The sequence below is a fragment of the Thermobia domestica genome, chromosome 13 (assembly GCF_964235325.1).
Source record: "Thermobia domestica chromosome 13, izTheDome1.hap1.1, whole genome shotgun sequence".
NCBI classification, from domain to species: Eukaryota; Metazoa; Arthropoda; class Insecta; order Zygentoma; family Lepismatidae; genus Thermobia; species Thermobia domestica.
The window spans coordinates 94,755,529-94,827,617 of NC_137466.1; the positions used below are offsets into that span (position 1 = coordinate 94,755,529).

Sequence of the window (72,089 nt, forward strand, 5' to 3'; positions counted from 1 at the left end):
TCACAGCCCGATATCCAGGCCTGCAGTTCATCATCCACATCCCATCCGGAAATAGGTTGTGAACCACGACCACAGACACAGGACACCGACCTCCGAGTGGAGCTGGCACTGAGTACAAAGAAGATCTTGATGTTGTTTGTGAAAGCCCTATCTGAAATTTTAAAAAAAAAAATCTTTTGAAACAGAATTTTGTAATTTAAAAAAAAAAAATCCAAACTAAGATTTTGATCGAAACTGATAAAATAAGAACTTTCTACAGATTCGGTTGTTTTCAACTCGGTCACACTAAGGAAAGTCTCTTCCCTGAATTTCACAGCTATTTCATTTCCCCAGTAAACTTATTCTGCACATACCGCTCTTGTTTTTTTTTTATGCTTCGCATGCATACCAAAAACATCGACTACATATTTCTACTATTTCTCAAAATTACAAGCTAATTAGATTTCGTATTCAAAAAGAAAGATGCATTCACGGCTAGTAATTTTTATTTTCTTTCAAAATATTCATGAATGTAACACGAAATATTCGTTAACAGGAAAATGTTTACATTGAACTGACATACCCATCAAAATAAAATTTAATGAAATCGATTTCTATACTTTCAAAGCCAAAAACATTATTTACTTTTGTTTATATTCTTGAAATATTATATTCTTTGATATTCATTGAATATTCTTGCCTTCTAGAGCATTTTCATGGTATCGACACGCAAAACAAACAAAAGAATACAATAGTAAATACAAAACACTACCGAAAATAATAAATTCACTGCCTACAGATTGTGGTTAGCTTAATTTGCCTTTTGTTTACATATATTCCTTGGTGCTTACACTCTTCTGTGCATCGAGATCGTGGCCGGCGTAGAGGATTTACGCTCTTCGCGACCTCTTGTCAGCTCGGACCCACATGACAATCTAGCACAGGCAAGACATGCATATAATATATTCACACAACTTAAACCTAAAGCCCTAATCTAACTAAACTAACTTAACCTAAACAAGTATATATATTAAAAAAAAAAATCACACATACATTTCCTAAAGCACCATACTTAACTTGCATTTATATTTTATTTTCGCTACCACACTTCTACCGAAGACGCAGTGGTTAGTCTTGCATTAGTGTCGTTCAGAATATATTCAATTTCTTAAAAGAAGGAAAAATATTTACTAGTAATTATCAACATTGTAATTCTAACTTGATGGGTATCAGTTTTCTAAAATAGTACGTAGGTTTAACCTATTGATGAACGTTTTCGGTTATCGGTACGCAAGATGCATGTACCCTTGCACTCGACAATAGCCGTGATACTGACACTTGTTTACATCTTCAACATTCATAATCATTCTACGTCAAACCAAAGAAAACATGCCAAAATGATTAAAGGTTGAATTTTGAGCAGAATTACCGAAATAAATAATTTCTAGATTTTGGGGAATCTAAAACATCTTTCATCACTGGGGAAAATGTGTGTGTGGTACACACATTTTCTTGAGATTACGACAATCGCTCTGCTGAGATTCTAGCTTTCTTTCCCCCCCATCGAATGAAAACACGACGTCACATTGCCTAAATCTACATGCGTGCGGCGTTGAGGGAAACTTTACGAATTTAGTGCTTCATATTACAAGTATTACACAAACACCAGAAAATATATTCACTCATGATAGTTTGCCAGAACAAGGAAAAATTTGAATCCAAATACCTGAGTTTCACTTTCACTGTTCCTTACTTACTTGACATCCTCTTCTTACACCAAGATTAAACGGATATGTTAAACAACAAAAAAGTCCTGATAACTTCCACCCGAGGTTCCTGGGAAACTCGTGATACGTGGTCTCAAAAATAGGTTTTTGGAAACTCCTTCAGCACCTTTCCAGAAAAGCCATCGAGCGTGGCTTGACTTCTTCTTCCTCGTGTCTGCACCACTACTCAATATTCTTTCTCTCTCTTCCACCGTCTCCTCTTTCTTCTCTTAGGTTCTCTGGTGGACCGAGAACGCAAAATTTGCTAAGGAGCTCATTCCATACCACTGGATAGCTACAGGCTAGTATCCGTTATGTTATGCGAAATTACTTCACAATTGTCTTATTTCCGGATTAACAATTTGTTGAAACACCAAATGTCGTACAGTTATCTCTTCCAATATTCGCCAAAACGAAGAATTTGACACAATTTTCACGTGATTACAAATTATTCCCCTTTTTCGCAGACGCTAAACACTGCACGTCTGACTCTTGAAATGGCTGACGCCGTAAGACAAAGAGTTACGAGAAGATGATCCCCAATTGGAAGATAATTATGACGTAATCATAGGATGATAGGCTTCTGAGTGAAGATCAAAGAGAACCGAAATCTCAGCCGCAGCTGTGATTGTGGATTAGCCAATCAGATAATTTTACTTCGAAACAAAGAGATGCACCAAGAAGAAATTATGGCTGACTTTATTAATTTGGAATTTTGAAGAAGATTTTACGAAATAAAATTTTTAGCTTTCTTGTGAAGATTCCCTATGCCGAAATATGAATAGAAATGAACTGGAAACCATTGAAAAAGCCGAAATACACACTTATTTGTCTAAAATAATAATATATTCATGGATAAATACGTAAAATATATAAAATATAATTAATAATCATGTAATCTTCATCTAACCTCTATTGAAATGATCTGTTTTACTAAAGTTGCGCAAAATTCTCAACCTACGGTTTGCTCTACTATAAAATAAAAGTTTCTATTAACATTTTAAATAAATTTTAAAATTTTCTACCAACATACAAGGTGCTCAAAAGCATCGGGCCATGTTACATTATGCTGAGCATAAGGTAACAGCTTCACTAGAATTGTTTTAGATCCTTTTGTTGTTATTATAATTGTAGAAGATGGCTCGTTCCAAAATGGACGAATTGGCCTGTTTCAAATAGTTCTGTTTCCACACTAGTTTGTGAATTAAAAAGGAAGGCAGAAGCGTAGAACATACAAAAAATTATATAAAACACTATAAAAATTGTAATACACTACATTATGTCCAAAATTGAAATTGTTGTTAAAAATTAAGTTGAAATAATTGAAGAGCATGACGCTCTATTGTGTAGAACATTCTACGCCATCTTGCCAACCAAGTAAATCATTTGGTATGAAATACATACATATGTAATAACCTATTTTTAAAAAATTAGATATGTTCTTGAATGTGTACAGGCATCTGTTGGCTACTTTGTGATGAATTTAGTAATATATCTTATTTTTCCTGATGTGAAAGATGTCATATATAAACAGGAGAGAAGACAATCCTCACGGATTCCAGACTATTGAAATTAGTATGAAAGATTCGTGTTCTTTCCTCTTGAACCAAACTAACTTGAACCAAACTACTAAATACACAGTAATTTCTATATCAATCACTAACTGCAAAAACAGCAGGAAATCTCAACTCAACAGAAGAAAACGAAGATAGCTGGCTATAATGTTTCGGCCATTAGTGCCAGTACAACGGCAGTACAGATTCATTTTAACTCAACGTTAACTTATACATCAAAATAACAGAAATAATTGCATAAATGCGGTATTAACAATAACTAATAAACTCTTACTAATGGTAAAAATAAACAACAAGGGTGCATAAAATCAAAGATAATCTTATACTGTAATGGAGATCAAATGGGTACATTGCACAAGGTATAAGTGTTTATTTCTTAATCTCAAACAATGCTCAGATATCACGAATGAGAACGGGATCACATAAGTGTAGTAGTAAGGGTTATTTATATATGAAACGCATACATAGGCCTATCATTATCAAGAATTGTTGATCCATTGCTGGATTAAAGTGTTTCCAATTCTTTTGACAAGCATCTATCTTGGATAATTCGTTTCCAGGATATTTGCAGTGCTACCTAATTTCGTCGCATTAGTATGATGTGTAGATCTTTACTTATCAGGGCATTTTAGCGCGGTTAATGGATGTTATGTGCAGGAAGAGGTCTGAATTGTGGGAAAAGTAGACTTGGATGGTGCACTGTAGCAATGTGCCTACTCACGCTTTGCTCCTCATCTGCAGTTATCTAGAAAAACGTCAGACTCCTGTTGTTCCCCTCAACCCTATTCTCCGGATCTAGCAAAGCCTTTAGTTTATCCATAATTTCCAAACTATGGACGAGATTCAGAGCAGTGTGACAAAAGACCTGTGCATCATTACAGAAAGTACGTTCCAGCAGGGTTTCCAAAAATGGAAGAAATGTTGGGAGCGGTGTATTGCCAGTAGAAGAAACTACCTTGAAAGGGACAATGCTTTAAAGTTATACAATGAAAAATAAAAATGTTATAGCAAAAGTTTGGTTTCATTTTGAACACACCTTGTAAGTACCGAGAAAAACTTTTTTTCAAATGGATCCTAGATCTCAATAATAGATTTCACCTAAGGTAGTATTCTTCTATAGAAACCGGAAGTAGCAAGAAGCAACTTCAACTTCTGTTTCAATATTAATTCCCATTGAGCAAAAACTGTAAAAGATGTTGAGAATTATTATTATTATTATTATTATTATTATTATTATTATTATTATTATTATTATTATTATTATTATTATTATTATTATTATTGTACAGATTCACCGTCCGGGAAACAGCTTACATCTTTCACTTTCACTTTACCCTTCTACTATATACATGCGGAAATTGAAGACCTCGGCGGAAAATAAGGATATCCCATACTGACATGATTTTGAGATACAAGGCTTTGAATGTTTGGTTACGTATAGCGACACTATTGAGAAACCTGTAAGGAATTGGCAATATCTCTGTCATCTGTTGACTAAACTCGGTAATTCTTCGAGGGATAACAGATCCACTGGCGTCAAGCAGCATAAGGTGTTTCACTAATTTTTCACGGTTTTGAAGGTTGTCATTATCTTCCCACGAGGTCTTCAATTAAAGGTTTACTTCCGGTTTCAGTATTGCAAGGCCGTAATTTGAAAGTCCACTTTAGTGTCATAATGTGAAATGAAATTGATTTTTTTTTAAATTGTAGAATTAATCGAGAATTATAAGGAAAAAGTTCTACTTATTACGTTAGAGCGTGTTAGTATAATCGATTGCGATCATTCCACTTTATTATGTAATAAAGAAAACTGTTTTGTAAACAAAGAATAGAAGACTTCATGACAGTATGTAGGTGTGCAGCGTGCACACTCAGCCTTTACCTTCAAAAACCCTCGTCTCTGTGAATAAACTAAACTCGTCAAACTTGTGCTACGCCTTTTATTTGCACAGACATGTTTTCACTTTGGAAAAAAAAAAATAAATAAATAAAAAGAGAGAAGAAAATAAGTGTCATTGAAAGAAAGGAAAACCTAACGAAACTCAGTCAGTCTATCTGTCAGTCAGTGTTTATCACCTATACAATATTAAAGTTTTATTTTTTAATTTAGAATTTTGCAGAAGTTAGTGTTATAGTTTCTTTTTCATATTATTATTATTATTATTATTATTATTATTATTATTATTATTATTATTATTATTATTATTATTATTATTATTACTACTACTACTACTAATGGTGTATATCGGTTTAAATCGGTTTCAGCTTAATAATCTGACGGCTGCACAGTAGTCGGAAACAGAAAAAACAAACAAATGTGTGTTTGGTCTTGGGATACAAAATTAAAGTTTGCGGTTTTGCATTCGCACCATCTTCGAAGAAACACTAATACTTACTGGAATGTAATTTAGTTCAGGATTACGTTGTTTCGGCAAGGTTAAAAGATTCAATATAAAATCTTATTATATACTATTGCATTGACGTGTAATATACAGCAGCTCCACATGATTGATAGTTTATCACTGCACTACATGAGACTTTCATTACATCATTGATTCAGGGACGAAGGGCAATCCAAATTACATACAAGACAATGTACCCTTTTCTTTTGTAAGGCTCAGGTAGCATATCTCGATTGCGATCAATACAACATTACTCATCATGCACTTGCAATTAGATGGGGCTGACTCCTCCAGGTGCACTTGGGAGCAGCTATTTCCAATGCTCAACCTTTCTACTACTCATGGACAACTCAATAAACGCTATTTTACTGATAAGCAAGGATAAGCTTAGACTGCAGAGCTAGTAACATCAGCGTATATGTAACTTGTAGGTAACACTAACAAATCTATCATATTAATGATATGACAATAGATAACAAATAAAACTCTTCACTAAACACAAGTATTTGAGTCCTATGTACTATCCAACCTCTTTCATCGATCTCAGAAACGATATACCTGATTAAAACATATCATATTGTTTGGTTAATATTTTACTGATTTTTCGGCACTTTTATTTGTTCATGTTTACATGCATTTTATAGACAGCGAAAATATACCTACGTATGTCCTGAAACTCCGGATTTGGAAGGAGGAGATATTCTTATAATCAAATATCAATACCAATTTCATAGCAGGCGAAGTTGACAAAATCTATTTTTGATCGCTTTTTCTGTTTCCGACCACTGTGGGCCATCTCTGTCAAGTGTAGATTGTTTGAACACTTATTACTAAGGCCCGCAAGTTGAGGAAAAATCCTCTTTTTAACGAGTGCCCGAAGATGAAGTTTAACATATGTTCATTTTGGGTCATTGTAGGTCAGAAAATGGTGGATTTTATTTGACTTTTTTTTTGCCTTTTTCGGCTTTTTTGTTTATTTGTCTTTTTTAATCTTTTTCGTAGGTGTTAACGTCTTTTTTGGCACATCTTTCGACAATAAATTTACTGACTAACTCGAATCCCCACAACCTCTTAAACATCTTTTCTTCAGTAAAGAAAATTCAAAATATGAGACATTCTTCAGGCTGGACTGGTAAGACCAGATCTGAAACAATCAAAGTCAGGTAAGAAGGCGTAACAATGTCCTCCAGCAAGGGGGGGGGAGTTTCTTATTTTAGATTGTACTTCAGTTTGTGGAAGAAGAACAGACCGTTAACCTACCAGAAGCTTGTATTTCTTGAGTATTACATTCATTAAATATGTAATTCTAGTTAAATTGGGTCTTATTTTTAGTCCGTTTTTCCAGTTTTTGGTCCTTTTCTAGATATTTTTAGACCTTTTTATAGGTACTTTTTAGGCAATTTTTAGGTCTTCAACTTCCAGCCCTAGTTATTACTATTACTAGCTGAATCAGCGCTCTCTACACAGCGCATCATTCACATATGAGCATGAATCTCCTTGTCATTCCTCAGAACATTTGCACATGTCCCTTTGCACACACAAGTGAAGGACGTCTTGATAAAAATCGGCAAGGGGTATAATACAGGAGGTTTTTTTTTTTTCAATTACTTTTTCAATATCTCGCACCGTTTGCAAGATTTGAGCCCATTTCCAATTAGAGTTTCTAAGTCATGTATGATGAGCGGTTTCTTTCTTCTTGCATGCAGTATGTAATAAGCAAATATATTACACACACAATTAATTGTCAGTGATATATGGTGTTCACTGAGAAAAACATTTCAAACAATAAAGATTCATCTTAGACTGGAGAAATGGTTATCCTTCGTTTTTCATTGTCATTTGACCATGAAGCAAACGCCAATCCTATATACAAATGTGTGATGTTGGAATGTATAACTCGTAGGATGCCGAAATATTTACTTTTCGAAATGTCAATACTTCCAGTATACCCTTAAAAAATGTAATAAGGAAATAACAACCACTTTTTAAAAATATTCAATTAGAACTGAACAATCTACACAAAATTTGCAATCGATCAGTGAAAACGGCATCTTTCTAGAGCTTGTGGATTCCGAGACATCATTGTCAAAAAGTTGGCCACAATTTTATAAACTTTCCTTGATCATATTATATTCTTCTTCTTCTTCTTCTTCTTCTTCTTCTTCTTCTTATTATTATTATTATTATTATTATTATTATTATTATTATTATTATTATTATTATTATTATCGACCTAACCATCACGATCATATTTGAACCGAAAGAAAATTTAAATAAAAATAACGATTAGTACCACTAAAAATTACTTGAGTAAACATTACCGTAAATCAACTACAATTTTATCTATATTAAAATCAATGTTTTACTTCAATTTTTAGATATTAAAATTTGGAAATGCTATACTCACTATCTATACGCTTCTTTTTGTTTTTTCGTGAGACCTTCCTTAAACTGAAAGATTTCATTTCATAAACGCTTCTTCACCAGTAGAATAATGTATTTTCACGAAGTAGGTTTAATTCTTTATTAACATAGCTGCAAATATCGAAATACAGCTGTAAATTTCGCGGGTTTAATTCGTCGGAAGGAAGTTTCAGTGTTGACCCACCTTTTTGTAAAGAGTTTGGGAAGCCCCTTGAATAGAAAACTTCTGATCTACTGTAGAAACCCATAAATGGGGATAGGTGCTGATTGCCACGGGTGCTGACTGCCACAGCTAATTATGCCACGACTGTCACTGATTGCAAATATGAAAGTGCTGACTGCAACGAGCCTGGGAGAAACTGTATTTGGAAAGAGAGGAATTAATCCCTCATACTAAATTTATGATTATTAATTAATTTAGTAGGGATTAATTAGAGATTAATGTAGTAATCATCGCAGCAAATCTATGTGGCATCCTATAAGTTACAAAGTTGCTCACTAAGTGGAACGACATACACTTGGATGTTTATAAAGGGATTGTCTTTTCTGTTATATGTACAATTTGCACATTTCATTGTTTATATTAATTGTTTTATTGTATTACTTAATGGATATGATGGTCTGAAGCCAGCTGACAAGGGAAGTTTGGGAGAAAGCACTCGCCTGCACAGAAATAAGCATGTCATTTGAAGGACCAATTCATGCTGATTACAACAGGTAATAAAACTCCTGTACGTTGAGAACTGTTCGAGATATACAGTTTAGAAGTTTATATGAGAAAATGAGTGTATGCGGCGAAGCCTGATGGTCTGAACTTGCTATTGCTTGATCACTGGGGTCCATTCACAGACAAATTGACCATTACAAGTAGCATTACGGATAGCAAAGACCTAATGGTTCAGAAGATACCAAAGAATTGCACACGATTTGTGCAACCATTTGATGTGTTTTGATTCCGATCAATCAAAGATTATGGCAGATGAAACTTCTTCATCTGGACGTTATAATGTACCAACGAAACAATCAAATAAAGTTCGTGTCCATACGAATCACTTCCGATCACCGCGATACATTGGATTATTTCAGTTTGCGTTCTACAAGGCAGGCTACGAACAAATTATAGGCCTATAACTTTTGAATCACTTGTCGAATTTGCTTTTTGCTTTGGTTCTGCGAACTGTTCCCTTGACGGATGCAACGCAATTGCACATATAAAATGTTCATGGTGCAAGGGAGTCTTTTGCCTGCGTCATTTCTTCATAAAACAGAAAAACAACAGTGATCAATTTTCATCTCTAACCTATGATTATTGTGAACAATGTAATGACTAATTGTATCTATCAAAGCCGTTACTTATTGCAAAACACTTTTCTCCGTTACTTTCGATAGCTTTCAATTCGTATGTCAATATTCGTTACTAATTATGTTGTACTTAACGCGTATAAATGCGTATATCCTCATTTTCTCATATAAACTTCCAAGTTGAATATCTCGAACCGTTCTCAACCGTACAGGAATTTTATTAGCTTGTTGTAATCAGCATGAATTGGGGCTTCAAATGGCATGCTTAGTTTCTCTGAAGGCGAGTGCTTTCTCCTGAACTTCCCTTGTGAGGGACAGCCAGCAGTGCTTTTTTGATGGAACTTTCAAGAGCTGCTCGAAACAATTTGGGCAGCTGTACACAGTTCATGCTGACATAGGGAGTTCAAGTGGGAATACATAAATCGTACCAATTTTGTACGCACCGCTCCCTGACAAAACTGAAAGTACACTCATGTCCAAAATTATTGTCGCATATCTATAACTGTCTTGTTGTAAGAATATAATTTGATAATTTTGCAGAGAACTTTTAAGACTGTTATTATGTGTATAATTAGAAAATGTATATTTGTGGTAAATTTCATAGGAAAAGAATTATAAATACGGAAATCATAGTGAGTAAAATAAAATGTAACTAAATGGACAAGAAAATTTTATTTTCGTTTTATTATTCTTATTTACTACTCTTTTGACATGAAATTTACCACATACTTGTCTTTACCGATTATACACATACTAACATTATAAGAAATACCGGGCGAATTCGTTATCAAATTATATTACTAGAACAACATATTTATAGTCATGCGACAATAATTTTGGACATGAGTGTACATACAGAGGCCTGTTTACCTTTGTTAGGTGTTGGTGTGAACAACACGATCCTAAGGTTCATCTAGTTTCTTTCATGCTTCTTGGCGTCCGGTAATGTTACGTCTAGCAACTTTCTCTCAGGCTCGTGGCAGTCAGCACGCCATCGTGGCAGTAAGCACCTTGATATTGGCAATCAGCACCAGTCGTGGCAATCCGCACCAATAATTGGCTATGGCAGTCAGCACCCCACCATAAATGGAACGCTCAGTGGGCAAAAGATTATGGTTTATTTCGGACATAATTGTTTAAGTCGAGTTTTGTTTATTGTGGACATAATTGATATTTAAGATCTCAATCTGAAGATCCTTTCACTGTTTAAAAGACTCATATCCAGGTATTGTAAATAACTCATATAATGTAAAAATACAGTGTTTCCATGTATTTAAACGAAACGTACTAACTTTATGCCTATTTTTTTTCTCACAATTTGTTAAACTGGACTTCAGTTCTCCAACGCCCCAAATATCGGTGATGACAATTGATGCATTGACCTCACACACCCAATTGCGTTTGCTATTTATTGCCTTTCAAAGATGGTAATGCCACGAATTTCGTGCTTTTACTTTAAACTTCTTCTAATGTGAGATTTGTTTGAAAGGAGGAAACACTGAAGGAGTTTAACGTACTGCAGAGGACATGTAATATGTAATTACATAAGAGTGTCAATTAGTTGAGTATATCTATCATTCTATTAACACAAGCTAAACATTGTAATTTTCACTAAGACTCATGTAACAAATTAATGTAGTTTTTCTTCCAATATTAAAAACTTCTTTTAAACGTGTTTGATTACTACTATACATTCTGGTCAACCTAATTTAAATAACATTGTAATATATTGATAGTAATGCTATAACTGATGATGATAGGAATGAACTGCCCTTCTGGGTAACCTGTCAAATATCCAGGGCTCACTCTTATTTACGATGCCCCTCTCGCAATACCGAAAATGAAATAAATAAAGGGTCTTTCCCAGTAAGATAGTGAAATCGGCCCTTAATCCAAATTGGGTCGCTATTGACCCAAAAGGTTACCCTCGACCTAAAACTACCGCAAAAAAAAAAAAAAAAAAAAATGACCCCTACCCTCTCCCCTTACCGAATTATCGTATCATACATGCTCAAAATTGAATATTTTTAAATTTTGGTAGGGGTGGTCGAAAAATTCTGAAAGCTTCACAGATTGTAGATACTATCCAGATGTAAATGTGGATTTTTTTCAAAACCATCAATATATATGTTCTTTATTTTTTGCGTGTTAAAAATTTCAAAAAATTGTAGAAAAAAATGGGGGGACACGTTGCTGACTTTTTGCTTAAAAAATTTGTTATACCCTTAGGTAGAACATATATTTTTTTCGGTGCCTGAAAGTGATGGCAACATTGTCAAAAAGAAATAAAACTGAAAACAAACGTGGTTTTCGCACAGTTTCCACACCATTTTAGAGCCCTCAACGTGAGGGGCCCTTCAAACAATCCTTTGCTAGAGTTCACAATTTTCATTTCTCTTGCTCCCTTCCACTTCTGTCGTTCCTCGGCTGCTTCGATTGTGTCCATTTCGGAATAGAAACACCAAATATATCTACATAACAGTGCTTCCACTGCAACCGACTCTTGCACAACAAAATTACACAGTTCGCGGTAGAGAGCGCTATCGACAGAGAACGCCACTGTATGTGGCCAGTGAAGCAAGCACTGATAAATACCAACGCGAGGTGTGTGTAACTTCATTGTGCAAGAGTCGGTTGCAGTGGAAGCACTGTTATGTAGATATATTTGGTGTTTCTATTCTGAAATGGACACAATCGAAGCAGTCGAAGAACGACAGAATCGGAAGAGACGCAAGAGAAATGAAAATTGTGAACTCTGGCAAAAGATTGTTTGAAGGGGCCCTCACCTTGAGGGCCCTAAAATGGAGAGAAAGCTGTGCGAAAAACACGTTTGTTTTCAGTTTTATTTCTTTTTAACAATGTTGCCATCACTTTCAGGCCCCGAAAAAAATATATGTTCTACCTAAGGGTATAACACATTTTTTAACCAAAAAATCAGCAACGTTCCCCCCCCCCCCCCCAATTTTTCTACATTTTTTGAAATTTTCAACACTCAAAAAAATAAAGAAAATACGCATCGATGGTTTTGAAAAAAATGCACATTTACATCTAGATAGTGTCTACAATCTGTGAAACTTTCAAAATTTTTCGACCACCCCCACCAAAATTTAAAAAATATTCAATTTTGAGCATGTATGGTACGGTAATTCGGTAAGGGGAGGGGGTAGAGGGTCATTTTTTTAAGGTAGTTTTAGGTAAAGGGTAACCTTTTGGGTCAATAGCGACCCAATTTGGATCAAGGGCCGATTTCACTATTTTACTAGGAAAGACTCCCTGAAACATTTACATTATTTTTGTGGAACAACAGACAAAATAATCCGTGTATCTTGTTGGTAAGAACTTTTCAAGGCGCGCGTGAAGTTGGCTTGTGCCTGAAATTATACAGCTAGCTATATTGCCATGGAGCTCAGCAGCTATCTCCTGTGAACAAACTTCAAACTAAAATAGTACTTTTGTTTGAAATATCTTTATTTCAAAATTATGTCTTATGTCTTTCAAGACACAGGGGCTGCCAATCCTTCCCAAGGGCTTTTGCGCAACCCCACCAAATTTACAATTCTGTCCTCCAAATGTGTTTTTCTTCCGTCCCCCCAATTTATAATTCTCCAATTCGATTGTATCATTTTCTATCAAAAATTATAACCCCGTCAACTTGAGTCCTAAAACCTGCCTGTAGGTACCCGTTACATAAATGACGTAATACTTTCTCTCTGTCTGCAACCAATCGACACGGCGCCCTCTCAATGTCTGTATCACTATCTTTTCCACTTCTGTTAAGTACTACAGTAATCGATAAAATACTTAATATTAATATGCATTTCTGTATTCTACTACCATTAATGGCAAGAAAAAAAAAATGTATTCCTGTAACCAACTCTAAAAGAATCTACATCTTCAATGCTATAGAAGCAAAAATCTGTGGATATTATATTGGCCTAATTCAAACCAGCCAATTTCGTTATAATCTTTTCCCGTTTCTCCTTGTTCGTTTTATCAAAGTACTTATCAGTCAAAGATACTGTATATAGTTTGAGATGTGTCATGCGAGGAACTACCGTCCTCTGTTTATATTCTTGAGAATGTAAACATTTCCGATGAGAACGTTATAGAACATTTCCGTAATTGTTCTATAGGATGATCTGCTTGATTTGTTATCTGGTAATTCGAAAATTTCAAAAGTGTCCATTATGTTCCAATTAAGATTTGATCTGATATTGTTTACATTATTTACCCTCTTTCAAATTCTTGTTTTTCGAATAAGTAAGTAATAAATAGGTGGGATCAGTAGTGTCATTCAAATAATTTACATCCATATCGTTATATTACCAGGGTTTATACCATATTCTGAAATGCCAAACTGCGGACGCACTTTTTGCTAGCTAACTAACTACATAAACATTAAATTTGGACTCAAGAATTTTGTGTACACATGCAGATAATATATAATGTACTGTAGAATAACAATTACTTACGCACATATCCTTATTACAGGAAATTCCTATTGGCTTCCGCTTTAAGCTCTTATTTCATGAAATATAGTTTAAATATTTAATATAGTTTAAATCATAAAGATCGCATTTACTATATCAATTTACACCATGCATAAAGTGTGCAGAAGAAGTAAACTATTCACTTCTTCACCACGTACATGTTTTTTTTTTTTTTTTTTTTTTTAGTTTCAAGAATCAAACAAAAAAGATTTGTCCTTAACCCACTTAATCCCAAATTATTTTTGTTTCAGAGTTTCTTAATTCCTTCTACACTTATTGATTCTGACCTCATTTAATATATTTGAGCATTTTAGTAGTAGCAGATGGACTGGTCCTTATTGTAAAAGACGAAATAAATCCACAACAAATAATCCACAAACAAAAATTGATAAAAATAAATCGTTCCCATTTGGGAACAGTGGGATTAAAAGGGTTAAATACTTACTACTACGGGGATTCGAAAAAAAAATGAAAACTTTCAGTTTTACGTCCCACGGTTATGCCTCCAAGCTAAAGGAAACGGTGGTGATGAGAATTAAAGAAATGATGGAATAAATAAAATGGGAGGAAACGGAAGAACCCTGAGAGCACCCACGCAAGTGGTGTTTGTCCACTCAGCTCACTTGATGTGAACTGAGATGAAATCACGGATGCCCACGCATCAGAGGTGTACGCTTTGCCACTGCGTGCACCAAAGGGACACAAGCTTACCATTAGACCATCGGAAAGGGTATATCTCTTCTAGTTCAATTCAGTTCAGATCATTCCTTCTCATTATGAGAGATTCTTGGTGTGAGTAAGGAACCCAATATATCTGCTTTAGAACTCTTTCTATTGTCTCTTCCCTAACTATATAGATGTCAATTGTCTACAGTATCGTATAAAGATATAATTATGCAGTTTCGCAGCCTATCTATGGCAGACAATGTCTTCAAAGACACCTATGACATGAACTATAGGGATGGCCAAAATATTCCGGAATCAGCAAAGTAAATTCCGGAATTCATTTTCCGGAATCGGAAATTTCACTTTCGGAAAAATTCTGGAATTTAGAAAATTTCGGAATTCAGAAAAAATACCGGAATTTTTAAACTCGGGAATTTTCGAAAATCGGATTTTTTAAATTCCAGATTTTTCCGAATTCCCGATTTTACTTTCCGGATTCCGGAAAGTATTATAAAAATTCCAGAATTGGTCATTCCTAACGTGGACCAATACTTTTTTATTTTTATTTTGCAGAGACTTTGGACGGTATTACTTTCCTTGATATCTTCAAATATTGAAAAATGTTTGAAGCAGGGGTAAAAGTGGATCAGAAAATTTAAGGGGACGCATGACCTCATGCCATTCCCCGTTCCTATCTTTGACCATTCTAATTTTTTAGGAAATGGAGGGACACCATATATAATTTCTGGAAGTGGGGGGACGACGTTTATCCGCGATCCCCCTCACTTTTACACCTGGTTTGAAGAAATATTTTAAGGAACATTGCATTCATTCCTTAATTTAAATATTGAATCCGTATTTTAATGGAGATCCTCATTATATACCGGATGTATAAAAAGTTCGGGATCATAGGTCAACTACGTTATGTGTAAAGATACGAAAAATGGGAAAGAGAGGGAACTTGTTTGAAATACGTGGTTTTTCAATCTAAAATGGTGGAATTTTTCCAACCGTACTTCTCGTTTGAACTTCACACTTGTAAGGAGCCTTATGTTAAATGATAGAACAACGTTTACAGTTCAGCAAGCTTTCAAATGGATCCATCAGGATGCGCAAAAATCACACACGAAATGTGCATATTGTAGAGATGCAAGGGCTCGGAAAAAAACCGGCTTTTTTGGAAAAAAACTCGGTTTTTTCTGCTTTGCTTTTTTGCTTGGGAAATTTTGGGCTTTTTTGAAAATTCTGCTTTAAATCGATAAAGCAGACTTTGTTCCGCTTCTCTATAACACAAACAGTCATTTAATTAGTGGTTGATGCCGATAATAATATAAAACCTCGAAAGTAAACCATGAATTTCGAAAAGATATTTTAAACAATTTTACTTCAACATTTTTACATTATGAATTCCAAAGGATTAACCAATGTATATAATAAACACATTTTAACCTCCTATATACAAAAGTAAGCAGAGTTGGCAAGAACCATGGTTGTTTCTGAAAATGCCAAAAACCCGTTTTGGGGGGCAGTTTAAACCAGGCTTTTTGGGGGTTTAAACCAGGTTTTTTGATTTAGATATTTTGCCTTATGTATTTATATTACATATTCACAGAAATAAGTTTGTTTCGCCTTGGTGCTATTATTCAACAACGGGGTTATGCTGGAAGAGGTCCCATAAGCTTAAAGAAGTCCGGTCAGTAAATTTCTTAAATTGAGAAACTCCCGCCCTAGCCATCGGGAAAATCCCGTCATTCTTTTAAATGTAAAACAATAACGGGAAAATCCTGTAAAATTTAATTTGCATGTAAAATTTAAAGGTCAACGTATTATAATCAGTACGCTAAAACTGAGTGACACACAATCATAGTCAACGTCTTACGAATAAAATCAGAAAAATAAACACACTGCTGAACAAGACTGCACTTATTTAATACTAGCAGCGTTCACCCCGCTTCGCTGCGGTCACCCCGGAACGCAATAAACTTTGTTACTTAGATAATTTTTACTTTTTCGCTTTCAAATTGCAGTAAATGTTAACATTATAGCGCCTGTCATTTATGTTAACCCGCCGAGTGACACGGTCATGCGGGTTGCATATAAATACGTTTATTTTTATACCTATGATGAACTAACAAAGGATTTGTACGTTATGGACACTTGAATGGTCAATTATCTCAAGACACTGGTAATTAAAAATTAAAGTGATATGATAAAAACCATCTAGGGTCCAAATCCTAATAACCCCCCAAAAATGAAAGAAATTGGTTCAGCCGTATTAGCGTGATGAGCTAACAAAGGATTTGTGCGTTCTCTTTTATATAATAGATAAAAACACATTTACACGTGACGTTTCGATCTTCTATCCAAGATCCTCATCAGACGTACACTCACGTCTGATGAGGATCTTGGATAGAAGATCGAAACGTCACGTGTAAATGTGTTTTTATATTAAATAAGTGCAGTCTTGTTCAGCAGTGTGTTTATTTTTCTAAAACTGAGGTATTAAATTACAAATTTAGTACGTAGGTATCATTGAAAGTCCAATTCAAGCTAATGTTGGAAGCTAAGTAGGCAATCGATAAATTTTACCAATTTTAATCAATATATTTAAGCAACCTTCGCTTCTTTATAAAACAACAGGCATGCAGAAATATATAATTTGGTTTCGTTTTGTATGTTTAGGCTTAACATCCTTACGTAATACCGAGGTTATCAAGGAGAAGACTTTCGCTTAAAGTGACATCCGAAAGAGTACTTGGTTTACACATGAAAGAAGGGTTGTGGTTCGACCGAGAATTGAACATGGGACACCTTGATTAAAAGGTGAAAAGGAAATAAGACTAATGCAGATGGTTTGACATGTGAAACGTCACCATGAAGTTCACACGATTCGCATTTTTGTTCTTTTAATTTTTTTTAGTTTAAACCAGTTATTTAAAAAAAACAGCTGGTGTAAACGAGCCAACCCTAAGAGTAAAAACTTCTTTCAAAAAATACACAAATAACTAGCAAAATTGTATGTAGTATATTTACTTCAAAATATTCCATACCCTCTTTTTGAAACAAAATAAAATTAAAATAAAACATAAGAGAAATACTTAGATTTGTATGATACAATTAAAGGCTGCACATGGTTCTGTATATTCTTGAAATTCTACAGTCAAGTTTTTTATAACCACCATCAAGGGCGCCCATCAGGGGGGTTAAGGGGGCGCTTGCCCCCCTAGAGGAAAATGTACTTCAGAATATTGAAAATCCAATAGGATTTTTACATTAGTTACAGCAAAATTTGAAACTATTTTTGAAACGTCGCTTATACTTGCCCCTCCTTGGAAACCACAACATGGGCGCCCTTGACCACCATCACGGTTTACCCAGTCCTCAAGTTTTCTGAATTTTTAACAAGAGGGATTCAACATATCATTACGGAACAAAAAAAAAAAAAAAGACTACGGAATATATTTAAGTTAAGCTAAATACAACTGCACAACAAACGTGACTGAGTGGTTGGCTTTTGCGCTTCTATCGGGAAGTCCGGGATTCAATCCAGCATTCGACCATTCTGACAAAGCCTTCCTTCATTCCATCTGAGAATGTAGAAATAGTGCGTGTACTGGCCGACTAGGAGTGTAGGAGTTGGCCGACTTCCTTTCTTATTGTTTTTAAATCGTTATTATTACTAATTACCAGCAGTGACGGTTTTGCGAAGGTTAGAGGATCGGTCTTTCGGACTGAAGCCTGTTCTCCAAAGTTGTGGAGTGTCTAAAACGAACGAAATATCTATTAGTTATGCCTTTACTCATAAACTTTAAGCTCCCGTCAAATAAAAATTCCGAATGTTTAGAAAAACTAAACATTAGTAGTAAGAAAACCCCTCCCAAAACACTTTTGTTAAATTCGCCACTGATTCTCAGTATAAAATGATCTTCAAGGTTGTATCCGGAAGATTATTGCTAAACATATAAACGAAACGAAATATTAGTTATGCCTGTAGTCATAAACTTCAAGCTGCTCCCAAATAAAATTAGGACTTTTTAGAAAACGAAACAATCAGAGAAACCCCTCCCAAAGTACTTTTCTAAATCTGCTATTGATTATTTGTATAAATTGGTATTCAAGGTTGTATCTGGAAAATTATTGCTAAATCATTGCACAACTACAGTATAACAGAAATGTGGAAATACGGTTTGACGTACATATTGAAAAACGTATGCTTTGACGGATATATAGAAAAACGCAAGTTTAACTTTCGTGCTAGAAGCTGGAGTACTAAGCTCTTAGAAATGAAACACGGATGACAAACTAAAATGATCTAGAGAAGGAAAAAAATGTCGATAACTCAAAAGTTAAAATAAAGTTAAATAACCTGTAAAATTGCCCTCAAATACTACATTCTTCATGTTAGCTTTAATTCGTAAAATGTGTGCTCCATCCATCTTGATGGTGAATTACAGAGCTAAATATGGCATTCAGGTCGTGGAAATCTTATCTAACTATAGAATATACTATAAGAAAGCTATTTGGATAGAAAAATCATGAAAATGAAAAAAGCCAAAATTTCCAAAATTCTCGGTTTTTTTCCAAAAAAGACGGCTTTTTATGTGAAAAAAACTATCGATTCAAAAAAGCCTGCTTTTTTGCATCTCTAGCATATTGTAATGTAATTTAATGGTCACTAGGACATCTCGAGCACATTTCCAAACAACGTTGTATTGTTGATATTGTGAGAGCTAAAGGAAATAGCTTACTGAACTAGCAACGTTGCTTTCTTATTTAACAACGGGTGCCTTATCAGTGTAGAGCTCAAACGGCTGTGCGATTAGAAAAAAATCCTCCATTTTAATTGAAAACTGACCATTTCCCACAATGTCTTTCCATTTTTTCGTATCTTTGTTCATAACATATGGCCCCGGACTTTTGAGATACCCGATATACTTACTCGATGCTTGATGGTTGCATTCTCTGAAAAATGAAATAGAATCTTTACGTTTTATGTCCCACGATTATGTCGGCTAGGCTAAAGGAGACGGTGATGATGATGATAAATAAATTACATGAATGAACTGGGATTGAACCAAGGACTTCATGAACCGGAGGTGAAAGCTCTACCACTGAGCCACCGCGGCACGTTTGCATTCTGGGATTTGATGGCTTACAATCCGAGTTCGATAATATGTAGTTCGAATTGTCTTACAAATGTAATTTCATGTTTCATATAGACCCTGTCTTGTACGGACGTTAAACCAAGGACATGCACAAAAAAAAAATCTTACATGACCTGGAAATCTGGAATCGAACCAGGGAAATGTGATACCGTACAGAAGTAAATAAATAAATAAATAATAACGTAGCGACAATTGAAACATTCAGTTAGAAGGGGAAAAAAAATCATGAGAAATCCTTGAAAGAACAAAATTGTGATAGTTTTTATGTTGAAATGTATCTTTATATATGTTTATCGTAAATAATATACTATTTTAGCATCCTTCTTGAGCTATGATATGGAAACACTGCCAATGACATCGTCATCAACAGCTGCTTGGATTTTACTTGCTAGCTGGTTGTGGCGGTTCGAACGAAGAAGGTCCACTGCACGCTATACACACACGGCGCGGCGAAGCCAGTGGTAGTAAAGCAAGCAAGGAGTGAGTTGAGTACCGTAGTAGCTCTGATAGTAGACGGCGTGTGGCCAACCAGACAAGCTAAAAAGTATTCCAGTGCAGTTCAGGACAAGCAGTAAAGAATAGTGAGTGAGTGGCCTGGCCTCGCTAAGACAAACATGCGACGGTGTGAGAAGGCTTATAGAATACTATATTCAACCGACAGAAGAATTCCATGTGTGAAAAAGTACGTGATCTAAATATCTCGATAAAGCAAAGATTATTTTGTTGACACAGGAGAAAGTGAGTGAGGAGCATTTACAAGTGAACATTTCATTCATTCATTCATTCAATTGGCAGTAACTGTTAAGAAGTATTGGGTAAGTGTGATACATAATTTATGGCTTTCTTCTTTGGTGAAAACAAACAATACCCGCGCATGACTAGTGTCGATGCCATTTATCAATGCTAACAATAGACATCACATTGTTGAAAGTAAATTCTTAGAGATTCCAAAGCAGGCCCTCTTTATCGAATGTGTGTTATTTTAAAGCTAGTGTTTGGCCTCTTTCTCTAAATAGACCACCTGTACCTCCGTACTTAGATAACCATTACAACCGGAAGTGTCTTGTAAGGTGTAAACTGAAGTAGGTCGAAAAAGCAAACGCCCTTTTCCGCATTGTTGCTATTGTGATGCTCTCTCCGCATGACATATTCACCACTTGACAGACAGTTATGATATTTTTTTATCTTCCACATAGCTGTGTTTTTATTACATTATTGTTATTACTATTGTTATTATTATTGTATACATTGCTTACACGCATGAACAACGTTCATTGTTCATAGAAAATCATGTAGAAATTTTCCTTTTAATAGAAAAAAAATGACAGTACAGAATATTAGTAGCTAATGGCGAGTGGCCAAGGGGGCTGGAAGGCCCACTGTTTTATGTTCTTGTTTTCGTAAAATTGTAGTTTTAAAATTATATGGGCTATTCATACTGATGCACAAATGAGTAGGTAGCCTGCAAAATATTTTTGCTCCAACTTTTCCTTCGACCCCCCGTTCCTCGTACTAAATTAAGGCGTTCTGGTTTGATAGGAGTTCAGCATCCCTTTTCGGAATCGATGCTATGTGAAAAGTGAACTTTCAGTTGAAAGTGGAATCCGAACCCCCGTAATGCATTGATACTGTTAAGGTTTCACCGGGAGTCCAACCCGGGATCTAGCGGATCAAACGCGTACGCACTAGCTACAGTGGGGAGGTCTAACTGCTGCCTCAAATAGGCTATTTGTTGTAAAATTGAATATCTTTAATAAATTTACGAATGAGAAACAAGATAATGTGGGAGCAAATATGAAAAGATTTCTTTGGAATGTACTAAACGGTAGTTCGTGACATGAGGTAAACATTCTCGATTTGTAAACAAATGCCTCAAGAAGGAATAGAAAGTGGGATTGCTCCGCTTCTGCCTTTATAGTAACTATTGAAAATTTGTTCTCTGTAATCTGATTGTGAGTCTTTCCCGAAAATTATTTTACTCAGTTTCTAATAAATGAGGCCGTTGATTTTGAGAGCTTACAACAACCACTTTGGCTTTCGATATTCATTTCGAATTTTTATTTAAAGCAAGAAGGTTCAATTCTCAACCGGATACTTACGTCTAGGTAGTAATGTCTAACTTATTTGATCACGGGAGCCACGGTGGCTCAGTTAGAGCGTTCACCTCTGGTGCGGGGGGTCCTGAGTTAGATCCTAGCTCCCGCCAGGTGAACTTTATGGTGGACAAACACTGTGTGTGTGTGTGGGGGGGGGTTCTCGGGCTTCTCCCGTTTCCTCACACTTTCTTCATTCCAGCATTTCATTCATTTCCTATCATCACCGTCTCCTTTAGCCTAATCAGCATAAACGTGGGATGTAAAAATTAAAGATCTTTATTTGACCACGAATGTTGGATTAGCCTTTCTCCCTGTCATTGCTTGCATATGCCTTTGGCTCACGGGGCCCCGGATTCGATTCACAGTTAAAGTGTCTTGAAACTTGAACGCGTTATGCTGGTTCGGATTCCATCTTGAACTACAGGTCCACGCTGGGGCGGATCCAGGGGGGCATCGTCCCCCTCCCCGGAAGAGAAAGCTCCCTTACTTTATGTATAAATGAAACCCATTCAAGAGTTTGGAGCTCTTAAAAGTAGCTCTAAGTGGCAATATTACAACCCACCGCCCCTGAGTCCACGTCTTATACAGCCTTGCTGCTGTAAAGAGACACTGAACTTCAATCAACTACGGAATCTGCATAGTTAACATGGTCTATTGGAAGTTTTGTTATTAAGTCAGATGTTGAAAGATAACTGAAAAGTTAGTGGTGGAATCTGAACATAGAATTTTGAGTTAGATTCGAAGCAGATTCATATTGTTTTTAATGATGCACTGAAGTAACTCAGTGTGTGTCCATATCTTCATGTTGGGTGGGGGTATGGTGGCTTAGTGGTAGAGTGCTTGACTCTGGTACGTGGGGTCTCTGGTTCGATGTAAGATTGTGATGGCCAACATGGTGCTTGTGGGTTTTCTTGAGTACTTCGGTTTCCTTCCACTTTCTTATTCTACAATTCTTTAATCATCATTCACTTGCTTTAATCGTAGTGTCCCTTAGTTTAAAGGGCATAAACTTGGGATGTTAATCTCAGATTTCATTTTATCTTCATGCTGGATAATACTGTATACATTCATTTGATCATTTCCATAATTGTTATTGAAAGGCCTGTTCTGTATGCGTATGAAACGTAAATACTGTATGTTTCAACGTTCTCCTAAATAATTTTTGGTAGTTGCTAGTGGTAGGACAATCCAGAATCAATCCAAGAATTTAATTGTAGTATATAGTTGAGAAGGTTCTGTTCGGGATCGTAGCCAGAAGATATAGGGACACAAAGCAGGGTCGACTCTACCGAATTTGCAAGGAGCGGGAAAAGATGTGATGGACCGTATACGGCGCTATACCCACTTAACTAATAAGTTTATAATCTATCGTATACATACACCTTAAATTTAGGAAAGAGTGAGCATATACGGGTGTGGGTATACGCAAAGGCGCCGATCCTGGGAGGCCGAGGGAGCCCAGGCCCCCCAAAGCTCATGTGGGCCCCATCATTGTATTTGTGAATTTACAATATTGGGCATAATTTGAATGCAATTTTTCTTAAAATTCTCATATATACTTTCTGCATCTGAATGGGCCTCCCCAAATTTATAGAGAAATCGGCGCCCTTGCGTATACGGTATATTTTTGAAAACTGTCTAGCGTATACTTGCCAAAAATCGTAGCATTACATCACTGCAAAAACTGGCATACAGTATATAAAGTTGAAATATATGTAAAATGTATTGTTTAAAATATTTATACCGCAGACAATTTTTTGACAAACCTGCTTTATACGTTCTCACCGACATTGCAACTCTTAAAATTATGCTAGGGTAACGTACTTAATAGTGGGTATGTGTTCTTTCTAGGGAACTAGAGTGGGGATGCACGTGTTATTGCATGGTGCGGCAAATTGTCTAGGGTTGTCCCTTACACAAACTCCATTCCTTTAATTCTAGAGTAGTGCATAAAACTACCTAAAATATTCAGCCTGTAAAACTTCCGTTTTTCTCTTTGAAGAGGTACGAACTAATTCGAAGCATGTTAATATTTTCGCCAGGTTTCATTTGTACTTAGAAAAGAGATAATCAAGTTCCATTTTCATGTAACTGAGAACCTATCATTATCTTTTCCTCGAGTGAAAGTCTGACTTGACTAAGATTCCATATTCGGTGTGCTGTAGAGGAAAGAGGTGGAATGAGATGATGTCGATCAACGATTGTACGCGTGCTTTGAAAAGGAGCTCTTATTAAAGGGTTACAACGGTGTCAACTGTATTTGGACTTGAATGACAGATGTTTTTCAGACTAAAGTAGAATAATACAAAAGAAAAAAATCCAGTAAGTTGTTGTTTGTTGTTATTATTATTATTATTATTATTATTATTATTATTATTATTATTATTATTTACTCCTTCCCGCGATCGTAAGAGCATTCTCGAAAATCATAGATAGATTCCTTTTCCCCATTTGACAATCTATATAAGCGTAACTAACATTTCTTAATGCAGCCGGATAGGGAGGGGCAAGTAAGTTCAGATTGCTTTTATATTAGAATAACTACAGTACTTCACGATTAGCTGAATACGTAACTGTTTGTTACATACACTAAAAGGCAAGGTGGAGTATCGAACGAACTTTGCAAGTAAGTGGCTTGGAAAGAGCAACGTTCAATGCTAGAACCGAGCAATAGACTAAAGTTGTTGTTTGTTCATTTTTTTGTGCATTGTTTTACGTAAAAGGAAACACACTGTGGCCTGTTAACATCAGACTTCTAAGTTTTGAAATTGATCATTAAAATTAGTTAATTAAATTAATAAGTAATGCAGTTGCAGATTATGTTAAGATTTTTTTTTTTTTGGAAACTACTAAGCAAATAACTTTTTTTTTTTTACAAATAAGAAAAAGAACACTGTAAGGACACTTTTTTTTTTACAAATAAGAAAAAGAATACTGTAAGGACACTTATAGCGCATACAACAGAGTTTCAAGGATAATTATGTAGAAAATATGCGACTCGGAAGTGTTTCATCAGAATACTTGTTTCAATGTCCCCTCGGGCTGTTGCTTTATATTTGTAATTAAAATATCTAAATAAATTCATTTTCCTTCCCCTTATTGTTTCCCTTTGCCTAATTGCATTAAAATCTGCAATTTACAGAATTTTCATAAGACCAAGTACTGCGAGCATTATAACAAAGATGTCACAGGATTCTACAATTCCCTTTACAAGAAAGCTGAGTGTAAAATGTTTTAAAAATCGCTGTGCTAAAGCATAATTTATTTATGCTATAAAAGCTTCGTCGTTGCTATACAGTTAGCGTAAGCGTCTTTAGCGCGGCAAATCTGGGTTCGATTTCCGGTACCACCTCGTATTTCGGATTCCATGGTAAGTTGTAGGTTCACGTCTTATATAGCCTCGCTTCTGCAAGGGACGCTAAACTCTAATCTAATCTTGACTATTAGGAAAATAGATCGAATTGCACTGTTTTACAGGATAATGGTGCTGGGCACGTTGATCAGAATGTCCCTTATTACTTGCTTAGGCAGTATATCTTGTTGATACTAACAGCTTCTCAAAATTGTACTGTGTGTCCTAGTTAAATCCGTTGAATTCTGACTCATTCAAATGGAGGAAATTGAAATGTTCAATATAATGAGTTTGTCGCGTGAGCTAACGAAGATCATGATAAATGAAAGTGAATAACAGGGCCGTCCCATGATTATGCATCACATAGTTGAGTTTGTTGACGTAATTTACATTGAGCCTATCATACAGTTCAGTTTATGTAATTTTAATTTTCTAAGGTATGTGTTCATCCTTTTCTGTAATGTTGTATATAATATTGAATTACTTTTTTAAAAAATCGGGGAGGCTAAGTTTCCATACTGCGAGTTAAACTTGTGCAAATAAGACTATAATGGAGCAAGTGAGTGGTGACTACTCCAAAGTCACAAATTTGGAAATATTATTTTGCACAAAAATGAACCAGCCAGTGTGTGATAGATCAAGTGAAATTAAGTTCTTTCGGTTTACTGGATTGTATGATAATGTATGGTTATTTTAAATGGACACTAATCCTACACTTTACAAAATTTTAAAATTTGTGCTGGACAACACTGCGATCGCCGCTCCCAGAAGAGAAAAGTTTCTTATTTTATGTATAAATAAAACTCATCCCAGAGTTTGGAGCTCTTAAAAGTACCTCTGAGTAGCAGTATTACAACCCACCGCCCTCCTAGAAGTCTGCCCCGGATCCGCCCTTGCAACATCGTGTCCGTGGGTTTTCTCTGTGTACTTTAGTTTCTCATTCTATCAATTCTTCCATCATGCACTTTCATTAATGCGTAATGCCTTTGTCTCCCTTAGCCTAACGGACATAATAGTGGGACGTTAAACTGAAAAATTTCACTTCATTTTTTTTTTTTTTTTTTTTTTTTTTTTTACATTCATCCTGAATGAAGGAAATCTAGGAAGTGACAGTTCTGTTGTTTGCTCGTCCTTAGAAATTTCTTACTAATGTTTAAATGGATAAAATGTTATTTTAATTCCTTGGATTTTCAATCGGTGTCAGAACACTAAAAAATATTTCTTAAATCTGAAATTCTCCAGTTAAGTACCTATACAATAGTTATTTTCGTGAATATGTACTTGTGTGCAATAAAATATTCAATCTGCACTATTCCTGGAAATATGCAATTATATGCACTAAAAAACTTCGCGTTTAGACAACCTAAAACAAACATATGTTAAGGCCATGTAAACATATCTATATTATATTATATTATAAAAAGGATATGCAGAAATCCGCACTCTGATTATCACAATTAAATAAAACATTCGTCGTGACTGATCAAAACAGCAAGTATTATTGCAGAGAGAGAGAGAGAGAGCGCAAGTAATCTTTTCATTTCTCTTCCCGCTCCCCTCATCCATCTCTCGTGATCCTCCCTTGAGGCTATAGCTTACCATACACACCTCAAGAATTCGATTTCCTGTGGAGCTCTTGTGGTTCGGATTCCGCATTCAGATGTAAGTCCACGTTTCATGTAGCCTCGATGCTGAAAGAGATTAAACTTTAACCGTATCTCTTTTGTGATCGCAGAGTAGTGAGAAAAAACTGATTTTTTTTTCACATGATGGATATACTTGAAAAGTGATTAAGAATGGGATAGAAAAAATGTAATATAGTCCCTTCATCACTGAAGTCATATAAACCGATTGTATAAATAAATAATAAACGAAATAAAAGTGCTGTGCATCTTGGAGCAGAAGATATACTTTTATATCTAGATATTAAAGTCTTGTACCTTGCATATACGGTGGAGGAATTTAAAGCTTGAAATACATAAAACGATAATCATGCCTGTTGTGCTATATGGTATTAGAATTCAGCCTTGTGAATCTGCATTTCACATGTTTATGAGCGTTATACCATTAACCTATCATGGCCTCTTTCTTCTACTGCATTGCAGAAAGAAAACTAGAGGAGAATTAAGGGGAATTTCTCCACTTGTGACTGATTGAAGCTTCATTTCACTTTCCTGTATCAAGGCTGTAGTATATGAACGGACAAGTAGTCAGGCTTTTATCCAAGACAATCACCCCATCAAAGAACCACATGCACAGGCAACACGCTATTGGCCACGAAAGGATACTTCTAATGTGTTTGATTTACTGGACTAATTGGGGAGCAACTAATCAGCGATCGATAATTACTTCTTTTATGCCAGTCTTCACGAATAGTTTTTACGCTTTAATATATCATTGATTTTTTTTTTTCAAATACACAAAAAACCAAGCACTAGAAAGTGACTTCTAGTATTTCAAAAGTATTATAAATTAAAGTAGTGTTCTCGAAGACTGAATATATGGAAGTTCGTCGAGATCGTAGGTTTAATACTGCAAATTATGGATGCGTTGGAATAAATAATACTTTCGATAAAGGGGATACTTCTTAACGTCTAGAATCAATATTAACAAACCAAAACCATATTTACGAAGAAATTTTAAATGTCGACCAAAAAAAAAAAAAAAAAAAAAAAAAAAGAAAAGAAATTTGTGTTATTATTCAGTTCAAAATCTTTTGTCGAGGATTTAAGGCTTAAAATATATAAAATGATAATCATTCCTGTTCTGTATGGTTGCGGAACATGGTCACTTACTCTGAGGGAAGAACGTAGACAGTGTTTGAGAACAAGATTCTGAGACGAATATTCTGACCTAAGAGGAACGGGAATAGGGAATGACGGAAACTTCATAACGAGGAACTAATTAATTTATACGGTTCACCAAACATTATTAGGGTCATCAAGTCTAGGAAGCTCAGGTGGGCAGATCATGTAGAGCCAGGATGGAAGAAGGTAGGAACGCTTTCAAAGATTTTACCGAAAATCTAATCGAAAAACTTCCATTAGGAGGACCTAGTTGTATATGGAAGGATAATATTAAGATGGATCTCACAGGAATACAAAGTAGAAACTGGATTCAATTAGCTAAGGATAAAGTCAATGAACAGCTTTTGTGAACGCGGCATCGAACCTCCGGCTTCCATAGGCCGTAGCATTAGTTTGTGTTCTCGTAGTCTTTTATTGTTAAGCGGCACGCCATATTACAGCATGTACGGTCACCTCACAAGTTAACTTATAAACGTAGCTGTTGCTGAGTAATGAAGAAAATCTTGTGAACACTTGCTATTTTAAATTAAAGGATTTCCAAAGTGCAAAAAAAAGTTTTAATTTTTTTCTTTAGTTAATTTGTGCGTTATTTTTTAATGTGAAAATATTACCAAGGAAGACACTTTCAATAAAATAGTCGTTTTGGAAGTACCGATGGAGGACATCTGTTCGATTTCATAGCTAAGAAACAAACAAATGTGGAATTGTTTACGGTATCATTTTGCCACATCTTTCTTTACCTTACATTTAGCTATAGTGTTAATAGAATAGTGGGAAGTTACATCGCGATAGAAATCAGTTGAGGAAACTCCTTGATTTTTATGTATGGATTTTCTTTTTTTATCATTTGTTACTCTTACTAGGAAGTAAAGAAATGATAAACATCATTATGGGAAGAAGTTTCATAACATTGAAAGGAAAGGAAAAAGTTACACAATATCCCCCTCCCCTTTTAGAACATACAATCCAGTGTTATAAGTGTTTAACAGAGATACTGTGACTTATTCCTCATTATCATGTTTTAATTTAAATTTCAAATTACGGTTGAGGCACAATTTCCAAAGTGACGTTCGCATGGCGTAGTGAGGCACAAAGACCAGGCAGGGGAAGTAGTTAAAAAGGCAGATAATGCAATAAAGATGAATCGTGTATTATAAAATATGTGATTCAGTTCGGAGGTACGGAAGAAAGACTGTGTATTTAACAATAACTAAGATTGTCCATAAATTTCCTGATGCAAGAGGCTTATATTTTAAAGAACTCTATTGTACGTTCATAGACTTCATTGTTCAGTGTTCCCTTTACGGTTGAATCAAGAACAGTAACCGAATAAATAATAATAATAATAATAATAATAATAATAATAATAATAATAATAATAATAATAATAATAATAATAATAATAATACTAATGGCGATCTTCCAGTTGGCATGTCCTTTGTGCTCTTTTCTGGTGGCTACGGCTCATGGTACTTTTGCTATCCTTTATTCCGTTTAAATATTCGACATTATTTGGCCACAGGATTAATAGGTAGGACACGCTATTATCTTGCACCGTGTAAAATTGGTTTCATATTAGACCTAATTTTCTTCGTCAGCAACGTTATTTTCAGGGGCGTCATTTCAGACTTCGCTTGAGGGGAGGCAACAGCACACCTACATAACTTTTACGTTTTGTACTAGTATATTAATAGACAATCGATTAAAGTATTTTCATGTATTCCTCAAACTCTTCGGGGGGCAATTACCCCCTCCTGCTCCCCCTAAATGACGCCCCTGGTTATTTTTATCTTAGGCTCAGGCCTGTCGATTTGCGGGATCGGAGACGAAGGTAAATTAACACCGATGTAGGTGAGAGCTCTATATCCAGCATAAATTGTTTTGCATCAACTTGGACACCTTCATATCAATAGCAGTAATATCCTAATACTGTACCAATGCATTTCATACATTAATAGTATAGTCGTAAACATGTCTTGCAAAATAATGGTTCATCTACTTTTATTGTTTTGAATCCTAAAAATAAATTGAAAATAATAAACTTCTTTCTTGAAGGGCCTATCACTTCCCTGCTATGGCGTGGGGCCTCTTGCGGGATACGCCCCACTTGCCCCACCCAAGATACAACCATGCTTAGGCCATAATAACCTAGTAACCTAATTTATTATTCGGTGATATAAGTCTGATGTAATATTCAGTCATATTTCTAGTAAGTTTTGAATAGGTATAGACCATGGGCGCCCGAAGAGGGAGAAGGATGGGGCCGGGCCCCCCTGGCTCATGAAAATATATACGCAATATAGCAAAACACGTATATTAAATACCAGGAATACTAGACATAATACAGCAACCATGAAGATGGGTCCCCTCTAGAAACGTCTCTTCGGACGCCCCTGGTATAAACAGTTATTGTTTCGATGATTCAATCAACATAATGTGTCGACAGTCTATATTACGTGCCGACCATTGGTAATGCATAATGAAATAACCTTGATTGTAATTTGTCCGAGGTCAGAAGGTCACATAACACTATGTATGCCTTTCATATACTGAGTTTTGATTCAAATACTGTCTTAAAAGAAAAAAAGCGGAAACGTTATCGCCTGTTTAAGTTGTTTGGGTTATGTGAGTACGAAGTTGAATCACTCACTGAGTGTGAAGACTAGTAAAAGAAATCCGAAAGGTAAACATATCTCAGGAGTGTAATATTACTGTACAGTTTGTAACGTCCGATTATAGCGTCCAACGGTAAAAATGTGGTGGCGTGATGTTTTCGGAAGTCACAGTACAAGTTAGTGTAGGTAATTATTCATTCAAATGATTTTAGCATGAGACAAAACACTGATATACCGGAAACATTAAACAGAAAAAAAAGACAATGAATTTGTTTAGTACCTAGTTAGGTCATGGTTGGAATTCTTCTATTTGCTTCGTCTGACGGACTATGTTTAATAAGACATAGAAACTTTTTTACTTTTCTTGCTTTAAAGAATATTTGTTCTGCGACATGTAAACAAATTATTTAACAGTAAACTAAACCCGAATGTATTCACTAATAAACAACTCGATTCGAGGATCGTGTATTCAACTTATCGACACTATACTAGAACAATGTGTCTGGAATTTGTTTTATTATTATTATTATTATTATTATTATTATTATTATTATTATTATTATTATTATTATTTAGCTGTTGCAGTATCTTTATCGTATTTGTCACGTCAATTACTGGTCATTTCGGTGTTACAAACTCTTGACAAAATGAATCATTAATCCTAGCTCTAGATTTCGTTTTCTTAATATTGTTTAAAGGTGGGCATTCCTTTCCAACATTGAAACTTGGATCTACATTTTAAAAAACTGAACCCGAATCCTTGTATTGTAATGCATTTATTTAGTCTTCTCAAACCAGAGATCGAACTGAAGGCCAGGAATCACGAGGCGTGATCTAGCCACTAGAATAGCGAGGTCTATAAAAATATAGAAAAGTGGCACCTTTCACTGTTTTTTTAATGTGTCTATAACTCTGAGTCGAAATTAACTACGACATAGGTTATCAATCTTTTATACCTTCCGTCCCCTTCCTTAAAGCCTTTCCGCCTCCACTTCTTGTTCTGGTCATAAGCTCTTGGTGCTTACGATACCGTGTTCAAATTCAGGTAGGGATTCATTGAATAATTACTTCTAATTCTCTTCTTTCGGTAAATCTTTCAATACTCAAAAGCATATGCCTCTTTGCTGACTTCTCAATATTTCCAAACTTTGTTACTGAATTGTAATATAATAGTGTGTGTAAATAATGTACCAAATTTTATTATTATTTCTAATTTTTATTGAAAAAGAAAGAAGTTGAATGGAAAATCGTAACTATATGATTTTTTTTTTTTTTTTTTTGCATGTTTGCTTTTTAAAAATCAGTTTCTTGCATTACATACGTTACGGACTCAAAAAAGTAAAATTTTGACCCCGCAAAGAGAAAGAATAAGACGTAAAGTAAGGCATGCTTGGAAACTAAAAAAATACACAGTATTCCTCAGTATTGTCTCTAATGCTCGTAGAAACTGTGGGAAACTCTGCGTAATGTGAATCAAAGTAGTCGTAAAGTGGGTGTGTCAGTTCGCTGAGAGTTATGAACCGTCGTCTCCGTGGATGGTCTAACCCAAGGAATATTTCAAATGGTAATACTATGGTACAGCATCTGAAGCATGTAGAAATTGCAGTAAGTTTCCCAACCATGTTCGATAATGGTATTGCGGATGTTACCTTAGCAACATGTGGCTACGCATTATCCTGAAGCAGAATAACAATTTTGCGATTCACAAGTACTGAGTTCAGGTTTCCGATTTATTATAAACATGTTTCAATTGCAGCGAGTGAACAGTTGAATTGATCAATCTGGTCAGGTGGCAATATTTAGTTTCCCTGAGCAGTCCGCCAATCACAAAGGATTAATCTGTTGATGCAGGAAGAGTGGCGATTTTGTGTGGGAGCTTGCTCATGTGCTAACCAGTGGTTACTAAGCGTGTCGTGGAGTATCCCACAACGCAACTATGTTCAAAAATGGACCCTTTTCGTAACGAGACAAGAAGGAAGCCAATGAATGTTTTTCCGATATCTTACATATTTTACCATTATCGTCCTTAACACAAGTTGCAAATTGAGGTGTATATAGCACGTTAATTTGTATGTTAGATCTGGACTACATGGGCGTTGTAGACGTGGCAACAAAAGTTAACGCCGCCTGCTTTGCGCAATGATTATACCATTGGATTGGTTAATACAAACTCCCAAACATTAACTAGTCTCCCAGGGGGCCCAACCGAGGTCGTCTTCATTCGTAATGAGCTTTCCACCAACAGACCCAACAATTCATCAAAAGATTTCAAGACATCAGGTAGTATTAGAAGAATTTATCTTCATATTTCCGGTGCTCCACGAATATGAAATCAAATTGGCCAGTTGAAAGCAGATTTGCCAAGAAAAGATGAGACCCCAATTCTCTAATTTTCCGGTCGCTTTCTAAGCGCTCGGTTACTAGGACAAGCCATCCTATCCTATACATTCCATGTGCACCGTATCCATATCCACGACTGGGGCATGAACATTAATTCTGTAGCAACAGTTCAACGCCAACGCGCGTGAAACGCGTCTTATAGTTTGGTCACGGCGCTAGCGTTACGTTACCAATGCTGCTTATTTAGCTTCCATACAGTCGGAAAAAATAACGTCCACTTTATCACGTTACTAACATCGCGCTTAATAGCGTTCGTATACTCCAGGCCTTACAGGATGTAAATAGAATGGCGCAAATTGGAAATATGACGGTAGGCAGCATTACTCGTGTCTACTGTTGCGTGGCACTGTAGTTGATACAGTTTCTTGTGTTCCTTTTGTTTATTATTTGCCATTTATATTATATTTGTATATATATAGGCCCCCTACATGCATATTGCAGTTAATATTGAAAAATAAAAGTAAATAAATAGATGGAAGATTCTATCTCAATCCTATACTAATGCAGACTACTGTCAAATGATATAATTTTCAAAAATACTGTGGTAATATGTTCATCTGCCTAAAGAAAACTGAAAGTTCAGTTTGGTTGGCTTTTGGTCGATTTGAATCATTGGTTTATGGGATCCTCTCACGTACTTCAGTAAAATTGTTTCGATTTATTCGGAAGTAATTGGTAAAATCAGCATAACTTATCTATCTTAGATGTAGTTTTAAATTTTCTACAGAATTTATCTAGTTATTTGATTTTAAATTTCTCGTTCATCAAGGAATAATGCAAAACCTAGTCTTCAGCATCATTATCTGATTTGGAAAGATTTAATATTAACGAATCTTTTCTTGTAAGTCTGACATTTTTGGATGCTAGGTGATATGCGAGTCATTTGAAAGGTGCGTCTCAATATGCAGATCACGCTACACGTGTGCGCGTCATGCCGCTCGTGTCATGTCACCTCACACGTGCTATATGAGTCTCAATTTGCGCTTAGCCTAATAGGGGCCTTGAGCGCCTCTTTACGTATGGCGTGTGAACGTCCCATGAGTGGCGCACCCCATGCATTTATCATCGTTCTTATTTTATTTTTCAACGGCGTTGTACTGTTCACTCATTTTTCACATTTCTACCGAATTCCAGACATATTTTCTTTCACATAGCGTTGAAATTTGTTAAGCATACTAGCTCGTATGGATTTTTGAATTTCCCATCTTTTGACTTTCTCTGAGATCCCCGTTTAGCTGTGGTGACCGCAACCAACAGGCTACAAGAGGAAACAATCACCAACTTGTTCCATCATGAAATGTGCGATATCCGGATTCAGATATCGAAAATCGCTATCCTCAAAATATTGGAACTTGATCCATACATCGAAAAATATTGAAATAGCGAAAAATATCGATGCATAGGCCCGATTTTAAAGATTATTTCGGTATTTGAACATATCAATAGATGTATCGAAATATCTAACTGGCCTAGTTCAGCCTCGAAACTGAAGGTGTAGAGAACGCTATACAGCGCCACCACGTGGACTTAAATCATTCGGAAGTAACTGCAAAATGTTCCCCCTTTTGCTTGAAAAACAAGGAGCAACCGAATGAGCACGGCTTATAATACTTTACAAGTAGTCTAAAGACGGGATTTTGTTCACTTGTTATTTTTTTTCTTATCTTAAATCCATGATTAATGTTATCGCCGTAGTTGCGGGAGACCTAGGTTCGATCCCGCGTAATGTAGTCCCAATTCCACGTTAAGGCATGATATCTTATATAGCATTCGTATTTAAGAGAAAATAACTTCAAAAATATCAAATGATTAATATTTATGTGGGCATCCATAGATCTTAAAGATTGCGACTAGACCAATACTCAGAGGTCATAAAGTTTTGAGAGGCTAATAGTAGTCTGAGTTTGAAATTATCAATTTTGGAGAAAATGGCCATAAGGGTTTAACTTACTTATTGTGTTAGTACTTCCTCTTCGTGCATAGTTACGCAAGCTCAATTTTAAAATACAAAAATATTTCCTAAATTTATGATAATTCAAGGTCACTTGAAATAATAAGCGGGGGGGAGTAAAAACAGCACTGCAACCTACACCCTATAATTACAGAAATAGGGATGTATTTTTTTGTTAAATTACTTGTGAATATTACGGTGTTGTATAGTTTTATAGATTATTATTCTACGTAGCGCATAAAGTCGTGATGAATACCCTATGTACAGTGGTTATTATATAGATAAAGCTAATTGAAAAACTGTTGGAATTTGTATAATGCATGTAACATAGGCCTATAGCACGAAGAGAAAGGAGCTGTTAATAAGAAAACACAACTCGAGAATTCCCTCCGAGGCATTGACCGGTTTCCTCAATGCATGCAAGGCAATGTTTAAAAAAAAAAAAAAAAAAAAAAGATTCATGTGAGTTGTTTTTCTTCCCTTTTTATAAAATAATAAGACTGGATTTATAACAGTTTTCTTAGATAAAAAATAAATAAAAGAAGCTTTGCATAATACTGTTTAATCAATGAAAGGATTTTGTGATTGTAGGATTAGGTAGAGGAAGGATTTTCAAATTTGGTCCGTAATTAACTTTTGCAAGTACAGATATTTAGAAAAATTAGTCTTGTTGGGTCTGTGAAACTTATTACAATGAATCTAATTTTTATGGAATCCCATGGTCTCAGATTTTATTTCTGTTTGGACAACTTTTCTCTTCGTACGTATGTTACATTAAACTTAAATAATACAATAATTTATTTATGAACACTGCGTTTTATCATTTCCACACTTACTACTTATTTATTAACATCTTGTATTGTTATTTAACTTACAAGTATAAAAAGAAATAATTCAGAAAATGTAATTACAAGATAGAAGATTAGTATTTACTGTTACAGCAGAACATTTATAATTACATAATTTTATACGAGGAGCAGTCAGAAAGTTTCAGGAATTTTGTTGTAGCTCTTGAAAACCGCAATATAAGTACATATTTACTTAATCCCTTCAAAGTAGGCACCTTCGGAACACACACACACTTGCTCCACCACTTGTGCCATTGCTGGAAATACTGACGGAAGTCCTATTTTGGTATCTTTCGAAGTTCAGCCAATCTCTTGAACGGTGGCGAAACTTTCACCCTTGAGGCCAATTTTTAGCTTTGGGAAGAGTCAAAAATCCGATGGTGCTAAACTGTTTCTAAGGCTATCAAAGTCTCTGAAGCAATTTGCACATGGACTTGATGTTTGCGCGTTGCTCGAACTGTTACATTGCGCGAACTAATCACCAGACTCTCCTCTGTTCGGCCATATTATTCGTATACTGCCTGTTATGACCTGTTCACATTTGTCAAGTTCATAATTAGGCAACCTAAGATACATTGTGATTCATCACAGGTGAAAAATTACATGTCGAGAACTTTTTTTTACTCCCCGTCGTATATATAATTTAAGAACACCCATTTTACTAAATAGATTTGTTTCGGGAATTAAGTCTCAAGGAAGGAAGAACCGAAGTAGGTTTTGAAAGCACTACTGATACAATATTTTCTGTTTGATGGAGATAAATTTTCAATTTTGCACTTGTGCATATTCTGCAATAGAATACTGTGTAGTTTTACAAAAGTACAAACATTCCTTTGGAAACAATAATTTAAAGTTCACTTAGAAACATTAATACTAAACATTAAATTTGTACAGCACAAGTTTTTGCCAAGGACAGATGCTTTACGTACAGGGTTCTTCTATATCCATACTGTAAAACCTATCCAACTTCAGTTTCGATATTTTAATATTTCATAGTGGTGTAATAGATGGAGCCATTGAGATTAATATTCAGACCGCTTAATCCACAATTCATTTCCTGGTGGGAGGCATGGGATTTTTGGTTTTGACAGCATTCTGAACTTTCAAAATATGGGGAACTGCTTTGAGAAGTCATACTCTCCTTGGAAGTTGATGCACGGAAGTCGTGTCAGCATATTAAACTTGCGTAGTTTGGCAGATTGAATCCTTCATAGGCTGAAACTACACAGTTTTCATAGTTGGAGCTAGTATAAGATTTGCATTTGATGCTCTTAATTTCAAATTTGATGCCCCTTTGTACTTATGTCCGCATCTACTTTGTTTATTTGCCGAACAAAATTTTCATTGCTAGCTTATTTGCTCATATTGTGCCGGTGCTGTGTCATCAGTTATAGCTCAGAATACGTAATAAATAAATGCAATCAAATGGGGATGGAACTGATGCACAACACGGTACTTAACTGTAAAATTGTGGTTGAATTTAAATAAAATTCAAATGCTTCTAATTTAGAAAATGACTAGTTGGGGGAAAGGGTGAGAGAAAGAGAAAGGTTATGACTAAAAGATAAGGGATGAGCACTAGCCTGACATATCCAACGAAGCTGGCGTTGTCCTGGTCATCTGGAATGAATATCTGGAGAAGTCTGGATTAGCTGGTGACAGTCAACATCTGGATCTTAATCCTGTTGAACTGCAAGGGGCGTCGATGATGCGTCTTTGCGATATTGTCCTCCTACACCTTCATTCTACTACTCTGGTGACAAACTTAAAGGTGTCTGCGGCGATGAACCGTCAGAATGGTACTCTTTGACTTGTGGGGTCGGTGGTCCTCCAATGGTGGGATCCGTTTCTCTCCAATGATCCTGCACCTCTCTTGATCGCGTGTCGAATACCCCTTGTTGTTCTGTTCCTCGTGGTTTTGATCAATTCAAGAATGATGACCTAATCGGGAAGTATCAGGCTGTGCTTGAAGGTATGCGGAAAGGAAAGAAGGAAGCTAGTCGAAGTTTATTTAACAAATATGCATTTACAACAGGTGTCTGAGAATGTACACTTCTAGTCAAAGTTTTCTTTCATAAGTTTTCAAAAGTTCATGCTTCTTTATATCCAATACACAGTCACTTCATTTCCAATAGACAGATACTTCACAATATTAATTTCTATCTTCATACTGTACCAGTTTCGAAAACTTGGACATTCCACTTGTTTCCAAACTATAAGCTCGAAAAACATGAGTACAGAGATTTTAAAACTGAGACCTCATATGCCAATGTATTTATACAATATAGATTACATTTTACATATAGTATAGAAGTCGAAACTGTTCTGAAAAATTGTTACTTGGATTCAGAAAGAGTAGCAACTGAGCTTGGAGACGTAGGCCTACTGTAGCAGTGGATGATATAATATCATTACAGCAAGTTTTAAAACTATTTATTAGGTATTAGTGGATTTGTTTCTAATGGCTATGTTTGACGTCAGAGTTCTAGCAGCCGAAGAAATTAATGCGTTCTCTGTACTCAAGTGGACATCAACACCCAAACAAGCAAAGCAGTTATACTAAATGTAGGACCGTAGTGAATCAATGTATGATCATTTATCTCTGAAGCGTGATGTGCCTGATTCGATCCCATTCTATGTAGTCCTGGGTTCAAACTCTGCTCCCGCCACGTGAACTTTTTGTGGGACAAACACCGTGTGCATGGGTTTCCTCGGGGTTCTGCCATTTCCTCCCACTTTCTTCATTCCACCGTTTCCTTCATTTCTCATCATCACAGTTTCCTTTAGCCTAGCCGGCATAACCGTGAGACGCAAAACTCAAATTTCATTTCCCATTCTATGTAAGTTTATGGTGGATAAAATAGCGTTCGCTGGTTTTCTCGGAGTCTTTCCTTCCACATTCTCATTTCACTAATTATTCTCAGTCATTCACTTTCTAATGGTCATAATCCACTGTCCACATTAGTCTATATGGCATAATTATGAAACGCTGTACTAAATACTTCATTTAACTGCACGCATTATATAACATACTTCAGAAATTTCCGTTGCTTTAAAATCAATGGGATGTTTAATTGCATTGATCTCTGAAACACGCTTCAATAGTGAAATCTTTAGTATACTTTGAGAATATCAAATTGGATTCTTTAAAGTTACAACTAATCATACTTATTCGTGAGTATACAATACTTGCAAAAATACATTTTATTATATTACAATGACTTCGTGTACACTTATAAATAATCTTTAAGCTGCTTCTCACATTTACGACTTGTTGAAGTTGCCTCTTCAAACGTTTTGTTTATCAAATGAGCCAATACCCTTTCCGCTCCTCAATCCGCAGAGAACTTTTCTGCAAAGTTGAAAAAACGAATCACTTGCATGTTCGCTCTTCGCGTGTGTATGTATACGTATCTTTTGGAGTAACCTCATTCCCTAGTGAACTCAATAGTGTCAATCGATAAGGCGCCCAAATTTTACGTATTTTAATAGTAACGTTATGCGCCATAACGGTCAAGGTAAAGGAGTTTCCCCTCTCGTTTTCCCTCTTCGTTAGTATAAATAATAGGTATAACAATGTCCTTCCCAGTTTTTTGACGAGCGTTTTAATTCCTATATATATATATAAACTGAAAACTCCTAAGGTAAATTGATTCATCTCGAAACTTGAAATTTGGAGAGTATATAAAATTTGACGCAAGGTACCACCAACGAAGTGTTTTTGGAAATCCGTCATGAAAGGAGGATGAAGTGGTGTCAATTTTAATATTTCGTAACTCGAAATATCTTAAATTTAGAGACTTGAAATTTAGTATTTGGACTTTTCATTTAAATTAAATGTTTTTCAGCACTTTTTCGTACAGTGCTTGACCAAGTGGGGAAAGAACAAGGGGGATTCACAAAGATGCCCATATGGGGTGTTTGAATTTCGTGTAAAACTTCCATTTTAGATGAATTCGCAGGAGAAGAAACACATAATATTGTCACATTAATATGTGGGAGCATTTGTTAGTTGCAAGTTGGAGTTCTGTTATGTCAATTGTAGTGAAAGTTCAAGGGAGTTGTTTAAATGATCGGTAGAAAGAAATGACATACTTGTTTCACGTCCCTCGGATATGCACTGCAGGCTCAACAGATTAATATTGAAATTTAATGATAAGAAAGAATGAGTGGAGTGAGAATGTGGGAGGAAACTGGAAAATCTGGAGGAAATCCACTGACACAATGTTGTTCACTAGAAACTCTCATGGCTTTTTGAGATTGCATTGGATATACAGTATTGCACTCCATATGGGTATTGCATATGTGGCAATTATGCCCGTATACTTTCATGATATTGTATTTACGTAGGTTCGGCCACGGTTGGGCCATCTTCAAACCAAATTCTGTTTGAACCTGCATAGGTTCTTCAGAAAACCGTATTGTGTCCTATACACATCGTACAAAAGCTATTTTGCTTGTGTACAAAGTGTAATGTTTTTGTGTATCTCCAGTTAATTCCCAATATCACCTTTATCGAACACTTAAAAGAGCTTGAAACAATATTTTCTTTTTCCACTAAGAATCTCTGTTACGTCCAGCGAAACTATGATTTGGCGTTCCTTTCTCTCCAAGATTAATTATCTTTCTTCTGGTGGTTAGTAAATAAATTGAACTTATTTGTTTGGCTCTGAAACTTGTCACGAAACTTTAATGTAGTTAGTTGTTGCATTGCATTGTAAATAAACAGTTTCCTGATGCTAATGACTTTTTGGCTTAGTTTAATCACACCGTTCCGGCCTTTTTTGCCTCATCCTTCCACATTCACAAACCTCACTACCTCCCCCAAACACACGCAAATTTGCAGCTGTGTTGTTGTCACTTGCCAAGTAAACTCTGCTATGCACTGCCAATAATAGCTTAGCTTGATCATTGGTGCCAACTACAAGAACTGGATTCATTATGCTTACCTGTGGACTGCTATGTAGCTAATGCTTTAGAGCTATACTTTTTTTCGACGGCTGAAAAGGTTCAAACTTAATTTAGCCATCTAAATTGTTGATGTATCTTAATACGATCTGTGCTAACCGTGAAGACCTGATTACTGTTATGGGAGCACGGCGGCCCACTGGAAGAGCACGCAGATCTAGTGCGAGGGAACTCTGGTTCGATCCCAGGCCGTGTTTGTGGTGGGATGCAGTGTTTATTTAGGGTTCTCCCGTTTCCTTCCACTCTTCCGCTTCCGACACGAACTCCCAAAATTGAAATATTCAACAGAAAAAAACCTGCACAGATTATTCTCTGATTATTGATTAAATTTGATTTTGGATGAAGTTTCAAAATGGGGTCCTTGGTTCGATCCAGCTCGCACCAATGAGCTTTGTGATGGACAAACACGGTATGCGTGGGTTTTCTTGGGATTCTCCCGTTTCCTTCCACTTTCATCGTTCCATCATTTCGTTCATTTCTTATTACCGTCTCCTTTAGCCTAGTCGACATAACGTGAGACATAACTTATAGGGCCTTATGCAGAGTCGTTCTGACAATCGATTAGAGTCACACTAAAAGTGTTCTACTAACATATGTTTCCTGCAGTAGTCATGCCTTTAGTATGACGCTAATCATACGTCAAAACTACTCTGCATAAGGCGGATAGATTTTAAATCGAGATGAATATTGTCACTCAGTATCAAAATATCCAAATACACCATTTTATTCATTTCACTCGAGTTTCACTCCGTAGTTAAGTTTTAGAAGTAGGGAGGTTGGTCGCATATCGCATTGTTTTTTTTTATCCCAGTCTTTAATTATATGCTGAATATTTAACAAGTGTTTCTTAACATAAGATTTAAGGTATTAATTTATTATTTCAAATATTGATTATAAATACTGTATATTCAGATTCCCTCCTCCACTCTTTCCAAAGGCAAAGGATAGGAAGTAAAGATTCGGACTTGTGTGGTTTGAATGCTTATGATGGAAACATTTTAGGTTAACCATTTGATACAGCAGAATAAACAACTAATGTTTGACCAATAATTCACTGCTACCATTTGCGAAATCTGTCAGCGGTAAAGTGATGTAACGCATTGTGTCTTAGGATAACGGTATCTGCCGTACTTGAGTTTGTTGTTTTGAAATGCTGTGAAGGATATTCAAGATCTTTTAATACTTTTAATTGAGGCCATTTCCTTCTTTACAAGGCTAGAATGACTCTTAATTTCTATTAATAAAATATTTCATTTATCAACCACCTTTCACTTGGTTAGTATGCCAAAATTTTTAAAGGGTGCACGCTATGCAATTTTGAAAAATGCAGCACATGTTTAACTCCATACCGGTATACACTTGTACTTTCGTAAATGTAGGAGAGTATATGCTTTACTATATAATATATATATATATATATATATATATATATATATATATATATATATATATATATATATATATATATATATAAAAGAGAACGTACAAATCCTTTGTCCGCTCATCACGCTAATACGGCTGAACCAATTTCTTTTATTTTTGGGGGGTTATTAGGATTTGGACCCTAGATGGTTTTTATCATATCACTTTAATTTTCAATTACCAGTGTCTTGAGATAATTGACCATTCAGGTGTCCATTACGTACAAATCCTTTGTTAGTTCATCATAGGTATAAAAATAAACGTATGTATATGCAACCCGCATGACCGTGTCACTCGGCGGGTTAACATAAATGACAGGCGTTATAATGGTTTTTATCATATCATTGAAAGCGAAAAAGTAAAAATTATCTAAGTAACAAAGTTTATTGCGTTCGGGGGTGACCGCAGCGAAGCGGGGCGGGTTAACATAAATGACAGGCGATATAATGTTAACATTTACTGCAATCTTCTATGGTTTTTATCATATCACTTGAAAGCGAAAAAGTAAAAATTATCTAAGTAACAAAGTTTATTGCGTTCCGGGGTGACCGCAGCGAAGCGGGGTGAACGCTGCTAGTATATATATATATATATATATATATATATATATATATATATATATATATATATATTAAGTAGATATGCGCCGTATACTCCCGTATTCACCCCATTACATCCCTGGTTATTAAAAGTATGCTTATATTTTTGTAAGCCATAACTAAACAGTTGATAAATATGCATGTAATTATCTGAAATTTTAATTGAGATTGTTCACTTGATCCATTAATTAATACTATTACATATGTGTTTTAAATGGACAAGTTATTTTGCTTAATTTGAGTTATTTTGACGAGGCTACTCCTTTGTATAAGACCTCGGTGTCGGGAATGTGGCGACCTCATCGCCCAGTACTTCCGAACTGCAACAGCCACTAGTCCTCCAGGTTGCGGGAATCATCACACTTCCCGTAAAACTCCTGCTGCGGATGATCGCTTAGATCTCTGCAGGGGAATATTGCCTCAGATGAAGCTTACCTGATTTTCTATTGCGACTTAGCATTAGTTTATGGACTTTGATTTGGATTATGAACCGAATTTCCGTTTGTTAGTATTATTATTTTGACCTGGCAGTGATTCTTGGATCTGATTTTAGCTGTCCTGGAGTTTTGTGACGGCGGAATGAAGCTTGTTGACGCCTAGCCATACTGGATGGAGTGATGCTCTGAAAGGGAAAGCTAGGAATGCGGCATGTTGGATCGCCAAGGAAGCCTGATCTCTATTATGAGCCGGTAGGACGGTGGTTTTCTTAAAAGTACAAATCAGTCGAGGATAGAAGTGGCGATGACTCTTCGCACATTGGGTATGAAGTCATCGTTAAGCTTCTTTGCAAGAGTTGCGGTACGTAGTACCTACTCGTCTCATTGGTCCTCCAGAACGACGACTGGGAAGTGAAGATCATTATGGTTATTTTCACAACATAGCACAGAATCAAATTCCCTTAAACGAGCGATATTTGGTTATTGAAGATGCAAAGTAAGAACTGCTGGTAGTCTGAATAAACATCAACCTTTTATTCTATTTAGACACTTAAAATTCATTGCCACTGGAACATTTTCACCGGGACGTATTAGAAATGGAACTCTTCTTAAGACTGCCAACGATAAACAATGAGGTGTTGCTAAAATGCATCACATTGGGCACAGTCCCAATAAAATTTGAAGCATATCATCAACTGAATATCAGCAAAGATGTGATTATTTGTTTTGGCCTTTGAAGCTTGGCAAAAGCGAGCTATAGGATGAACTGCTTGAGCAACATGTTGTGTACGTTAAGCGAATCCACATCCGTAAGAGTGGCGACCTACAACTGACAGATTCCTATATTACGTTTGGCATCCGAGACTTACCTGACCATCTTACTATAGTATATTATCGCTTAAAGGTGAGATCATACATTCCTCTCTCAACTTTTGCACCGTTTTAAATTCTAGCATTTGTGGCCACTCATGTACGTAATGCAATGCTTCTGCTATCTGACGCAGCATATAGTCCAACACAATGTGCGTCCTCACCTAAATGTGTCAATTGTAAATCAGCGCATGCGGCTTGGTCTCGTGGGGACCCGACATTCGAGGACAAAAGAAATCCGTGAACTACTGGTTAATTGAAAGTTTTCCGCCACTGAGGCCAAGCGCCACATCAAACCAAGTAATACTGTTGCCTCCACGTTTTCATGTGCTGTGAAATCTACTCGTTCGCGCCGAATACAGTGTTGATGTGATTTTCCTGTTGCGCCAGCAGCGAATAGTGCACAGCGGCAACCAATACCCATTGCTACCCAAACCACCAGTACTTCTGGAGAAATTCTTGGAGACCCTGTTCAACGATCCTTGAGGGGAGCGGTTGTTAATGGATACACCACCTACGTCGAAACTATCTAAAAAGCCTACTACTACAGAATCAGTCCTCATCGGCCCGTACAGTTGAGGGATCTGTTAAATCTGACTGGTGCCCCACCATCTCTACTGTGAAACAGAAACTTGCACGTAAGCAGTCGTGAATTCTCTGGATAAGAAAAAAAATACCACTCTATCCCACGGAAAACGATCTTGATGATTTCCTTTTTGAAGATAAGAAGAAAAGGAAGAAACATAGTAAACCCTCAGTTGTTGCTGATGGACTACTAACGTATGAATAATAAAATCGCCAGAACCACTTTCGAGAATATCGCAATTTCTTTTTATTTTCAACCTTCAGTAAACTTTATTTTGGAGGTGAGAAGAAACTTCGAAAAACTCCTATGAAGACCCTCACAAAAAGTTGAAAATTTGGTGCAAGTACATTGAACTGAATGGCCTTTATAGAGAAGAGTGCATCAGGATCGACAGACATCGAAAAATAATAATCTTTTTGGTATGTAGGAGCCATGAAACGTGTAAATCTGTTGAAATCTCGATTTCGGTTTTTACCATGTACTTCCTTATTTCCTATCGTCGCTCGGAAATAAAAATAGCTTTAAAAAGAAATTGCTGGGAAATAATACAGTGCAACGGTGCTTAGTTTGCGCCCCTGGTTTCACAGAAAATGTTAAGTCAATAGAATCGATTTACTTGGGAGTAGCAATACCTCGGTGTTACATTGACATTTCCCAACAGTTGTATTCAGATTGAACAAGTGATCAAGCTAATCAGGAACAAAACCTTAACTTTCTCTGTTTTATAAGAAAGAAGTCAAAGTAATATATTGCAAATAATTACCTGTAAATAAATTTTGTCCAGATATTCACCTAGTGAGAGGGTGAAAAAATAGTGTAACGATGGCATACCTAAGACCTCTCGATTGCGAAACACCAATTCAGTTTCTACCTACACTCTTAAGGCAGCCCGTATATTGACCAGAAGATAGGATAACCGTGATGACCTTTAGTAGTGACCAATGCAACAAAACTTCGTATAGCATTTTCACTCGACCACGTGCTATAAAGGCTTCTCTAATGTTGTACAAACACACAGTCGATGCACTCGAACTTGTCTCCCCGCATCCTCTCCTGCCTCAGCTTGGCTGACCTTCCTGTTGTCAATATGCACCCGGCCTAATGGTTACGGCCCTAAGCGTATTCAGTCCCTATTTCTCCTTGAGCAGCGTGAACCTCTAGGCCTGATTATATTGTTGAGAACTTAAAAACCTTTAACATCAAGTATAAATGGTGTACATGAGCCAAAAATATGGAATGGATTGTCTGTGCGGTGCATTTTGAGTGGTTGAAGGAAACTTACGGTAATTTCCACAGTATCTTATCAAAATTATGATTTAACATGTTATCTCAAGTTCAATATTTACACGTGTTTATCCGACAAATTTTCTCAATTTTTAAAGTTTGCTCAATCTGGGAATTAGCAAATTTGTATGTGATTGTGTATAAATGTATGAGTAAGGTTAAATCAAGTGAAAAATTAGTTATTTCTATATAATTTTTTGAAAGTTGAATTTCTTTATTTAAATAACACATTCAATTTTTCCTTTTATTGTCAGTTAGGCTTTATTTCTCATCGAAGTTTTAAGTACTAGCCCTACGTTTTTTCGTCTCTCCGTATAAAAGTACTGTGTCGTCAGTGTTGGGAGAAAGCACACAACATGAAGCGTTTTCTGCAATCAGTTAAGCGTCCCAAGAATATATTTCATCTCCACTCTGATCTCCGTGAAGAATTCTGCTACGACTTCTGGCTTCAATATTGAGAAATATTACACCATACAAACCCAACAACTCTTTCATGTAGTGTGACACTGCTACCTGCGAAACTTGATGTCCTTCACGCATAGAGATCAATCAACAATAAGGGAGTAAGAAAAAAAGTAATTTGAAAGTTAGCGCCTGTAAATAATGTAACAATTTTCCGCCAGAGTGTAGTGAAGTTGGATTTTGATGAAATATGGTGTGCAACTGTATTTTTAGGATTTCTCGATAATTGGTAAGGGAGGCGTAAACGGCGTAAATTCAGCCTCAATTTCGAAGCTGAGTCACGAAATAATAAGAAAAATGAGCTTTCTGCATAATTTTTATGAAAACTATTAGATTTTTAGGCGCTATATTCATCCTATCTGGAAGACTGAATAAAAGTTGCTTAAGAATAGTAAACTTTTATTACACATGGCATATACTTTCTTCAAGACTTCCAAATATGGTAAATTATTGCTTGGGTTTGACATTTAGATACAAAGATTGAATGCACCTCATCTTGGGTTGGAATCCGTCAAGGCTAAGATAGTAAAAACTTCCAACTTACGAGAAAATAGTTCGCATCTCCAGTGCAATCAACATAAGGACATAAATAACCTGCATACAATTACCATTCATTTTCATAAACGCATCAGTGACGTCCAAGAAATTGTAATAACAATAGCAGGAGGAACGAGTTGGCAACTATGCTATATGCGTTTCTTGCTTGTGTACGCAACTTAACTACTTTCATAACACACACGTTCAGGCATTGCCAGGTAAATGTGCGCCGTTTACAGATTAAACTAAGAAAGAGAGAGAGAAAAAGAATCTAGTTACGTAAATATGGTTGATTAGCACGCCACCTATGAACGAGATAATAATGATGAGAGGTAATTTGAATGTAGGTGTATTGTATATAGCACGAATGACATGTTCTGTTCAAGGGCATTATCACATACATAGGATAATAAGCTTCTGCACTTGAAAGATAAAGGAATACAGTGTTCAGATTTTCCTCTTGACAACTGTGTGCATGGCTGCTGCAATGGTTTCTAAGTAACTTCTTACATAATATAAAAGGGTATGTTCTGGATTTAGATATATTTTATAGCTTGTTATTAATATAATAATGTCACCCAGCTAAACATATTTATTTATAGTGTTTACAAAACTAAGGCGCTCCGTACTTTTTTTCTTTCTTTCTTTCTGATTAATGAAAATTAATGTAGCTACGTAAAATTTACTAAATGTCGTTATATAAAAAGTATTTCTTCTACTTATCTTACCAGAAATGTGAGGGCGTAGTTTGTCATAATTGGCCCGAAATTTCTGCACTATGCAAATGAAATAAATATCAGACATTTTGCTCATTTGATAGTATTTTAATCAGTGGCAGATATAGAAGGTAAAAACTGGGGGGGGGGGCAGAATCCAGACTATAAGTATGTAATAAGTATACTATGAACTTTCAAAAATATATAAATAATAGCTTAAATTATTTTTGTCACTCAAAAAACTGGGGGGCCTAGACCCCCCGGCCCCGGGGTAGATCGACCACTTATTTTAATATATAAGAATCAACTTTTTAGTTACTAAAAGTCAGTTTTTTATTAATTTTTAATGCTTTGTTATAAAAAAAATGGTGAAGAGCGTAACGAAAAGCATTCAAATAAATGTACAAACCTGGACAGCTGAGACACCTCTATTACTGGGAATCTTGTTCATCAACGTTATCCATAAGTGAGACATCGGCAATTTCAAGCTACTCAGTAAGAAACTTGATAAGTGATACCTCTGTATAAAAGAAGCGAGTGACTGATCAACGCCCAGACCAAACTGCGTAAGCTTGAAACTCGAAATTTTTGACAGTGCATAGGATTTGTGAGGATCAGGTACAACTTTTTAGAAGTTTGACGAAGGACAGTGAAGGAATAGGGTTAGGAATTATTGTAGTAAAATGTCCATAAAGTTAAGAGACATGAAATTTGGTGTATGCACTTCCCATTTAAAATAATTAGACATGTGGTATTGTTTTTCAAAAATATTTCTCCTAGAAGCGAAGAAAGAAAAAAAAAAATGGGGTTGTAATTGTTATAACAGGATGAGAATATCCCAAAGTCCTTTAAGGTTAGAGGCATCTAATTCGGTGTTCAAACGTTTCATTTAAAATATGTTTCTGCGTTTGATATTTCCGCTAGAAAGAACGAAAAAAAAAAAAAGTGAAAAGGCTGGGTCAGACATGAAAATTGGTATTTAGACTTTTAATTTGAAAGAAGTAATCAATAATAAAAATAATTTCATAATTAAATTTTTTGCAGAGTTTTTGATATTTCCCTTAGAATGGAAGAAAAAAGTGAGGGTTGCAATTATGATTTATATATAGGGGAAGATGTGGCAAGATGGTCCAGTTGCTTCTTGTCACGTGGTGAAACTACTATTCATCGCAAGTCGTAGCTTTTTATACCGACAGAAAGATAGGTATTTCTAGTAAAAACGAACAAAGTGATATTGATGTTCTCTCAGTGGTTGCCGAGGACCATTTCTTTTTAATGGCTAGGTTAAAAATATCATCTTACCCCACATACCGGGGCAAGATGATACTAATACTGGGGCAAGTTGATACAATATTAATGCTTCCTTTGCATATAAATAATATATAATTTTGTAATCTAAAAATACAAATAAACCTATGTCGAACATTTTAAAACACAAATGTTACACTGAGATCACAATGATACAGATAAAAAAAAAAGGTCAATACTGCATTTGTAATTTGAAAATAGAAACCTGAAAAGGATTAGTCTATTCATAGTCTATATTCAGATTATTCTTTTCAGCTTATAACTTTAAAATAAAACTTATTACATGTTCCTCATTCGCTAATAATAATTTTAATGAAAAGCGAATTAACTAATTTTCAAGTTATATAGAATGTAGATAAACTAAAAAAAAAAAAAAAGTAATGGGAGATGAAACTTGCGGTGTGCCGAATTCCTATTACTAATCAATCACCACTTACAAATATCACTCATAACTACAGATAAAAGGACTAACACCTGTATAACGTACAGTTCTCATGAAACCACTGTTTGCATTCACGACACTCAAATCCAGTCAGTGGACGACGGATCGACATATTTTTCTGAACATGTTGGCAGTAATATTCACGTTTGGGTGCTGATGACATCTTGATACTTTTCCCCAGAATGCGTTTCCTCTTCTTATCTTTTGATGCAAGTTCTTTCTCTATCATTTTACTAGCTATTAAATGAATCGCGTATAGGGTGACATACCCTCAAGGAGAAAAGCATAGGTTTCCAAAACTTAAGATATACTCTCCTGAATAATTTACAAGTGTAACTTAACGTATTTCTCCCCTGTATCCTTCATATAAATAATAATGGGGGAAGATGATACATGTACCATTTTGCCCCACGTCTTTCTGTATCAACTTGCCCCGAAGTACACTTGCAAATATTTTTCGTTATTTTCCAACACTGCTTGCAGCTATGGCGCCATGAGGCCTAGAATTTTTGCATTCACACACTACATTTATGAAATACTTTAGCACTAATGAACTGGAATTTAGTCACACTACTATTTTTCTTTTACTTAAGTTAAACACACCTGTTTTTACAGCAAATTCGCCGGTATTCATGCAGTACCTCCGCCTTGGTATCTTCTTAACTTCTACGATTGCTTACGACTTACAAATGCAGCCACCAGAGGGGAAAATACCACTTGCCCCTTGTACCATCTTGCTCTCTTTTCGTGTATATATATATATATATATATATATATATATATATATATATATATATATATATATATATATAATATATGTAATCACGAAATCTCTTAAGATTAGGGATTTTAGGGGAAACTTACAAGGCAGGGTACCCAGGTGTAACACGCAGATTGTGATAAGATTGCACAGACATAAAGAACATCGAAAAAGAATCGACACGTATTTTTTTTAAATCGGCCAACAAACACATTGAAAGTGTCAAATAGGGGCATAAAAATGAGATCAAATGAGATTATGTGGAATATAGCGAGAATGAGAAGAGATATCGGAAGAGTTTAAATATACGAAATACTACCCATAGTCGACGCAATTCAATGAGGTAGAACGCACCCATGAGAAGAGAGCAGAACATCCGAAAATGGACCAATCACGTGTGCAACATTGTCACAATGTGTTACGGAAATGAGCAAAAAGGGTGATAAGGAGCAGGAAGAAAAAACAAACGAAAACAGAAAATACGTGTTTTTGCTTTGGGTGCATATGTTGCCCGTATGCGAAAGAGACACATATTTATCTCAATGCCCGAAGATAGGATAACACGCAGGAAGGATGCAAACGTCGTTCATATAGACAGCCATCGAGAGCACTGCGCGGTGGGTTGCACATATCGCGTAATGAGAACAACGATGAGATGGATGTTGGAAACGAAAATGTGTGTAGGCAGTAGTAACACAAAAACAAAATTATTACTATTACTGTTATGTTGTACGCGTATTTTCGTAGTGATATCATGTTGATACTCATGTGTGGTACTGATATTAATGTTGCTGTTTATCTTACGTATGTGGACCACCTGCTATTATATTCTACTGTACTATGAATTTTTGTTCCCATTACCCGATACATGCAACCCACTGCGCAGTACAGTCGCGCTGGCTGCCTATACGAACGGAGTTTGCATCCTTCCTGCGTGTTATTCCATCTTCGGGCATTGAGATAAATCTGAGTTTTTTGTCGCATATGGGTGATGTATGCACCCAAAGCAAAAACACGTATTTTTTGTTTTCGTTTCTTTTTCTTCCTGCTCCTTATCACCCATTTCGCTTATTTCCGTAACACATTGTGACAATGTTGTACACGTGATTGGTCAATTTTCGGATGTTCTGCTCTCTTCTCATGGGTGCGTTCTACCTTATTGAATTGCGTCGACTATGGGTAGTATTTCGTACATTTAACCTTTTCCGATATCTCTTCTCGTTCTCGCTATATTCCACATAATCTCATTTTGACCCCATTTTTATGCCCCCTATTTGACCCTTTCAATGCGCTTGTTGGCCGATATAAAAATAAATACGTGTCGCTTCTTTTTCAATGTTCTTTGTCTGTGCAATCTTATCACAATCGGTGTGTTACACCTTGGGTACCGTGCCTTGTTAGTATATAAACTCAAATGACTTCGAGATTGTCACATTGCCTGGGGGAAAACGGATGAACCATTTGAAATGAATTTTGCTCTGTAACTTGGACCGACATGAGTTTTTGATTTGAAGTGTGTATTCTAAGAGAAGGGGTTTAAATTTTTCATAAAGAATACCGTGTTTTTATCGTACAAAGAACGGAAGCAAAGGCTGAAATATGAGGTGCGAGAGTCTAGGGGCGTTATTTTCAGGTGCCCTCTATAGGTGGGATTAAGTTAGCTGTCCCTTGCGATCCCACTTGTCTATGTTTGACTGTACTTATAGGCTCCAAACGTAAAGGATCTTCCCATTGAATCTTAGCAAGAGGAAATATTCAAGTTCACTTGAATCAAAATAACTGGAAAGTAAAACTCAAATTTTAAGAACTTCATGGTTATGATATTAGTGCTTTTGGAAGATTGCCTTTGATTGTATAACTTGACTGACTGTTGCATGGTAATCAAATTATTTAACTCATCCATATACAAGTTACGACTCCAATTGAAACTGGGATTATCACAAACAACTGCTTCTTTGTGGCTATGTAGTTAGCATATGCATGGTCGGCTCGGGAGCTCATGTGGTTCGAATCCCATGTTAAGCTGTAGGTTCATGTCTTAACGAGCAGCGCTGCTGAATCGGACACTAATTCCGAACTCGATCAATCCACCAACAAACAACAGATTTAGAACACGGTTCCATTCGTCACACATGAAAATTTCTAGGGCTTCAGAAGTCCTCAAAGGTCAGTTCATTACGGTAGTTAATTAATGAACTCTGGAAACAAGTGATGCTGCCGTGTCTGTGAGAATTTCATTATTTATACTGAGGGCGCTTTTATCATGAACCATATAGGAGGTTACAGCAGCTATGAGATTTCCGAACTTAAATAGGTTCTGCAGAATTCAGTTTTAACTCTCTCTAACAAGCTTCTCAGCTGAGAGAACCATGAGTCGGATCAAAATGAAAAAAAAAAAAAAAAACTCCTCAGAACAAGCATAGGGGACACTTGATTAAATAACTTGTAGCGAGACTGTATTGTAAATGAATTATCATCTGAAAACATTATTAATCAGTTTTCCTTAACCAGTAAACAAAGATTATTGTTAAAACGTCAGATTCATGAAGTTCAAGGTTTTTGTTATTCGCTTGTGTAACTTGATGTAATTTTTACACTTTACAGTTTCTGGAATTATGCAATTTTTTCTGTATCTTTAACAAAATATGTGTTACTTTTAATCATGTAGCCTTGCTTTTCGTTAATGGTTGTCAAAATAAATATAACAATATGCCTAAATGAAGGCTAATTTTAACATAAATATACATGTAAAAAATAAACCAATAAAATACTGATTATAAGTTAATATCGAGATGTATAGGGAATTTAAAGTCAGTTAGAAAGTAAAATAAAAATATTAATATAACGTTTTCCCTATCATACTACCTATTAATGTCTAGTTTTAGTATTATTTTAAGTTTGAGATGTATAGTTTTAAAAATAAAAGTAATGAACATTTAAAAATAGTATTTTTGCCTACTTTTACAAAACTGATCAAAGTCGGAGTCGGTACACCACTGAGAGTCGGAGCATAAGCGAAGTCTGCAAAAATTTTCACTTTTTTACCATACAAAATGAAACTTCTTAAAGTATACAATCAATTTTATGTTGAAATAAACTACATTTAAATTTAAAGTTTGTATGGTTGCAATGTGTGTGTTGAGTCCATTTTCTTTTTACTAATGATCTCACTGCTGTGATAGAAAGAGGTGTGTAAAATTAAATGAGGGGGGAGTATTTTGTTATTTTGGGTAAGTTGGTGTCACAGCCTTTGGGGGATTGGCACCCTTGGCGCCAATCATCTATCGGTTGGGGTGTTTCCTGGTGAATCACCCACCCCTGAAGATGCTATGAATGTCTACAAAGAACAGTTAAGTACAATACTTGAAACTCAGTGGCGTCAGTGCTTCCAAGATTGGTTTCTGAGGATGAGACGTTGTGTGGAATGTCGGGGAGAATACTTCAAAAAGTTGTCATAGTTAAAATAAAGATATGTGTACACAAAGCTGCATGTCTCAAAACTTCTCTGGTGACTCTCGTATTAGGCATTTAAGGAATAGTCACATTTATTCTAATCAATTTATTTTCAAAATATAACTTTCCCTGAGTTGTTTCGTGCTTAGATTTTGTGAGGCTGCTAAGCCATCAATTCTGTTCTACCTTCAAGCAAATTCATACTGTGATACATTTTTGTAATGATACAGACATCTTCAATTTTAACCGCTCCATTACTCCATTTACTATTATTCCATTTGGTTGACATTGTATTATTACTCTTATTACTGTCCATTCTTCAGTCGTCAGAGTTCCGTGACAATGGCAGTCGGGTCAGTCACGCGCGCAAAAATAGCATGTTTGGCACACATTTTCTCCTAACTCTACTTTGATTCAAGTTGTTAACCCTCACCTTACGTATATATATATATATTTTTTTTTCAAAAAGAAAAATTTAGTTTTTCTTCCAACCTTTCCGTTTAATCCTTCCAATTCAAAAAGTAATTTCTATCTTATTATTGCACATCATGCTTTATTATAATTGTTTTTAAGTGCTACTAAGCACGTATTTAAAAAGTAGCTCGGCAATTCCTTACGGAACTCTGGCAATCTTAAACGGTATTATATTTATATGTCGGAGCAAATGTGGCTGGCTCCATTCAACTACAGTGCGAATAATATGTACGAAAACCAATGTTTAGTTTAGGATGCTACTTCTTATTTTCTCTTTTTAACTGTTATTACTACTCGTAGCTAAATTTGTTCATTTCGATGTTTCGGTGGACTCTGTCTCGGCCTATTACTATTTAGTTTATTTAATCTTTATCCACTTTCAGATTTCGCTAAATGTCACCTGAAGGATATTCTTGCTCTGACTAACCCTTACATCGTCTCGTATCAGGTTTATCGTCCACTTACAGACAACGGTTCAGTAAATTCAATGTGAGTCGTCTTTTGCTAGTCTGTAATTTGGTAGTTTCTCCTAATTGCTTTAGAACATGCAGGAGTCTATTTGTTGCAACCATTATAAATCCCACAAAAATCGGTTTCCTTCCCAGTCGCACTTTTGTTATGCCTTCATGAAGAATGAATTCGACCAAGATATAATGAAACCTTCCCCTTGAATCGAATGGTAGGCTTTCCTGAAGTGTTTCGTTGTATGCCTATATTGCATAGTGAACTGTAGTCATATTCGAAGTTTTCCTGGTATTCAGAGTTATCCTATTACAAGTTCAAGCATACTGATCATCTCGATCATTTCACCAGTGCTGGGATTAAATCGTACTCCAAGAACGTTGGAGTGGATCCTCCAGTAGGTCGGTAATATTTTCGATAATCCATGCAGCCCGTTTTGTTGACTTTTTAAAATAAAAGCACTATTAGTTTTTACGAAAGTAGTTGGCAACAGTGAAATAATTTATTCAAAGTACCGGTTTATTCAACGGTTTATGAATTCGTGGTTCTGCAATGGCATACTTAGCCATTCTTTCCCTTCTTTCCTCTTGTGCAGCCGCTTCCATCTATCTTGAACGTGTTTGGGCTCGGCTCGAATATTTCAGGCTCCATCCATAATCACATTTATTTCCAGAATATCTCTTTGAATCCGAGGACCGACGTTAAGTGTGGTTTAATTACTGTCCAACTATTTCTTTGAATTCATAAAGCAGTGCGTCCTGATAGTTTAGTCAGTAAAAATGTATACCTACATATTCTTTGCGTATTAAATTTTGAAGGTATTGACCAACTAAGCTACTGATTTCGGTAAACTAAAAAAAAAATCATGTTCTCTTTACAGCAGAGAACTGTACTCCATTTCGTAAGTGTTTCAAAGTTAACAATTATGTGCTTGTACTGTAGTGTCTGCAGGCCTAATTCTATTGGTGTACCTGTGTAAGTTAAAGCAGTGTTCCACCCAGAAAGCCTGTTAATTTTAGTCATTAAAGGTGTACACTTAACACAATGCCTTCTAGACTGAAAATGATTCGACGATCTTCAAAAAACTAACCAATTATCACGAGACGTGTTAAGCATTCGACAATTTCAGATTACATTCATCCAGAGGCATGTGTGTGTAAAATTCAGTTTGCAAATTTTCAGTTGTAGCATTACGGAAATTCGGCTACTGATAGCTTTACGGCAAAGTTCCGATCTACAGTACGAAAATCCTCCCAAATTAATGGGACACCACAACATACTAAGGATTTTAAAACAAATGAATAGCTCACTTAACACTATTTCCTATATAAAAGTGTATTAATGTAAAGTAAATTTGTTGTATGTTAATATATAACTTACTGATGCACGTACTAATTGTTTCTTTGTTTCCTTTGTTTTCAGGTTTTGGAGGCTGAAGTTTCATTTCATGAAAGGTGGGGCATAATAGTATGGAGAACAACGATATCGTTCAAACAATAGAATTCACACGGAAATTAAATTTAGTGGCATCTCCAATCATCGGCAGCATTGGCCTCGTGGGTAATGCCCTACTTGTTGCTGCAATTATCCGCGATCGTAAAATTCGAAGTTTTACCAACATCTTCCTCCTCAGTTTGGCTCTGACGCATTTATTTTGCGTGATTCGTCAAGTTCTTCACATCTTCAGCCAATCAGCAGGGAAATGGCAGTTTGGAATGTTCGGATGCCTTGTTGATTCTACTGCATATGGTATATTTCTCATCGCATCCAGTGTTTTTATTGTTATACTGAGTCTTACACGACTTATTAGTGACCGATGGCCAATTCCGTTTTCAAATATATTGAAGGCGCGATTACCTCTTATAGTGTCGTGTATAGGATGGGTGCTAAGTGCTGCGTTTGTTACTCCATATTTGGTTTACACTAGACTAGATACTACGACAGGCGCATTTTGCATTATCGATTGGTCAAATGACCGGAATCTGTACTTGTATACTTTCATTATTGGATTTGTATTGCCAGTTAGTCTTCTTGTGATAATACTATTTTTGTACTTGCTTGATATGTTCTATACTGCTAAATACATGTTTAATTGCTCGTATGAACATAGTGATAAGAGAGAAACAAGGCTAGTAATAACCCTTGTACTTACACATGTCTTATGTAGAGTTCCTATATATTTGTTATATATGAACACTGCCTTTCCATCAGCGTCTATAACCAAAACTTTTAGTCTGCCAACTTATGTGCTTGTTACTGTAGTGTCTGAGATTATACTTGCGTCCAGTGTTGCCATAAGTCCATTGCTGTGTTTGTGTTTCAGCGAAGATTTACGGTCTGGCTTTGTGAAGATAATCACATGCTCAAGTGCTAAAAGATTCAGCAACGAAATCCAGTTAGGCAACTTAAGTAGCACTGGTAAAACTTATGGAGAAAACGAACTCATATCTTATCAGAGGCCTGAAGAAGAACCATTATTTCGAAGAAGGGAATCTTCACTTAATAGCGATAATGGTAAAAATCCAAATTTGATCGATCCACCTTCTTCGCCCACCACTGATCAGGACAGATTGGTATGAAAGGTAACATATATAGTAAAATATATATTATTTTGTATATACGTGTGAGAAGCTTTCGTTTTTTTGTATATTCAAAGCAGTTCAATTTGTTTCCATCGTGAAGTTTTACAGTTATTTTCCAGTGGTTTCTTTGCAGTTGTTGAGTACACTATACGGTTAGCAGTTGTTGTAGGTGTGCAATGAACTTAGAAAGAAAATTTTCTTTCATTACATATTTTCAGCGTCCTGTTTTAGCCTTCAGGGTCTAACTTGTCAGTAGTGCTTAGCTGTAATAGGCTTAATAGAAACTATCAAGTTAATTGTAGTGCGAGAACCAACAACAAATAGCCGATTGAAAAATAACTATCCAATGGAACCATTGTTATAGTGCTACAAATATATCATCGTAGTGAAGATGAAGAGTTCCATTACAAACGTCGAACATCTAAATGTAGGTAAAATGTACTAATTTTAATAACTTGTGTTGACGTGAGTGTAAATAAATTGCATATTCACCACGCAGACTGATAAAAACGCAGATTGATGAACGATATTAGTGGTGATAAATTTCAGTTATCTTGTGAACGTATTTGCAGAAAGTGCAAATAAACTGAAATTATTAGCACAAGACAACCTTGATTAGCATACGTGAAAATAACGGACAGTGTGTATGTGTATATATGTTTTTTTAAAACAAGTTTTGCTTACTGTGTTGACAGTGTTAGAAACGTGGAAGACTTTTTTCTGTGTATGTTGATTGTGGTGAACATATTTGCCAGAAATTCTATATTTGCAATTGAATATTGAAGAATTATTTGTTTAAATTGTTTTCAAGATTTGAAAAAGAAATTAGTTCCTATGCATTTGTTTTGTAAATACTGTAAATATATGTGTAAATTAAATGTACGAAATTGTAAAGACGATTTTGAATTTGTTAGTTATCAATCTGTAAACAATTTAATAATTGTAGCGGATAAGATTTATAAAATGATTATTTTGATCCAATTAAATTTCTATAGAACTCATTTATGAAAATTTTATTTTAAATTGAGATAATGTTTCAAATTGCTAAAACTCAAACAAGTGTATATTGTTTTTATTTTGAAAAAGATAGTTCATTAACGGTGTTGAGTACAAGCTTTGTTTTTAGCCCATTGATTTGTATGCGGAAGTATTATTTGTAATTTCCCTATTTAACCTCAATCAACCTTAATGTACTGGAATTTTATTTTACTGATTTCTTCGTAAAGTTTTAAGTTGAAGGTCTCTTGCTTTTCCAAAATGAATTCGCTCTTTACATACATAAATTTAATATTAAATTTGATTCGTAAATAGCAAACTTCATATAATTATAAAAAAATATATTTTCACAAAGTATATTTTAAATGTTTGAAGAAGATATCTGTAAGATTAAACTATTAAAAATGTCCACTTCACGTTAAAGAAAGGATAATACTTTCCCATGTAAATCAATGGATTAAAAAGGAAGATGGCGCGGTTACTTATCACTGTTAATTCTTACGGAAGTTAATGTGATAGGTAGAGAATGGCGTCAGTGTATGATAATTTCAAGTTCCTACAATGAAAACAACCTTCACGTGGTTTTCTTATATCTGTACGAGGCGTGTTCAAAAAGTAGGTTCCAATTGACTAAAGCGAAAGACTAACATCGAAAGAAAATGGTTTTATTACTGTGGAATTGGTAATATGTAAAACTTAGTTGCCAACATATGCACCATTCTTGTCATTTTCGGTAATGCGGTATCACATTCTGAAATTCAGCTGAGCTCTCGAAACTGTCTAGCGAGAAATTGCTTCAAGTAGAGAAACGAGTGGAAGTATCGGAGCACAAGGTCGGTACTATAGGGCGCCACATAGGAAACCCATTGTCAATGATTATACGATCGATAAACCGGTCACCTTTCTGGTGATAATGCAGCAGGAAGCTCGAAGCCGAAGCTAGGGGTCTATTGTACTCTTCGTCAGTTGTTATGGAACATGTTGAGCACAAACTTATGAAACTGCAGTCTCTGAGCGACGATCTCATGCTGCGGTGAACAAAACTGCGGAAATTGACATGAGGGTTCGGACACTGAACTACCGGCTGACCAAAATGGCTTGCTCCACTTTTTCCACAATTCAAGTATAACTTCGAACGGTCTGCACTATGGTATTTGTCGTGTACATTGGTGTAGCTTGCCGTAAATTAACTACACATTTTCTGTCCATACCTTCACTCATGACATTTGGTGCATACATCTCACACAACTGCCGGAGAACTTAAGCCGACGGCCTCTTAGCGCGGAAAAATCTGATTACTGCGCGTATCTCGCACTCCACAGGAGATTGTATGCGCAAAGGACTCCACGGAACTGCACTCGCAACAGGTTATGGTTGCGTCCTGCTCTGATCACTCGTGACATCTTGGAACACTTTCGGAACTTTCTGAATGCACCTCGTATATGAATGTTAGTTGTTCATTATTTCAAGATTATTTCTTGAAATGTTTGAAAATAAAAACTCGAGTGGACGAATAAATAGAACAATCGATCCAGTTGATTTGCCTATTATCTCACAGAAAATGGTTCAATTGCTGATATTTCAGTGGTATAATAGACAGTGTCAAATACTTTTCCTAGAACTTTAGCTTCCATATATTATTCTATAAGCTAGGCACTTACTAATTGCTATACTCTTACAATTATATGCAATCATTTTTGAGGATTGGTTGTTCATCATGAAGATAAAAAAAACTCTCAACTCAAATTCATTTGTTGATATTTTTGTCCTAAAGGGTCATAATGTACACAATCTTGAGAAAAAAAAATCGTGAACATCCACCTCGCTTTTACAGGTTACATTCTTACAAGTGTACGTAGGAAACCTTATACCTTGGCTTGAGATAAATATTTAAATTGGTCGAAGAATATTCATATTTAATTCTATTTAAGGTGACATGGTTTATCAGAGAGAGATGGATGGCTAGATTTTTTGTACATACTCGTTGTTTAGTCAGGGATATTCTGAAAATGATGCATGTTAGCTAAAGTGAGAGAGTTTTATTATTATTAATTCTTTACGACACAGTTCTCACTTGCAGAATTTCTTCCCAGCTTGGAACATGAATTTTCAAAGCTCAAATGAAAGCATGAAATTTGCATTTACCCACAATTGTCGCTCCTAAGAAAGAATATGCAGTACTATATTTTGAGGACTGTGAATGGAGTGTTTCGATTAATAATGAACAGCGTAACAAGCAGAAATGATCTCATGTAACATCTGTTTTTCATGTGTCTTCTCATACCCAGGAAGTCTCAAGTGTGGGTCAGCTCAAGGTGCTAAAGGATCTTTATTATGAACTGATTAATAGTGAATGATGATACTTAGGTTACATTCCAAAAATATTGCTAGTTTGGTATAGTCTCTAGGGGAATGGATTTCGTTTAGCTTGGATAGCAAAGTATTGTAAAAATAATATGCATGAGGTCCAAAGCATAAAGCAGACTTACCATGTAATTCATGAAGTCGTCAGTAATTGAATACCACAAATGCAATAAATTTCTTTAAGCTTTTCGACCTGTTAACACTTCGATTGCGTGGTATAGGTTCTTGGTTCTCTTTCGAAGAAGGTTTAGTCCAGGGATGCAAATAACCAGTCGCCCGGGGCGAGTGGTTCATCGGTGCGGGCGAGTTCTTAAACAGTAACGCCATAAAAATCACGACTGGGATGTGAGATGTGGGCTAGTAGCTCGTAAAACTTTGTTGCTTATTTGCGTCCCTGGTTTAGTCTATACTAAACGGAACAAGTGTTAAGAGAGGTAGAAAAGGGGCAATAAGCCCTCATAGTTTTGTATCAATTCAAACATGCATTTAAAATTTATTTTTCTTATTTGCAGTGTTATATAGTATTCAGTCTAGGCACTATTAAAAAAATAGATCGAATTAATAATTAAACAATATGTGTAATTTCATTATTAAGGTTGGTGTAAAGGGACAAGCTTTCTCGGTAGATGTCACTACAATCTTCGTCTCTCATGCATTTTTTACCTTCCACGAAAATTCACGATTTTTCTTACAGATTTCATCCTAGAGACTTCAAATTTTTAGGGAAGGAGCTTCATAACCTATCGAAGGCAACAATCCGTGCCGATTTTTTGTTTAGAATTTTCGTCATTGTTGAAACAGTTATATTGTTAAAGATTTGGATATTCATTTCAACAATCAAGCCATTACAACAATGAAGAAAATTCTAAATAAAAAATCGACACGGATTGTTGCCTTCAATAGGTTATGAAGTTATTTCTAAAAAAAAAAAAAAAAAATGAAGTCTCTAGGTTGAAATTTGTAAGAGAAATCGTGAATTTTCGTGAAAGGTAAAAAATACATGAGAGAGATATGAAGATTGTAGTGACATCTATCGGCAAAACTTGTCCCTTTAAACTAACCTTAAAGTAGACATGGACGTTCATTTCAATCCGGTTTCTGGATTTAATGGGGAAAGTTTGCGTCTATGTAATATTCATTTAAGAACATAAATTTAATTGGTAATCTTACCCTTCAGGCTAATATTTCATTCCGAAAACATTGCACTTAGAGTAAGATAGTTCTCCCCTCATTAACTCTTTTTATTATTCTTACTCTTATAGGTTTTCAAGGTCTGTTTTTGCTTTTACGTTTGCAACTAACAATTACGTGTACAGTATTATTTCAATTAGTTCTCATTATCATTGAGCTTAAAATTAACACGTAGAAGTACATATGCTGATCGTATTAACCTTTTCAAAAATAGACAAGTTGGATATTTTAGTTTGTTTCACAGTTAAGAGTTCCACCATGAAATACAATGCTCCACGGTGAATACAATTAAATTATGAAATCACTGGTAATGAGGTAAATGAGAAGAAATAGAGATACACTACTGAGAATCCTAAATAGCTTTAGTTGGCCAATGTTAAGACATTGGTGTGAGATTTCATTGAGTTACTACAAGTCTGCATCTAAATATGAGAACCATTTATTCTGAGTTAAAGATAATTTGTTAAAAAAAAAAAAAAAAAGTTTTAATACTTTTTGAGAAGAGACCTAAATCTTCCAATGAATGATTTCACTGTTGCCTTCCAATTAATACTTCCCAAGTTTGATTCTCGAGTTTTACTGATTTAAATTATTCTTGCATCTTTATTAAGGTTACATCATTATTATTCGTTTACACTTTTTTTAAAATAGATTGCGCCATGAAACCTAGACAGGAACATCAAGTAGGCCCTTTTTATAAAGCTACAATACCATTTTTTTTAAATCTCAAATTTCTTTCATTAATGATGTAGTGTTTCATGGCTTTGTGTTCGTAGATTTACTTCACCTGGGTTCGTAATCGTCGATTGTGATGACGCTGATCAAACACTCCACGGAGTTTTCGAACACACACTGCACAACATTCACCGCATTTATAAGAAGTTTTCACTACGAAAGCACGCTGTTCGTCGTGAAACGTTCCATTCCTACCCGCACAGAAAACATATGACGATAATACGCTATTCGGCGCTACGTGACTGCTAACTACAAAGACAACAGATGAAAATCGTGTAGCATTCAGTGCTGCCAACTTACTAGAATAGAAATGGCGGGCATTTCAAAATTTGCTCCTTTTTTATGGAGACACCCTTTATTTAATATTAAAATAAACTCAAGTAACAGAAAACGGTAAAAATGAAATAGATTGTAGTCTTCTCGAGACCCCGTTGTCTCGAGGGCCGATGGAAAAGGTTGAAATAGAAAAGGGTAGGGCATCCAACACCAACTTTAACAGTCAGTCAGTCAAAACAGATAAAAGACAGTTTGTGTTCTTTGTAAATGGATTATTACAGTATAACAACATAGACTGCCTTTGGGGCTGTAAAAAATGCTTTCTTCTGTTTTCCTTTTTTTATTTTTATTTATTTATTTATTTATTTATTGCGGGGGAGAACATACTTGGACTCAAATAGGCGTAGAGGATATTAATCATTTAAGTAATGGAATTATAGAACACTGGGATACAAATGTCTACCTTATAAATGTATTAGTCAGAGCCGTAGGTACGGGGAAATCAGCGGGGCCATTCCCTCGGGTGCTGATAGTAAGAGGGCGCCGAACGAGCAGCAGAAAGAGAAAATGTTGGAAAAGTGTAAACGACACAGCAACCCATAATAGTATTGGCGCCCTATTAAAGCAATATTGCTGTCGGTGTGAAAAAAAAAAAATCTTGCTTGCTCCGCTCGCAACCCAAATGGTTTAAATAAGTCAAAACAAAATTTTTACTTGTTACTGTAAAAACCTTATTATATAACTAACTAACTAACTCTATGGCCTATGGAACCCGGAGGTTCAGTGCCGCGTTCACAAAAGCTCTCCAGTGACTTCTATCCTTAGCTAATTGGATCCAATTTCTACTTTGTATTCCTATCTCTGCGAGATCCATCTTAATATTATCCTCCCATCTGCGCCTAGGTCTTCCTAATGGTCGTTTTCCTATGGGTCTACCAGTCAAGACTTTGAAAGCGTTTCTACTTTCTTCCATTCTAGCTACATGACCTGCCCACCTAAGCCTCCTAGACTTGACGACCCTAACAATGTTGGGTAAACCGTATAAACTATGTAGTTCCTCGTTATGAAGCTTCCGCCATTCCCCATTCTCGTTCCTCTTGGGTCCGAATATTCTTCTCAGGATCCTGTTCTCAAATACTTATTATATACTTTTGTTAATGAAAATATGATATACAAGGTGACGAGTAATAATTTGTAGTGTAGCAGGAGCATTTTCAAAATCAGAAACCGTCAAAGTCTGAAATACGTGTCCGGCGTTTTGATGATGAATGAGTATGGTTTCTTAATACCACTTTGCTACCCAATCGGATTAAACACGACGGTGAGAATAAAGGTATGAAAATGAGAGGGTTGAACACACACACACAGGCTGCGGTTTGCGCAGGAATATTAAAAATAAAAGTAAATGAGGGGAATAATAACATTTTCGAACTTGAAGTAGTTGTAGAATAGAGACTTGAGGGGTCAGAACTTAACGAATTTCGTGTTTTTCAAGGACTGATCACTACCAGTGATTCTGTTGATGTATGAAATGCTTTCAATCTGAAGGAATTTATTGGGATCATTTCTCCAACTATTTATATCCCCTCATACTTTTTGTGTATTCGTATTTAGTTGTAAGATATTTTTTATCTATCCACAATAAAACGCTGTGCAAATTAATGGAATCAAGTACATTTTGTGATGTGGGTCATATATAACCTAAAACCCAAATTTACATCCATATAGCTGTTTTATAATTTAGTATGTGCACTTTAGTCATGAGTTGACATTTGTGTTCTTTGTGGTATTGACCTAGAGCTTCCTTTGCACGTTGCTTTGAGTGCATCATTATGGAAGCACATTATTTAGAACGGAGACAAGTTTGTCTTCTCTACTGCAATCCTACCCAGGAGCGTAAATAAGGGTCTCGCATTGCGGGGCGCCAATCCATCACGGGACCTCCAAATCGTAAAGTAGAACGTACAAAAGGGGCCCCACTCCACACTGTCTGCTGCGGGGTCCCCAGGGCTTTAGTTACGCCACTGATCCTACCTCCTGATTTTATTCTTGCCAATAGACCATAAATTTTTGATCATATTCATATCAGGTGAATTTCCAGGTAGCCCAAAGAGTTTACCTCATTCTCTCTCTCTCTTTTTTATATATATATATATATATATATATATATATATATATATATACAGTAGCGTACCCTGGAATTTATTTCGGGGGGGTTCAAACTAAATATGAAGCTATTTTATATTAAAATTGCTAAAATTGCCCCTAAAATTAGGCTAAATTTTTAAAAAGTCGAAATTTCGGGGGGGGTCCGGACCCCCGTGTCCCCCCCCTTCCGTACGTCCCTGTATATATATATATATATATATATATATATATATATATATATATATATATATATATATATATATATATATATATAAATAAACTTTTAGACATGTAACACTGTCTAAATTCTTGCTGTACAATTGTAGATCCACATCATTAAAGTTGTTCTGGAGGCACTCTGGACTTGTAGTACCTAGATATATTTGTTACTGTTAATCATACCTTCAATAGAAACAAGTGTTCCTGGCCCATTGAAGGAAAACATTCCCAAAATATTGTCTTTGCTGGACGTTTCATTCTTTGGCAAACATGCTTCGATGAAATGCGTTCGCCAGTCGCTGGAGTGTGTTGAACTAGCACTTCTTGAACCAGAAACTGGCTCTCACCAGAGATCCTGTCTTCCTTTGTCCAATTTCTGTATTTTCTTCCCATTTCTTCATCGCGGTCTTTGTCAATATTGCAGTGGTGTTTCGTGTCATAATTTTTCGGTAGTTCACAGCGGTTAGAAAATTCTAATTCTAGAATTCCTTCAGTATTCTAAATAAACAAAATGACAAATTAATGAAAGTACCCATATATATTCATACATAATAATAAATGTGTTCATTCATAAGAAATTGTCCATCATTAATACACGAAATCAGTTCTGCTGTTCCTCGGAACATTCAATTTGTCAGTAACTCTTTTGAAGCATAATTTTTACAATTTTTTCTCTATTGGAACTATAACTTCAACTACAACTCTATTGGTATTGGTATATTCTTTAATACGATAAAGCAACCTTTAATACGATAACAAGGTTTTGAAGTGGACATATGAATATTCACTATGATATTCTCGTTTTTTTTTTTTTTTTTTTTTGGTTGTGTGTGTGTGTGTGTGTGTGTGTGTGTGTGTGTGTGTGTGTGTGTGTGTGTGTGTGTGTGTGTGTGTGTGTGTGTGTGTGTGTGTGTGTGTGTGTGTGTGTTGGAAGATTCTGTCTTCCTACGGATTCACCATCAATTTCTTTACGATAAACTTTTGGCATCTGCATTAGACTTGAGACTACTGTCTCGTATACTTGAATTGTCAGATATGCTGTTTAAACTGTCAACAGTATACACGCAACATTTAATGTACCAAATTGAGCTCCTCCGTGGCTAAGCGGTTAGCATACGCGTCTTTGGCGCGGGAGATCCGGGTTCGATTCCCGGCGGGAGCTCATGTGGTTCGGATTCCACGTTAATCAGTAGGTCCACGTCTCATATAGCCTCGCTGCTGAACGGGACGTAAAACTCAAAAAATCAATCAATCAATCAATGTACCAAATTATTATGACAGTTGTAGAGGTACCTTTTACTTACGAACGCTTTGTCCATTTGTTCTTGCACTATTTAAAGACAGTTTATGACTGCTTATTTTGTATTTACGTTCTTTGTCAGAGTTTAGGCTATAGAAGACGAGATTTAAATTTTGAAAATGAAATTACTGTAATATGTTTCATGTTCTCCCGTCCGGGAATTGAACCTGGCACTTGTGTGCCAAAGGCATACGCTAGTCATTATACTAGTAAACAAGGTAAGATATTTCATGAAATCAGGCGCGCACTTAAAAATTTTTGTTGAGAGTGGTCCAATAGTACTAGACGCTATGTTTATGTACTAGTGTCGAATGGGTATTAATCTACAGCCGAAAAAAAAATGTGATGTTTAAGTACTGAGACCTATATTCTCACGAAAAATTATAAAAAATGTTTTTATGAGAAAAGAAATGGTACAGATGACGTTTAAGATCAAAACTTTAGGCTATATCAGTCATTTCATTACTAAACAATTATAGTTTTATGATCTGAAAATGTATAAATGCATGTCTAGTTAAGTTTTGGGAGAGGAGATCCGGACCCGATGAACCTCCCATGTTTGTGCGCCCCTAGTGCTTTCAATAGTTAAATTCAGCATAGTGTTAATATGCTTGTTACAGTTCTCGTGGCTCTTTACTTTTTCAATCAAGTGTCCTAGGTATTTTACACCTTTCAGGTTCATTGTTAATTCCCTTCAAATAAAAGGCAAGAAAAGCGAAACAACGATAATTTCGTTTCATAATTTGTCAGGCAACTATAAAATTTCGACACAGTTTAGTCTTCGTCTCTTGATGATAGTTAACTTTGGTCGAATATGTCTGTCCTAACTTCTTTCCAAACTTTCACAATCCGTCAATACACTAATTAATATACAGTAGTTTGCAATCGTTCAACACAATTCTCTATATAGGGTAAACTGTACTAGTACTGAGAGAGTATATTAGGAAAACCTATTAAGGATGTAATGGAGAATATACGGGAGTATACGTCTTTATACTCACCTAATATTTATATAATTCAGCATACATTAACTTTTAAATCAGAGATATAGCTGAAGTATAAGGGTGAATACAAGCTATATTTTTTTGAAAACAGTCGAGCGATATCTATCAAAATTCTAGCAATACATAGACCCCAACTGTAACATATGCAAAATAAATAGTAAATACTAGCAAATAGATAAGTCAATCAGTATATCACCACCCAAGAAGTTTACACTTTTGCCACTTTGAAATACATTTGAGAGAGAGTGTATTTCATTATCGCCCATTAAGTACAATCTCCGAACTGAAGTTTTGCGCAAAAAATAAATAAATAAATAAATAAAATGTTTAGAAGTATTATAGCTGAACGTATGTACAAATAACAATACTCATCTATTTTTATTTTGCATACGTTTAAAGAAGAATGTTGAAATAAGAAAATTAGTTCTAAACTTTTCTTCAAGGTCTCACAATATAGCAGGTAAGATCTTACCATTGTAGCAACGTTACAAAGTACGGTGTGATTTCAAATGCTATTCGCTTTTCTTACAAATATTCAATTTATTTAGGCAGGAAAACCGTACCCGAAAGAAACATCGGAGATTATACGTATTAAATAAAAAATACCTCAAAATAAGTTGAAATGCAATTTTATTCTGCGTTAACTTAAGAGTCTCTGCTAAGAGTTCTAAACCTCCTATCCCCTTCCATACGATGACCTGGGAAAGCCGTAATTTGGTTTGTTCCTTTAGTTGATTATTTGACATTGAGACAGAAATGCAAGTGACTAGTTTAGAGAATCAATTGCAGTATTTATTCTTTCATTCTCTTTAAAGCATTACATTAATTCACGGAAATTAGTCAATAGCTTACATTGCACGTTCAAATCTTATTTTGAACGTCGGGAGACTGCAATTCCTCTGCTCCCGCTTACCCTTCTGTACAACATAGAAGACCACGCTCGTAGTGCTCTTGTGAACGTGATGTGATGCTGGAATGCATATACGCAAGGAGGAAAGCAGCTGCAATTTTACAAGAAAGAAAATAAAAGAAAGAAACGACTCAATAATATAATAATGTGAATATTATTAAACATATTAAGGAATAATGAACAACGCACAATATTGGGTGGTTCACATGCTCTTGTGAATTGCACAAAGCGACGCCGCTGCACTATTTGTATCTGTTAGTTGGCCACGCTTGCCCTACGGCCATCTTTCAACAAATGTCTGAAGGATAGTTGAGTCTTGAGCATGAGTTCCTGCACGAGCAAACATATTTTTGAAAGTCAAAAATTTTCTTATGGATCAATTTTACTTCCAGTAAAAAGTAAGTCATTCTCAACTGTTGCCAGTGGCGTATTTACGATTTTGTTTCGGGGGGAGGGGCCTTGGATAACTTTGTTTCTGGAAGTGTGAAAATTCTGCAAGATATTTCATTTACTTTAATATGATAAATACAATTTCGAAGGGCTTAAGCCCGGAAGCCCCCTTCTTAAATACTGACGGTTGCTGTGCGTTTTCTACGTATTTTTCTTTCCTACGTTGAGAAACAGAACCCACTTTATTCTTGAACTTAAGAATTTTATTTACAGCACTTTGGATAACACCACACTTAGCAGCTATCTTTTTTGGACCAATCTTACATTGTGAATACAAAAAATAACATGAAATGAGAAAGTGAACTTTTACATAACAAATTGAATCAAAACTCACCCACAACCACATCTAACTATAATACGACTTTCTAAAAACACTGCTGAACGAAACTCTCCTAGAAGCAATTAAATAATAACGAATAACAACGTTAGAAACTACCAGAATCTGATTACGCTGCAAATTGAAGTTTGATTCTATTAATTTACACAAAGAGTGTACGTGTGTACATTAGCACACACTCCAAACTCACTTCTTTATTTACATATTTCATTGTGGAGGCAATTGTATCTGGTTTTGACATTACCTTTCATTTATTATGTCTTTAGCTTCTCATCACATGAAAGAAATTCACTTGCATTACATTAAATCTCTGAAAAAAAAATGGCAAGTTACCAAAAGTACTTACGGTAGTTTGTTTCTCCAAATATGTATAATATTTTTGATGGATATGACCTAGTTATAACTTACGTCATTTGCATCGATTAAACATACGTTATTCCTGGCAGTGAGGTGTAGATTAATTAATGGTAGTTCGTCTATGGAAAGTCAAATGAAGGGGAAAACTTGTAGAACATAACATAATGCCAATTGTCCAAGGCTACCGAACATGTTATACCGGTTCTGTTCACGGCACAGCACCGCCCCCTCCTCAAAGATGGAAAAGAATGAACGATCTGAATTTGACACGGTGCGGAGTGGATGCTTGCGGATTTTTCCCATCTTTTTCCCTGATATATGTATATATATATATTTTTTTTTTTTTCAATATACTGTCGTCATCATCCGTGCGTGTTTTCTTCAATGTGTATTTTTGAACCGCAAGAATGCTTACGTCAAGCCACAACTAAAGTTTTCCATTGTCACGGTTAAAAATAACGTGGTTCCTAAATAATAATACTGGTTTAATACGTAACTCGTTTTTTCTCTCGTAAGTTATCTACTTGGCAGATCTACAGGTCAGTTTGTAGTACAGCAGAGACAAACTTTATTTCTGTTAACTCTATTAGAAATATTAATGATGGAGCTATTGTTATGTTGCGCATAACTGTCAACCAATTAGGTTTTAATAATGGAAGATTTATCGTTTTTGCATTCTTTAGACCTTTTGTATAAGATTGAACGAGTGTAAAAGAATTTGTTCAATAAAGCTGCAGTGGCAGAAATAACGTGTCTTAACGAACACGAAACGCACAAATATTAGAAATATCCAGATACGTTGTGATAGTTATTTTGTGTAGAGGCAGGTTGCTTCCATGAAAATATTTAGAGAACTATATTTTTTTTTTCATAGATAATGGTTCAATCAAACTGGAGAAAGCTATATTTGGAAGGTAGAATAGATACAATCTGTTAGTTAACAGCATATTTATTTATTTTGACATGTAGGGCTATAGAAATAAGTAAAAAAAAAAAAAAAAAAAAAAAAAAAATTCTAGCAGAATAAAGATTGCTAATTTTTGTTTTCAACGACCCTTCACTGCTGGAACATGGTACCGAGTTCGACTTTTGGTGGAAGAGCACAAAAAAAATTAATTTCACAATTACTTTCATTAATCATCTCTCACTTTTAGCATAAAGGGTATAATCGTGGGACGTTAAAGTAACATTTCATTTGATTTCATGCCTTGGTGACGAGCGACATATTATCTTTTACCACTATAAAAATGAGTTTTCGATTTTCTCAAAAATTACGCATCGGAGAGTTTACTCTCAGGCATGTCATCTTGTTCAGCTAAATGATAATTATACGTCTATCTCATTAACCATTCTATGCACTATCACTTTGCTAGTGTCATAGGCAAGAGGTAGATATAGGCAGGCCCGCAACCAGATGGGAGATAGAGGGAGCCTGGTCTCCTAAACTTTTTGTGGCTCCTCCAGACCTCAATACAAAATGCAATTATTAATACAAAAAATACAATTTAGAGAATTTTTATTGTAAGAGAATTTTTAATGACTTACCCCCTAATGTATTCATGCCCACCCTCCAAACCTCTATGGCTGCTTTCGGGCCTGGATATGGGTATACTTAAGTGGAGTGATTCTTGTAGAGCATCAATTTTTAGGTTTACGAGAACATTACGATGGCGAAAGTGCAAAATCTCGTATCTCCACTTTTTATGGAATTTTAGATTTTGGTTGCATTTAATTCTCCACTTCTGAATTTACGTGTGTGCAAACGCTCGTAAACAAAAACCCAAAAAATCGTATACAAGATAATGTAAAAGGAGAACGCTTTTTTTTTTTTTTTTTTTTTTTGTTCTCCTGAGAAGTTTGGTTTTGATGAGTTACGATGTTTTGCACTTTCGCCGTCGATTAGTTTTTCTCCTCTTTCCTGAAAAATACACATGAGATGCTACATTTTTCCACATAATTTTGTTTAGCTCCATAAGATTTATCGATTGATGTATATCTCGTCTTTGAAGCTTTCTCCTTGAAAGGATAATAATATCTAATAATACTGGAGTATTGTTATGTAGAATATCGCAATTTTGTTGCACAACTTACCTACGTATATATATATATATATATATATATATATATATATATATATATATATATATATATATATATATATATTTAAAAAGTGCTTATCACTTACGTTGGTCATGACATGAGTTCAAGATATTGTATATTCTTCAGTAATAAGTTAATTCTTCAAAAGTGTGTGGATTACAATGAAATGAAATCTTTAAGTTTTACGTCCCTCGGTTATGCTGGCTAGGTTAAAGAAGGCGGTGATGAAAAGGGAAGGAAATGCTGGAATGAAGAAAGTGAGAGGAAAGGGGAAAACCCGAGAAAACCCACGCACACGGTGTTTGTCCACCACAAAGCTCACTTGGTGCGAGCTGGGATCGAACCAAGGGTTCCATGCACCACGCTCTATCACTGAGCCACCGCGGCCCCCAGTACGAATTACAATTCAAATTAGATCTATCATGGATACGTACATACTCGCTTAAGTAAGCACATTGGGCGATAAAATTGTAGCATGGTCCATTGAGCCACGGCGCCCCCTT

The 72,089-nt window shown here is 35.6% G+C and overlaps 1 protein-coding gene across 1 annotated transcript; it reads left to right on the forward strand.

The window, feature by feature from the left end:
• Positions 1 to 20,146: 20,146 nt before the first annotated feature.
• LOC145668353 (galanin receptor 2a-like) lies at positions 20,147 to 58,028 on the forward strand. The gene is made up of 2 exons (XM_081736115.1): positions 20,147 to 20,583; positions 56,040 to 58,028. The coding sequence occupies exon 2, from the start codon at positions 56,087 to 56,089 to the stop codon at positions 57,194 to 57,196; it is 1,110 nt and encodes a 369-aa protein (XP_081592241.1). The 5' UTR covers positions 20,147 to 20,583; positions 56,040 to 56,086; the 3' UTR covers positions 57,197 to 58,028.
• The last annotated feature ends 14,061 nt before the right edge of the window (positions 58,029 to 72,089 follow it).

Coding starts and splice junctions, on each gene's coding strand:
- LOC145668353 (XM_081736115.1), top strand. CDS start 56,087: ATGGAGAACAACGATATCGTTCAAACAATAGAATTCACACGGAAATTA.